General features: G+C 41.0%; 2 protein-coding genes across 2 annotated transcripts; one reads left to right on the top strand and one right to left on the bottom strand.

The window, feature by feature from the left end:
- Positions 1–23,313: 23,313 nt before the first annotated feature.
- Positions 23,314–48,764, bottom strand: PRMT7 (protein arginine methyltransferase 7). Its single transcript, XM_075188915.1, has 18 exons — positions 48,661–48,764; positions 47,120–47,257; positions 44,868–44,904; positions 44,151–44,300; positions 43,836–43,944; positions 42,315–42,427; positions 39,348–39,577; positions 38,172–38,352; positions 36,780–36,907; positions 35,393–35,528; positions 35,101–35,184; positions 34,798–34,845; positions 33,254–33,343; positions 32,624–32,785; positions 28,722–28,796; positions 26,364–26,524; positions 24,319–24,415; positions 23,314–23,659 (listed from the first exon to the last, which is right to left on the bottom strand). Exons 2-18 carry the CDS (start codon positions 47,212–47,214, stop codon positions 23,495–23,497), a joined length of 2,061 nt encoding a protein of 686 aa, XP_075045016.1. The 5' UTR covers positions 47,215–47,257; positions 48,661–48,764; the 3' UTR covers positions 23,314–23,494.
- Positions 48,765–48,772: 8 nt separating this feature from the next.
- SLC7A6OS (solute carrier family 7 member 6 opposite strand) lies at positions 48,773–59,568 on the top strand. Its single transcript, XM_075188916.1, has 5 exons — positions 48,773–48,987; positions 50,457–50,798; positions 54,076–54,276; positions 54,357–54,477; positions 57,962–59,568. Exons 1-5 carry the CDS (start codon positions 48,835–48,837, stop codon positions 58,075–58,077), a joined length of 933 nt encoding a protein of 310 aa, XP_075045017.1. The 5' UTR covers positions 48,773–48,834; the 3' UTR covers positions 58,078–59,568.
- Positions 59,569–72,089: the final 12,521 nt, after the last annotated feature.

Genomic DNA, 72,089 nt, shown 5'->3' with positions numbered 1-72,089 from the left:
TTGTTTTTGAGCGTCGGACAACATTTTTATTTTCTGTGCGCATGGACATTGGACTCCATTGTCCATGGCTATGGTCTCAAATGATTTTATTCACTTGCACACATTTCAATCATTTAAAGAAGTGCGTCTTATTCTCTTTCATTAAATTTTAGTTTGTTTGGGAACTGACCCACTCCTCTAGGTGCTGCATGCTTTAGAAAAAGGATATTCAAGGAAGGTTTTAAATGTAACACCCTTAATATGCATGTGTTTCATAGGCTAAGGGACTCACCTACAGGAGATGCCTTGACACGGCAAGTGAGCTTAAATTCCAATATAGCTATATTGTGAATAAAATGCTCCTTTATGTATATGGTGACACATAGTGATTTGTATATTGTTTGTTTTTGAGCACCGTACAACATTTTTCTTATCTTTAGGAGGTAAGACTTTTCTAAATGTCACTAAGCATGTGCAATATTCTAAGTACTAAAATGATACCTATTTGCAGTTTCAAACCTGGGACTCTACCATCTCTGGTGTTGGCCAGTTCATGTATTTTTCTCAATGTCACCAACCAGCCTGGTGCAACATTCATGGTAGTAATAGAGAACACATCTAGGGATTCAAGTAACAAGCTCCACCATCACAGCCAAATGAGTACCTGGCTTCTAGACATGTCCATCGTAGCCAGGTGAGTACTGGACTTCTGGACATATAGGGCACTCCAAATGGGTTTTATAGTGTGGGTATTTATACTGAAGCCTAAGAGTCAACTTGACCCTCCCATTAACATCAATAGATTGTATACTTTCATGAATCTTTGGTAAAAAGAAATCACTACATGTAAACTTCACAATGGCTAATTCAGGATTAGCAGAAAACCCTCGATAAAGATACATTTAGAATTTGACAATAGAAAATTACCTATATCCATCTAGTCTGCCCTTTTGTGTGTGTGTGTGCTTGTTTTTTTGCATTACAGCTTGATCAGATCTGTGAGCAATTTGGCTACACGCGCTCTCTACCACGTAGAGATTGGCCAATGACTTTACTCTATGGCCATCACCAGACAATTTACTTTTCTATTTTAGCGGATTAAATCAAGTCTATTACATTGCTGACTGTCATTTACAGCACACCGCAATGTTGCATTTACTCCCAAAATTACATATGGATGCTGCACCTCCACTAGAGCAGCTTGCTGTGCTTCTTACTTGTAGCATTTTAGAGCATAGAACATTATCATGCGCAGGATGTGCGTGATATGTGAACGTGCGCTGGATGTGTGCGATATGTGAACGTGTGCTGGATGTGTGAGATATGTGAACGAGCGCTGGATGTGTGTGATATGTGAACGTGCGCTGGATGTGTGTGATATGTGAACGTGCGCTGGATGTGTGTGATATGTGAACGTGCGCTGGATGTGTGAGATATGTGAACGTGCGCTGGATGTGTGAGATATGTGAACGTGCGCTGGATGTACGTGATATGTGAACGTGAGCTGGATGTGCGTGATATGTGAACGTGCGCTGGATATGCGTGATATGTGAACGTGCGCTGGATTGCGGGATATGTGAACGTGCGCTGGATGTGCGTGATATGTGATCGTGCGCTGGATGTGCGTGATATGTGAACGTGCGCTGGATGTGCGTGATATGTGAACGTGCGCTAGATGTGCGTGATATGTAAATGTGCGCTCGATTGCGTGATATGAGATCGTGCGCTGGATGTGCGTGATATGAGATCGTGCGCTGGATGTGCGTGATATGTGATTGTGCGCTGGATGTGCGTGATATGTCAATTATTTTCTGGGTACACAAAACTGTTCTAACAGTCACAAATAATAACCTAGTGCAGTTAAGTTAAAGAACTGTTCATGTAACCAACCATATATAGTGTACACCATACCCCTATCGGAGTTCTACAGGTACAAGGGGCATTACTGGATACAATTATGGGCACTGAGCAGCTATGATGTCCTATAAACCAACCTGCATTACAGAAATAAACGATTTCAGAATGGAATAATGATACATGGCTTCCCAGCTAAAAGACAAATATTAGGTGGTTAATGCTGGAATGAATCCAAGGCAGCTAATGTGAACACTCATTCTTGATTAAATCATTCCAGATGGAGACAGACTGGATTACCAAGTTAAACACATTCAGCCCCATGGGACTGAATGAAGATTACTGTTAAGGCTTTGACTGTTTATTATTTTGCTTGGTCTTTACATATTTAGATTCTCTTGTAGTGTTATATATTTTCTCTCTCACATTATATACTACTATTGATGCAATGTTTCATTGATCAGATATTGATGTGTCTGTTTGCGTCTGGTTTTTAACTGTTTATACATTTGAAAATGCATTTTGTGAATTCTGATTCTGCATTTTAGGGGGTCATGCGCCATAACGTTTTATCGTCTACAGTGTAATTCAGCTCAGGGCTCAGTTTTTGCTGTGTAAAGTACTGGGTGTCTTCATAAACAATTAGTAAGAAAACCTGGCTTAAAACAGTATTTTGGGCATTATGTAAACTTGGTGCTTGGAATCCACCCTTCAAGACTTAAAATCACTGTCATCTGTTAAAGAGTTTGTTGGCGCTTAATAATGATGATGTAGATGTCTTGTGTTCTTTTGCTCATACCTCTTGAGGGGTCCAGGATCCCTAAAAATGTAGATTTTTTTTTTCCACTATACATCGCTGTGTGCTCCTTATCATTGTTTTAAGGGCCTATTTTTGAATGGCCGCAAATGCCCTCCATTAAAAATCAATATTTTGCGGACATTTATTAAAAAATCATGCCGGGACAGCGCAACCGATAGGAGGCTGTCCCGGCAATGACTTTGTTAAACTAAACAACTCCGCATTCGCAAAGCCAATTTGCAGAATTTAACGCAGGGGAGAGCAGGAAGGCTGTGGTCAGGGATCCGAAGATCCCTCTCCAGCTAAGCTCTCCCCATAGGGTAGAATGGTTAATGCCATCTTAAGAAGGCGTTAGCCATCGCGGTCAATTCGTTCCACCTAATCTGCGCCCTGAAACTTCTTTGTTGGGCTCATGTTTCTTTCGGATATTACTGTGTTAGGAAAACTAAATACCTAATCCTGCGCAGTTATTGGTGGTCCTCTTTGCATTCAGACGTGGAGGAATTTGTTTCTTTATGCTCCGTCTGTGCACAAAACAAGGTTCCTCGACAGAATCCTTATGGACTCCTTCATCCTCTTCCTACACCTGACCGACCATGGAGTCACCTGTCAATGGATTTTATCACTGATTTACCTTGTTCCAAGGGATTTTCCGTAGTCTGGGTAGTCACTGATTGCTTTTCTCGTACAACACATTTTATTCCATTAAAGAAATTATCATCAGGCTCAGAGCTAGCTCAGATTATATTTATTAAGTGAATATCTCATTTCACGGTTGTCCAGGCATCATAGTATCCGACTGGGGGTCTCAGTTTGTGGCAAAATTCTGGCAAGCCTTCTGTCGCACCTGTGGTATCAAGTTAAATTTTTTTGTCGCCTACCCTCAGACCAATGACTTGACAGAGAGAGAACCAACCAGGAACTTGAAAAGTTCATTAGGTGCTACATCTCCGCTAAACAGGACAATTTGGTTGATCTTTTACCATGGGCTGAATTTGCGCATAACAATGATTGCCATGAAGCTAACTCTGTATCTCCATTTTTTGCACTGCACGTATTCCATCCTAAACTTCCGCCATTCTCTGAGCTACCATGGTCTGGAGTGCCAGTGGTCGATTCTCTCCTGCAGAATTGTTCCACTCGGTGGGCTCAAATCAAGCAAAAGCTGTTTCAAGCCTCTGCCCTAAATAAAAGATATTTTGCAATGAAGAGACGACCCATTCCTTTTCTATCCCCAGGAGATAAAGTGTGGCTGTCCACTCCGAATATATGCTCTTTGGTCCCCTTCAGGAAATTTCCCCCCCGTTTTATTGGTTCCTTTACAATCTTGGAGGCCATCAACCTTCTAACATTCAGACAAGAATTACCTCCCACACTGAAGATACTCAACATTTTCCATGTTTCTCTTCTTAAACCACTTGTAATTAGCAAACTTTCTTCTTATAAAAAAACCTCCTGTGACTGTTTCTATACAAGACCAAGAGTATGAGGTCAACAAAATCCTAAACTCTTATACTTCCAGAGGTGGTCTTCAAGTTTCAGGCGACTGGAAAGGTTATGGACCTGAAGAACGTTCTTGGACTCTGCTAAAGATTTGCATGCACCTAATCTCTTGAGAAGGTTTCATAAAAAAATTCCAGATAAGCGTTATAGAGTGTCCAGAGTTCACCCCTGGGAGGGGGGGGGGGGTAATGTAAGAACTTATCTTTTTATTTTACACTCCTGATCACAGCACTCACTTGTTTACTTCCTGCTTGGTGCTGCGATCATGTGACTCTGGACGGGGGGGGGGGGGGGTTGAAATTCCCTGCACTATTTAAGATCCACTCTGACAGACTGTCTGTGTCAGAGCAACAGGTTGCTAACATCTGCCTCTGGCTCCCACTATGCTTTCTGGTTCTCTGCTCCTAGTGAATTTCTCCTGGCTTGTCTGACCACGTTTTCTGGATTAACAATTGTGCTGCCTTCTACAGTGTGTATCCCACCTGGCTTGTTCACTGACCTCACTTTCTGGATTGTCCTCAACTCCATGTACCTCACAGCATATCCGACCAAGCTTGGTATATTGACCTCTACCTGTGTAACTGCCTTTGTTTATCCAGCTGCATCCGTCCATCTACCCTCTATCACATCAGGGAGCTACCCTGAGGGCCGCAACCTGCAGACTCCAGGCAGCAAAATCCATCCTGCCTTGCGACTGTTCTTGGTGATGACCGAGGGGGCGTTAGACTCCACCCCTCAGGAAGGGGTGCGCCATTCCTGATAGATAGTTGCCCTCAGTGACTGTAACAGTTGGTAGGTTAAGTGAAGTGTCTTGTAGGGTGGTGTACTCATAAGAGATGTTTTATAGATGTCTACTGATGTAGATTTTGTTGATGTGGTTTATATAACCATCGGTGAGGAAAACTCAGTTAATCATGAGTTGTATGCAGAAGAGCATTTCTGAATGTACAGCACATACAACGTTTAAGTGGATGTGCTACAGCAGCAGAAGACCACACAACACCTTTGTGACCACCACACAATACATAGCACCCTTGTGACCACCACACAATACATAGCACCCTTATGACCACTATACAACACATAGCACCCTTGTCACCGCCACACAATACAGAGGGAAACCTTGTGACCACCACACAATACAAAGGACAACCTTGTCTCTGTCACACATTACAGAGGGCAGCCATGAGACCTCCACCCAATACAGAGAACAAAATATGATTACTATTTATACAAACAGTTAATGTGTGAGGACATGATTATTAGCTATTGGTCATTTTCATACCTTCTAACACCTCAAATGGCCTACGGGGAATGTACAAGATGTGTTATATATAACTATTATTTCTTCAAGTGTTCATACATCTGAACAGAGTTCAAAATACAAATAGTCAAACACAGTTAGTATGGGCAGCTTATGGGCTGCGTAGCAGCAGACCGTTCATAATCTCCATTGAAAAAGTTTATAATTGTGTTGTAAGAAAAGGAATGGATCCCTATTCTAATATACACGGGCCATTCACACATGTATATTATAATTTCACAGTCCATAATGCCCTGTTGTTTTACAGCTATTTCAGGCCATGCCATTATATACTTAAAATAATTTTTGTTGCAATAGCTTTTGAAATGTTGTCTCATACTGTATCTGAATCCACTCTCCCCAAATCTTCCCCTTCTTCCTTCCTCCTCTTTTAAACAAAAAACAAAATAGAAAAACTATCTAACTTAGTGCTGAAAATGTTAATGCTGGTTATGATAACAAGGTGTAAGAACACACAGTGCATCGCAGCCTGCTGCTTATGGGCTGCGTAACAGCAGAACGTTCAGAGTGCCCATGCTGACCCTTTCCCACCACTGAAAGTGCCTACAATTGGCATGCTAGTGCCAGAACTGGACAAAGGAGCAATAGAAGAAGGTGGTCTGCTCTGATAAATCACGTTTCCTCTAACATTATGTGGACGGTTGGGTGTGTGTGCATCGTTTACCTGGGGAAGAGATGGCACCAGGATGTACAATGGGAAGAAGGCAAGCCGGCGGAGTCAGTGTGATTCTCTGGGCAATGTTCTGCTGGGAAACCTTGGGGCATGAAATTCATGTGGATGTTACTTTGACGCGTAACACCAACCTAAACATGGTTGCAGACCAAGCACACCCTTCATGTCAATGGTATTCCCTGATGGCAGTGGCCTCTTTCAGCAGGATAATCCGCCCTGCCACACTGCAAAAATTGTTTGTGAAGATACCGGGTTTAAGGTAACCCTCTGTGCTGCACAGCTGGCCTACCCGGGACCTATTCAAGGTTCAAAATTACCCAGGCAAATATCTGAAATAAAATAAATAAGTTTATTTAATAAAATGGTAGCACCAAACAGCAATGAACATATTTAAATAATAACTTGCAATAAAGAACACTACAGTCTGGCACAGACAACGTACAGGGTATAGACCACCTCACCAGTATCCTTGTCACTTTCATGGGCTGCTGTCTATCCATTCAAGCTTTTCCCCCTCTCTCCTTTGAGGCTCCCAGTAAGGTAGTGGTCCTGAGTCACTCTCACTCCACTTTTGGCGAACACACAGCTCCCCGAGACCTGGAGAGGTAGATCAGGGTCAAGTCAGTACTCCAGGGACCGATTGTCCCTCTCCTGTCAGGGGCAGAGATCTAGACCTCAACACCAGCCTGACTTCAGCTATCACTCAGTAGTGAATGCCAATGTTCTGTCCTCTGGTGCTCTCTTTGAAGCCCAAAAATGATCTCATCATGAATTTCAGGACCTGCCTGATTGGTCCTTTTCTGTGTTTACCTTTTCACAGGTAAACATACAGACAAAGAGATAGCTGATGAGCCACTCTTGATATAATTAAGAATAGGTATTGTTCTGTGGCTATACAGCAAAGTTTGTTTAAACAGGAGAGATCACAGTCCAGACACATTACATTTAATACACAATGCAGTCATCTGTAATTAAACATATAGCTCTGTCTCTGGACCTTTTCCCTATCTTAATACATGAGACCTCCTGGTGTGATGTACATTCATAAAGGACTGGTGGACAATAATCATTTTGTCTAGGCTGAATCAATGGACTAGTCTGCAAGATAAGAAAAACATGCTGGCAGACATTTTAACTACTTTCAAATAAAATATATACAAGTATAAATATGACTGACAAATAGGGGAACCAGAGGGCTAGAATAATTATATGCTTTTATAGTCCACAGTTTGTGAGAAACTAGGTGCAGACTGGTTGAGGTGATATTAATACCTTGTTTCACCACATTGTTCATTAATTGCTTGAGGAAAATGACAAAGAGTTCAAGGTGTTGAATTTGTCTCTCGCTGGCCTATCTGGTCCAGTATAATTGGGGCACCTTTGTTCTCCATATTCAACTCAGTGAACTGTGCCTGAGACAGCTGTATCTCTGCTTCAGATTGGAGAGCTACTAGCTGAGTAGCAGAAAGCAGTAAGATAACTCTGTCCAGGTTTGAATACACAGAACGTAGTAGAGGCTCTGGTTTGATTTTGCAGGTAAACTTCCTTTTATCATCTTGGATGTTGCACTAGTCTCTGATGACATTGAGAAACTAGGTTCATTGATGGCCTTGAGAAAAGTCTCTGCACTAACATAACAAACAAGCAGGTTTGGTGGACTAATAGCTTGGTGCTCTACTGACAGCAATGGAAGAGTTTTTGGTTTTAGACCTAAGGCAGGTTTCATTTTTAGGCATTTGAATGTCACAGGCTGGTTGATAACATTGAGAAAAATATCCAGAAACAGTGACGCAAAAGTTAGCTTAGTCCATTGCAGAATTAAGGACATTCCCCAGTTCAGTGACACCATAGGCGTCATAGGGAAACCTAGAGATGGATCTCTGCACTGCCAGATGGGCGTGTCTAGCACCATCCAGGGGGGAAGGTGTCTAGGAGTGCCTCCAGTTCATATTATAACACACAATAGTGCCCCCACTTCAGATTATGCCACACAGTAGTGCCCCCAGATCATATTATGCCACATAGTAGTGCCCCCAGTTCATATTGTGGCACACAGTAGTGTCCCCAGTTCATAATGTGCCACACAGTAGTGCCCCAGGTTCATAATGTGCCACACAGTAGTGCCCCCAATTCATATTCTGCCACAGAGTAGTGTCACCAGATCATATTGTGCCACACAGTAGTGCACCCAGTTCATAATGTGCCACACAGTAGTGCCCCAGGTTCATAATGTGCCACACAGTAGTGCCCCCAGTTCATATTATGCCACATAGTGGTGCACCCAGTTCATATTATGCCACACAGTAGTGCTCCCAGTCCATATTATGCCACACAGTAGTGCCCCCAGTTCATATTATGCCACACAGTAGTGCTCCCAGTCCATATTATGCCACACAGTAGTGTCCACAGATCATACTGTGCCCCACAGTAGAGTCCCCAGATCATATTATGCCTTACAGTAATGCCCCAGTTCATATTGTGCCACACAGTAGTGCCCCCAGGTCATATTATACCACACAGTAATGCCCCCAGTTCATATTATGCCACACAGTAGTGTCCCCCAATCATATTATGCCACACAGTAGTGCCCCTAGATCATATTATACCACACAGTAATGCCCCAGTTCATATTGTTCCACACAGAAACATCTAAAATATCTGATAGAACTTTTTATTGCTCAGAATGTTGGATGATATCCAGACCTTCTGTAAGTCCTGTGACATGTCTCAGCAGGCATCCCAGTACTCGTGCCCTCCTCACGTCCTTGCCAATAGTAGGGGAACCATTTCAGTGACTGACTGTGCACAGTTGATCCATATGTACCCTCTCCACCACCAGGTATCCTGAGGATGTGGTTCTGTCAACCATCACAGAAAACGGTAGCAGATGAGGATTTCTACATGGCCTCATCTGTCTGTGTGGCGTTTGTATGTTTTTACCATGTTTGAGCTAGTTTCTTCCAGGTGCTCTGATTCCCTCCCACACAGTCCAAAAATATACTGTTAATTGACCTCCTTCAGAAATAGACCCTAGTTTGTGTGTGTGTGGGGTAGGGAATTTAGAGTGAAAGCTCCAATGGGGCAGGTACTAATTCAATAGAGCAGCAGCTGAGCACACCCAAGATGGCTGCCTCACTGTCTGCAACAATGTGAAGTGCTTAGAGTCTTATTGGTAGAAAGGTGCTATATAAATAAAGGATTATTATTATTGACTCAGTTGGCAAGAAGATTAGCATTGGATGATTATAGATGTTCAGTCCCTATATAGTTCAATACAGAGATGTAACTAGGGTGGTGCGGGCGGTGCCGTCGCCCAGGGCGCAAGCCCAAGGGGGCGCAGCAGCCGCCCGCTACCTGCCTCTGTGCCCTGGCTCAATCACACACAGCTTCCCCCACCAGAAACAATTTGTTACTGGCATTGCAAGCTTGAACGGCGCTGTAGCTGCAGCCGAGCGACATCCTGCATTAGCATTTGGAAAGCATGTGCGTTCCACTGACAGGAAGTTCGGCATTTGGAATGCATTTGCGTTCCAAATGCTAATGCAGAATGCCGCTCGGCCGCAGCTACAGCGCTGTTCACCGCTGACCACCACTGTAAGTAAAAAGAAAAGTAATCTCCATAACAAACGTCTCATAAGAGCAGTTTTTTATGGAGATTACAGAATTCTATACAACTACCCTTCTTACTCAAACCTTCAACCTACCTCCTCCATACCCTATCCCCTATTCCAGCCCACTTATATACCTCAACTCTTCCCACCCTCCTCTACTCCCACTGATCTCACGGACACCTTATTTTACTCAATCTATCTCTATTTCTCAACTATTTAATTAAACTATTTTTAATTTGCTTTTCACATTATTTCATTAAGTCTCTTTTTTTTTATTTAAAATTTTAATATAAATTTTTATTGTATAATATATCTTGTTATTTTTATGTATGTATTTTTGTTTTTATTTATTTTCATCAATATATATATATATATATATATATATATATATATATATATATATAATTCATTATTTTTGTTTGTATTTAATTGTATTTATTTTATCGTAGAACATATGTGAGCTACAAAACATGACCTAACTAGTTCCACCGCTGGAACACGCGAAAAAAGAGGACCAGTAGGTCAAATTCTTTTTTATAACACACAATGACAGGGTTTAATGTGTCGTGTGTGTGTGTGTGTGTGTGTGTGTATATATATATATATATATATATGAACTCTTTCAGTAAAGTGCTAGCCACACCCATACATTAGGTTGGCCACACCCACTTGTCAAATGCCACTCCCACTTAGATGGGGGGTGCCGGTGCCCTGTCTCGCCCAGGGCACCAAAATGTCTAGTTATGGCACTGGTTCAACACTTAAGGTATTATAGACAAAGTTTTTAGACAGGGATCCTGAGCTTGCTAACTTTTATAGAACATTTATTTGTAATTGATGGAATTAATGTTAATATATTATTATTACTATTTTGTTTACATTTTTATATTAATTTTATTTCTAAGAATAGAAAACGGCCATGCGAATAGTTTTTGCACCCAGTAATGTCACTCTACGTATGAGCTAAACCCTATTTATAACACCACCCCATTTTTTTTAAGATTAAGATTTTTAAAAAGAATTTTGAAGAAAGCTTAATGGGTATATTTACCAAACTGCGGGTTTGAAAAAGTGGAGATGTTGCCTATAGCAACCAATCAGATTCTAGCTTTCCTTTAATTAGTGCATTCCACAAAATAACAGCTAGAATCCGATTGTTGCTATAGGCAACATCTCCATTTTTTCAAACCCGCATTTTAGTAAATATACACTTAAGTCCTGTACCCCCATTTCCAAAAATGACTTTAAACTCAAACTAACTTATAAAATTGATTCAAAAGAAGTTAAATTTCTGGATTTGTTATAAACTAAAACGCATTGTCAACAGGGGAGGAAAGTGACAACTAAAAACATTCTGTAGATGCAAACAGCAGTCTTTATTTTTCAAGTTTTTGCTACAGTAAATGGAAAAATAATATATCATAATCTCAATTCATCGGGGTCAAAAGAAATGGTATTGACAGCAATTTATAACACGACTAGAGATTTACAAACAAAGATTTCAAGAAATGGGATATCCACAAACCCTATTAGAGATGTCATGGAGAAAACAAGTACTAATACACGCTTTTAGAATACAAGACCTATTTCCAATCAAGAATGTTTATTAGTTACTGATTTGATTGTGATGACAATCAGATTGAAAAAAAAAAGTCTAAATAATCATTGGCGTATGTTACTTATGGACCAGGGATCCTGGGCTTACATTATATTGGATACCTTTTTTCCTAAGAAAGCTTGAATATTATACATGAACTACAATCCCTCAAAGACATGTTTGCATAAACTAGTGTGAAGTCGACTAATTTCCTTAAAATAAAAAAAACACAGTGGAGTTTTTAAATGCCTCCCCTGCAATATTTTCAAATATTCCAGTGCTTCAAACAAAACATTTTGGGGGGTATTCAACTAGTTTTCAGTCCACGGTAACGCACGTTATCGTGAAAAGTGCGCAGTGTTGACTGTAATACGGTACTGCAATAAAGCGGATTTTCCTTCGCAACCCTAAAGGGTGCGCATGAAAATCCACATTATTGCGGTACCGTGGACTGTCATCACGGCCCGTTTTGGCGCGTTACCGCTGACCGGAAACCTAATTGAATATCCCTATACCTGCCTACTCTCCCGGAATTGCCGGGAAGCTCCTGAATAAGTATCTCTTTCAACGACAAAGACGTCTCACTTGGATGTGTCTGCAGGCTTGGAATTTGAATACCCTAAAATATGACCTTGAGCTTTTTTGCTTCTACCATTGGAGGTTCTAGCAGGACAGCGCTGCTATTGCGATACCTTAGCCGTTCGGGTAATTCGGTGCTTCTCAAAAGGGGATGATCATCCTCTTCAGTGAATTGCGCAGCTTTGAGGGGAATGTGTATTGTGTAGTGTCGGGTGACACACGCTCTACCAATTGTATCAGCCAAACTATATTTAGCTATCAGTATGGTTTTTACAATTTCATATTTGATTAAGTTTGGTGATTTAACTCTGCATAGCCTCCTAATGCCTAGAGGGAAGGGCAGTCCTTCAAGTCATGGCTCCCCAGAGGTTTCCTCCACAGGGGTTTTACCTCTCCTGAGTCCTGAAGGACGACTCTTTGTGAGTCACGAGGCTTCCACTACTTGGCCCTCTTATAGGACAAGTTTATAAGAGAATCTTATTTCATGATTGTACTATTTTATAATGCAGAGGGTAAAAAATGTAATTGATAAAAACCATTAATAAATGTATTTAAAAATACATTTTGTTTCATTTTGTCTCTATTTTTTATTAATGAATGCCCCTAAATGAGACAGAAGTGAGGTCTAGCAAACGAGACCACAGATGGTAATGGAAAGTAATACAGTGGTGGGGATGATCAACTTAGATAAAGCATAGGAAAATGTATGAGATTTGCAGGCTGAAAAGCTAAAGATTAAGATGATGATAAAATAAGGGGCAACTATATAGAGTGTATGAGAATGGGTGGATGTCACAGGAATATGCGGCCATCAATTGGTAAAACTCCTGTCCAGTAGAACTGCCGATTACAGAATGAAGAATATGGTATTTACTCTGTACTTTTATCCACTTTTCTCCTCTTTTACAAGTTCTGGAAAGTATCAGAAGAGAATCCAGTCTCATTTTGCACTTGTTCACAAAGAAACCATATCTGAATAAATCATAAAAAAATATGTTGATTCAGTGACACTTAAGCTGGGTACACATCTATGCAATTATCTTGTAGATCACACGATTCACGTTTGCTCAGCTATTGAGTGTGTACACTCTCAGAGTCATTTTTTTTCGTACCAAACACATTGCAACTGTTTATTTTGTTTTCTAAACTCTCTAAAAATAATGATCAACAAAGGAACGATGTCGGGCAAATGTGGAAGTGTGTACGTACCCACAACCAGCAGTGTAGGCAGATCTCTAAGAGTGTTTCTTTTAGAATCACGATTGTTTCAGCAGATGGTTATGACAGATGAAGATCACAGATCTGACGGTAAATTGAGTAGGTGTGTACACATGAATCGGCATGCTCATCAGGACATTCAATCGTTGGTGAAATTGTTACAGAAATCACATCTGAGGTAAGATTGCATAGGTGCAGGGCCATCTTAACAACATTATGGGCCCCCGGGCAAAGCAGTGCACCGGGGCCCCTAGATATAGATATATAGATGTATACAGATATAGATATAGATATATAGAGATAGATAGATGTACTTGCTCAGTGACGCTTGTAGGTTTTTTTTGCAGGTTTTATCTTTTGCAGGATTATTTATTCTCATTAAGAGCCGTGTCTATGGGGCCCCCTTGCCCGTGGGGCCCCCGGGCAGCTGCCCATCGTGCCCAATGGAAAAGATGGCCCTGCATAGGTGTGTTCCCAGCTTTACAATATATTAAATGTATTACATTCTGAATTGCAGAAATATTGGAATGAATCCTACATGGATTATTGGCACCTCAGGAGCGATGTGGTAACTTTTGGCTGTGGTGAGATCACAGTGACATGGACTTTATTAGTGTGCAACTAGGGTCAATATTTTAAAGGAATTCCAACCCTGTATTTTTACCTTTTGTATTTGTCTGATAAAAATACTAAGGAAAGAATGTATACAAATGAACAACTTTAATTTCTAAGGTACTGCTAGTAGGGCTGCTTGCCGAGCTCGCCATTACCACCCATCCATTCTTCTGTTTTATTTCTCCCCCTAGAATCTGTTTAATGCTTGTCAATGTGATTGAGTTTTGATAATATTCTCACAATACAGTAACTTCATAGAGCGGCTTAATGGTAACATGTGAGATTGCCAAATTGCATTATTTAACGGCATGATCCGGGATGCTCAGCAGCTATGGGGTGTACCTGCAGAAGAGGTAGCAACATGAGTGAATTAAAAGCCACATGAATGGCTCACCAGATGCCTCCTTTACTCTAAATATCACAACTGAAGATGTTGTTGTTAGATCGCAAGCACCAACACTAATATAAATCTTCCTCTGAGACTTTAAGGAAAGAAGAACTCACTTTTTGTTCCAGATACCCGATCGTACAAACATATATGGCTTAAACAATGTAAATTCAACAAATCAATTTCTAAAACACTGCAGTAAATAAAGCTGATAAGGAACCTCCTAGATATATTCAAACAGTTGTGAATTTGAGGCCTTTTTTTCAGTAATGTTGTTTCATCCTTTGTTAACTCCTATGTGCCAAGGTTATAGATTTTAATCTCTGAGTCATTCTTCGCTATATAAGTTTCCATTTTGGTATTTTTATTCCCCTCCCTCACTTTTTCTGTTTAACCCTCTTATTTCTTTTTATCCTAAAAAAATTCCCGTTCTCCCAATTTTTCGGACCTTTTATGTCTACTAATGGAATCCGTGTGCATCTGGTTTCTTCTGTATCTCCTCTTCCATTCTTTTACCAGGAGTTTTTTTTGTGTTTAATGTTTCCCAGTTATATTTCTTTGTGAGATTATCCTTATTCCAATGTATGGGCTTTCTCTTATATCCTGAATTGTTTATTATATACAGAACTGTCTCTCCTACCTCTTATCTTAAAAGCCATAGGGGTTTCCATATTATAATTCCTCTCGTCTTTATTTATCTTTTAAATTTCCTCAATGAATTGTTGTTAATTCATCCCTAGCTTTTTCTTATCTTATACATTATGTCCCTGTGGAGAAATCCGACTTGTCTCTCTGATATTTTTTTTGTTTTCTATCGATGACCAATTTCTCGTTTGTTTAATCTACACTTCTTCCTCAATTCGATTGAAGACTTCTAGATCTGAGAAAGGAGAGATTAATGTCTTCAAAGTTTGAATTTCATGATTGAGTTGTACTAGATCTTTTTTCCTTTCATTTATGATTAATTCCATGAAAGCGATTAATTCCATCAACAGTGATTTAGAATTTGATGCTAATTATCTACAAACTCCTTAGAATCCATATTAAATGTGAGTATTTTTGTCACTCTTAATCCCCTTGGAATGATGTTATCAGCTGAATTCTTCCCAAAATATACTTCTTTCTTTCTTTAGCTTTTTTTCTAATTTAAAAAATCTTCATCCGTGTAGTCCCAATTGTCATATGCAGTATTGAAATCCTCTTCTATCTTCCCTAGTTCTAAACATTTTTGTGCAGCACAGAAATTAACAGGGATTAAACAAATAAAGGGTACTTGACACTAGTGCTACCAATGACTTGCAGTCCACCTCTCCTGGGATTTCATCTGCCTTAATCCCCAAATCACAAACCACAATTCGAGATAGTGTTAGTTGTAGCGATCTAACAACAACAACAACAACAATGTAAAACAGTTATATGTAATTAGTTCTTCTTCTGAGGCTTTAAAAAAAGAAGAACACACATTTTTTAGTTCAAGATACCCAATTGTCTAAACATATATGGTTTAACCAGTGTACATTCAATAAAAGTTTATACAAAATTGCAGTAAATAAAGTTGATAATGAACATTCTCAATATATTCAAACACTACAGTATCTCCAATTATAAGTGTGTCAGTACCCACATGAGGTCTTTATGGGGGACATATTCCTTTCCCTTTGTTCACTGGGAGAATATGGGATTTTGTATCCACAGGTAACTCACAGAAAGATGTATGGATAGGATACAAAAGAGAAGTTGTCCCATTGGAATACACAGAAATGTTTCACATTGTAGGCAAAATGCTGAGAGAACAGCTGAGTACACAAAGGGTGGGGGTTTGGTAACCTGCAATGGGGTACACAGGTTGTAGGCACTGCCTGGGCAGTGTGTAGCATGTACTGGTGTACATAGATGTGTTGGCACTGTTTGAATAGTGTGTATCGTGTAATGAGGTACACAGAGGTGTTGGCACTGTTTAAACAGTTAGTAGCATGCAATAACGTACAGAGAAATGGTGGTGCTGATTGAACAGTGCATAGCCTGTAAGTGTAGCAGAGTACACACACACACACATGACAATAGCTAACAGGCGGGATTAGCTCAACCAAATACACTGGCACAGAATCTAAGACCCCCATCGAACTCTGCCAGTGATCCCGCAAGAGTATATGAACTCAGCTCAGTGAGGACCTAGGTTTGCGGCTGAGTGTAGTTGGCCATCTCTGAGACAGCAGCAGAGTATTTAGCTGGTATGAGAACTCTGCCATAAACACTGCAGATGGAAATGAGAGTATGGGTGTGCTGCTGTCCGGGTGACTGGACACAGGAAGATAAAGAGACACGAATAGCTGCTGTACTTTCACCAGATACCTAGGGGAAAATTCAATTGGCCGCGATGCTCCTCAGAACATTTATGTTTATACGGTAAAAATATCAGTTCATTTTTGCTCGCACTTCTATGGGGCGCAAGCAAAAATGAGGAATATGTCTGTGAAAAAAAAATCTCTGCGAGGTGTCTCTCGGCTAGAGAATCCTCGTGCGGAGTGTTTTAAAACTGAATCTCTCCTCAGTATAAAGAAAAATATATAGTGTAATATGTAACAACAACTGAAAATACCACTGCTAAGCACACAGTTTTTAAAAAAAAGTAAAAGTTCAATAGTGTTTCAAGTTCAAGGGAACGATAATGTGTCTATATCTATAAACACCTCCAATCCAGCTCCATGTCAGAGTGGTTGTGCACTTACACGATTTAAGATCTCTATTAATATCTAAACGAGTTTCTTTAAACTCCTTTTATTCTAGCTAATTCAATCCTGCTGTTATAGGCCCATATAAATGGTACCAAACAAGGAAGAAGAAATGTTGATAGTGCATTACCTATTTTTTACTCGTTTAAAAATCATGTTCAAGACACTTACAAAGATACCAGAATTATGCACACGTTCTTTAATACACAGAACTTGGCATGTGAGGATGGCAGCCTACCGGCTACATGAACACATAAAGGAAAAACCCTTTCCGGTGGAAAGCCGCCAATAACTTTATAGGTTTTCTGGAATGGTGTACAATCGTCCATATGTATAATCCCTCCAACGCGTTTCATTACAAATCTTTGTCAAGGTTTAGGGATGTGACGTGGAGTTGCAATTTAAATTAATGTTAGCCAATCTTATGTCCATTAGAACCAGGGATTGTATATTCATAAAATGCATTTTAGCAATTCCATATTAACTTGATTCACTAAAACCCCCAAATAAGCTAAAATACATTTTTAACATAGCAAACTTATAAAACCATTTGGGAATCATGTAATTAAAATCAATCAAGTCATTCCCTTTCAATAGTATTAAAAAAATGTAAATACATAATTATACATAACAATCTAGTAAGATACAGTTAAAAAATGCCAAAAAATAAATTGTAAGAGTCTGTCATAGTTCTGTCTGGGAGTCTAGGGATTGTAATACATCAATGTAAACCTTCATCTTTAAGTGATGTTGCAAAACATCATCTATTACCTCAGTCTAAGAGACCTATAATTGTGCAGACAAGTAAAAAACTGGAAGAGCTCTGGGGGGCGTGGCTAATGGTGCAGCCTGAAAGAGCCAGCACTGGCGATAGGGGAATCACTTGGGGGCCTTTAAGGACTTGGGTGTCCCGCATCTAGGGAAAAGGAGCCATTTTAAATGCTGCAACCCAGGAGGTAGGAGAGTGGCCCTGTGACCCTGGCAAACTTAAGGGGTGGCATGGCTCATGCCATGACCCACTAATTAGTAGTTTAGTAGGTCCTGTAGGAGTAAAAGGTAGGCGAAGAGAACCCCATCAAATATATAGTCACCCATGGAGTGCAGAAAACGTGGTTGCGTGGTCCATGCTGCAAGTGGATTTAAAGGCCCCAGTTAATAAGCAAGAGCTCCTGATAGGGGCAGAGGCAGAAGATGGGAATTCCCACCATCAGGAGTACCAAGGTCCATAGGGAGCATAACTGTTGTTGGAAAGGACGAAATCCCTATGGAGAACTCTCTATAAAAGGGGTGAGTTTGTGGCGGCTGCCATGGCAGTATGTTGTGACAAAAAAGGGTGTGTAGAGACCTAATAATGAAGAGTGTCAGCACCCTGGGAGAGGGTTCATGGCCAGATGCCATGAGAGACTGAGATTTATTGTGTCCCTGAAAAAAGGGAGATATTGATGGACAGCATCACGGTTGGACCCTGCAGTCAGGGAAGTGCTGTGAGATATCAAGAGGCTGACATGAGAGAATCCCTGGTCACTAGGACGCAATCCATGGAAGCTGTCTGCAAGTCTCCCCTAAAAAGTAGCTGCCAGCATTGAGTGTTTTGATGGAAGGTCCCTGGATATTTGGGATTACTGTACAGCCGGCGGGAAGAGGGCTCCCTTAGAAAGTGACCCCTACCATGAGGGGGGAGTGGGTTGCTGCATGAAGGCAACCTAGCTAAAATTGTAGAGGAGGGTCCCTGATGTAGGGGATGGAGAGCACGTATGGAGAAGAGACCCTGGATTTTGGGATCATGGGAGAAGAGTGCAAGAACCTCTGGTCCATGCCTGTATTCACGATTACTCTGTTTGCTGTGTAACAACTACACCCACAGCACCAGGTATGTGAACTGCCAGTATTGTTTTATTGTTGCCAAGTGTGTGCTGGAGGAGTTGGCATTATGGAACGAAACTTTCAGCAACCGTTTTGCTTATGTGCTGCAAGCGGAGGCTCGTAGAATAAGGCTGGTGAATGATCTAACATGCTCTAAAGTCTTATCATATATGAGACATTACTTTCTGTAGGACAAAGGAAAGGACATAACAGTAGAATTAATCTTTATTCCTATTTATCTGATTTGCATCACATTTATTAAGCATAATCCACACAACTGGCAAATTTCCCAAACATTCTGTTCACCCCACACCAAAACTACACTCAAAAAAATTCACTCCTACTTCACCAGGATCACAGTGGGCACCTTATAGCAGTGCCCACACTGCAACATTTGCATGGTCACTGACTAATTTAATATAAAATATTGCATATCTTGGCATATAGACTTTCGTAGAGACTCCTCTATTGGCTCACAACACAATGTTTCCCTTACTACAGTATGTAGGTGTATTTAAATTTCTAATAATAACATACAGCCTATTTCCTGTATACTGTCATCTATGAAAAAGATCTTTTTCCTCTCCACTTTTTCAAAATAATCCTTCTTTGGTATCCTTTCAGGTCCTCACTCATTGTCCATGCAGGTGAAAGGTGAAACCTCTCGGAAAGTCTAGTTGGCAAATGGCCCACATTTTCTACGGTTGCTGTGCAGATAGTAAAGGGAAAGAATGTGGTGTTCAATTTCTATGTCCAATATGATGTGTAATGAAAAATATTATCCCAATCATTTACATTTCACAGGTAACGCATTGCTGTAAACAGTCTCTTTCCTTAATTGAGGTGATTGCTAATGTACTGTAACATAAAAATATTATAAGCAATGCAGTCACAGTGACAATTGGGTTGAGAAAAAGCCTCACATAGCCAAGGACCATCAGGGAAGCCCTGCCATAGAAATAATAATATTCTGATGTGGATGGAATAGTTTTAGAAAGGAAGGTAGAATAAAATTACTTTCCCACATTTCCTTACGTCAGTCATATAGGGAACCTCATAGCTTAAATAACTAACCTTGATTACCAGGGCCTTATAGGTATTGAGTTTGTATGTTCTCCCCGTGTTTGAGTGGGTTTCCGCCCACACTCCAAAAACATTCTAATAGGTTAATTGGTTGCTGACAAAATTAACCCTAGTCTGTGTGTATTCCGGCGGAAGTCTTGAAAGCCACTTTCACATATTGGTGAAATTTAAATACAGAGAAAGAATGCAAAACACCAGACCCCTACAAATTATTAATGTAATACTTGTATATAATAAGGAGCTATATCTGTATGAATAGAAAACAATATATATTGTCCTGAAAGCGGCCCCTGCCATCAGGGAATACAGCTGCCATGATGGGGTGTACTTAGTCTGCAACAAGGTAGGTGGGACGTGTCAAAGTAACATTCACATGATTGCCAGGACCCAAGGTTTCCCAGCAGAACAATGCCCACAGCATGACACTGCCTCCACCAGCTTACCTTCTTCCCATAATGCATCCGGGTGCCATCTCTTCCCCAGGCAAATAAGGCATAAGCACCCAGCTATCCACATGATGAAAAAGAAAATGTAATTAATCAGACCAAGCCACCTTCTTCTATTGCTCCATGGTCTAGTTCTGGCGCTCATGTTCATTGTAGGTGTTTCAGCAGTGAATAGGGATCAGCATAGGCCTTCTGTCCAGTCTGTGGCTACACAAACCTATATGCAGTAAGCTGCGATGCACTGAGTGTTCTGACACCTTTCTATCATAGCCAGCATTAACTTTTTCAGCAATTTGTGCTTCAGAAGCTCTTCTGTGGAATTGAACCAGACGGGCCGCCAGCCTTCACTCTGCTTGTGCATCAATGAGCCTTGGGTCCCCATGACCATTGTCGCTAGTTCACTGATTGTCCTGCCTTGGACCACTATCGGTAGGTACTAACCCCTGCATACTGGGAACACCCCACAAGACCTGCCATTTTGGAGATGCCCCGACTCAGTCGTCTAGCCGTCAAATATCCTTACGCTTGCTTAATGTTGTGTCTGATCGGTGTGTATATGTACATATATCTATAATATAAATGTCTAGTGGCGTGTGTTAGTCTGTGTGTGTGTGTGGAAAATATAAAACCAAGCTGCAGCGCCACTTGCTGGGCGGAGTTATACACTGACCTACTAAATTCTTTGTATGTGTGGGAAAAAAAATTCAGAAAGGGCTGAAATTTGGTATATTAAGATGTTTTTAATTTGTTAATTTAATTTGTTAATTGTTAAAAGTGTTTATAAAGATTTAAAAAATATATATATATATTTCTTGAAGGAGAAGTGACAGTTGGGAGTGGTTGGTGGTTGAGGCCTGGGCTATGGCCAAAATGCATGACAAGAACCTTTTTAACACTCTAAGTAGCTTGATTTGACTAGAATGCATGAGTATCATGCACGGGTTAACTTGTGTGTATATATATATATATATATATATATATAGAAGAAAAATGGAGGAAGAGGCGCACAATAGTGTAGTATGTTGGTAAAATGTTGGGATCACACAGAAAACCACAATAGGACCGGGAACACCAGTGGAGAAGAAACCAGCAAATGAATGCTGTAATCAAACACCCAATGTAGAGATACAAGTTACAACTTAATCTCAAATAAAGGTGGCTATATTCACAGTATTTCCATATAATATATGTGAAAACACCCAGGACACATTTATGTAGATATATGCGTACCAGATAGCGAAACTTTACAGCTTGTTGATGTAGATATCCTGCAGCTCATCAGAAACAGGTTACATGACTGGATACACAACTGTCAGCCTCAGAAATAGGGCACACAAAGGACCATGGATGTGATATCAAAATAGTACACCGCTGGAGAGCGTGAATCACGGCAAGGGTGACTCCCTCCCAGCTCCTGCATCAGTCCTTCTGGAGAGAGGATGGCAACGCTGCTTCAGAGAACCGCCTGGATCGTGCTTTATGTCTTGTCATACAATATAGTGAATATAGCCACCTTTATTTGAGAATAAGTTGTAACTTGTATCTCTACATTGGGTGTTTGATTACAGCATTCATTTGCTGGTTTCTTCTCCACTGGTGTTCCCGGTCCTATTGTGGGTTTCTGTGTGATCCCAACATTTTACCAACATACTACACTATTGTGCGCCTCTTCCTCCATTTTTCTTCTATAGGTTGTTTCCATGCTACACCGCTTGGTTAAGGAAGATTGGCGGCCACCCGCACATGGGGAGTGTTTATTGAGAAGAACATAGACTTTTTGTTTGCTGGACTTTTAGTGATTTGTTACAAAGCGCCATTTGTTGTATCTTGTTTTTTTACATATATATATATATATACACACATACACACACACATAAATTCAACCATGAGTTACTGACCCAATAAGTGTAGCAAATTGTGATGCTGTATGCAATTATTACCAAACAGAGAAGAGCGCCTTCCACGCTAGTGTAGCGCAGATTTTCCAGCAGACCCTTTAGTCAGGGAAGTCCCTTTTGCGCAGAGACCCAGCGTGAAGGAAGCCAACAGGATATTCACTCCTTAGAAGGTGACTCTGCACTACGACAGCTTCTCCGGCAGCATGTTTTATCAGCGCCAGTGTAAAATTAGAGCACAGATCTCTTCAATGGCTGCCAAATAGCCTGGGGTGAGGGAAGTCTATAGTCTACTCAGCCCGGCATAGAGACCCAGAGTGAAGGAAGCCGACAGTCTAGTCACTCTCTGGGGGAATATCCCTGTATGTGGTGCAGATCACTCTAAGTAAATAATAAAATAAAAGCACAATGGGCATAGATCGCAAAAGATAAATGCCCTACTCCGAAGGCACAACTAAAACTAAAGATGGCACCAGTTGAGTGGGTCATAGTAGGGGTTAGCTATCCTTCAACACTGTACAGATTTAATGTGGCCAAATCACCTACTATACTCCATTGTCACAGTGTCCCCCAATGGGAGGAAAGAGAAAGTCGCATTTTGGCATTTCACTGTCAATCATACCCACTGTGTGAGGACTTTAAAACACCCTTACTCTTCAGTCTATGAGGCCATATTTGTTTGCATTCTACTAAAGCCCCGTTGGATCTGTCCCTTCCTTCTCCTATGAATAGAGCTGTCACATTAGGCTGAATATACCAGCAGAAAAATAAGGAGATATAGATATATGGTGTTTGGAGAGTGCAGAGTGTGTGTGTGTGTGTGTGTGTAGATATATGTAGATATTAATCACAAGATATATTACAAATCCTATGACGGCACAAGAGGCTAATTTTATATATTTTTCATCAACGAAATTATTAATAGCATACTTTAAATATCTAGGCCCTATCATATATCAGGATTTAAATTATATTTAGCCCTAATTTACATTTACTTGTCAGCCAAATTTAATTTTTATGTTTAAAACACAGAATAAAAGAAAATGGGGACAAATGTGGACATAAAAAAAAAACAAGAACTGCCAATTTCCTAACATGAGCCCAGAAACAAATGCTAACAGCAGACGACCTTAACCAGTGAATGGAAACAGTGATGATATATCCAGAGGGTGTGTAATAAGATTATTGTTTAGACTTCAAAGGCTGCATATTTAGAAACTGTACAAGTGTGGTTCCCAGCATCACCATGCGGTGCCAGAAAGAGACATTCAGAAACGCAGTTTTATGCAGCCTGTGACATTGTGACTTCTCTAGTAACAGCGCTGTGATCACATGCTAAGAGTCAGGAGTGAAGCTCATACGTAGGTCTCCCAGTTGGGGGTGAAAAGTCAGCTGATAAGTGACTGAACTGTGGCTGTGGCTAGAACCAGGCCTCAGATCCAGGAGAGAACTGAGGAAGTAGATGCCTTGTTTGCTGTGTGGATACCACTGACAGTCCCCCTATGACATGAAGGAAAATGTGAGAGCATGATGAGAACGATATCTATTTATTGTATCTACAGTTCCTTTATATGTACATTTTTATATTAACATTAATTAGTTATTTAGCATATAAAACTGCATATTTTATACCTTAGAACAGGAGCTTGTATATTGCATGGGGTTGCAGATCCATGAACAGCCTTGGCTAGTTAAGCCCATAGCCCACCATTACCCCTTGGGTGGGTTTTGCAGGAAAGAGCTGGAATTACCCCGTCCTAGCTGTTGGCGCAGCGTTACATAAAGGGGTGAGGAGGGAACTACCAGGGACACTGCAGAGAAAGGCAGCGGGCATAGGATGAGTGATTGCTGTATTACAAAACACAACAGAGTCACAATTAATTGCTCTGTAATTATTAGTTACCTTTTATAGCAAGACTGGTTCCCCCAAGGTGTTGTTTTTTGTTTATGTGGCTCTAAGCTTTCCTGACACCCATAGACACACATAACACGATTCAGCACATGAACACAGTTGCAAAATACATCCGCCCTTGTGTACATATGTGGACAGCAATGCTTTTTAAAAAAAAATTAAAAAAAATCCGCCAGTGATTGATCTGCTGTTTTGTACTGAATATAACACTGAAACTGTAGACATATCATGGTTGGCAGTTACCCACCGTCTCGTCGTCCACTTGCAGCAGGCCCGTGCTGACAGAAATGTCTTCTGTGAGCTGGTATTCCATCCATAGTACCACTCCGTGACACATGCCCGGCCTGAGAGACAGATAAACATGATGTGATATATTAAGTGATAGACTGCACGGCCATGTTGAAGTGTACCAGTTGTGGATACAGCAATTTTGTGGGATGGACCATAATATTGGTTCTGTCCACAAGATGGCTGCCTCCACGGTTTAGATATGAGTGGAAAAGAGTTTCAAACACCAATAATCCCTCCATGAATGAACTAGGTTACTTGGTGGTACATCTTATACTTATACCAATATTGCATTTATTCACGGTGCATGTGTGTGGGATTACATCTTGTCTGTGGGCAAGCCTTAGTTTTACCTCTACCCAGACCTCTCAGTCTCTGTCCACAACTCATTAACAACAATAATAATAGCTAGAGAAACAACAAAGCCTGCACACATTTCCTAAGGTATTTTAGACAAGGTTTTGTAAATAATGTCAGCGAAATCTACATATAACAGTTACAGTGTTTTTACATATAGTCCTAGGACTTTTAAGCTACGGGACACACTGTGGGCGTGATGCAGAATTGGTGGCAAGTTGGGCGTAATGTGTGCTCAAACAAGCCGGATGAGAAAAAAAAAAAGAGTGTTTACACTTATGCTGAGCCAGATTAAGCCAGGCCCACGTCAGACACCTACATCTCACATGCGCCCATGTTTTTACCCATCTGTTGTCATGTGCAACAAATGCATTCAATAATAGGCATCAATAAAACTTAAAAAAACTCTAATACAGCAGAAACAACTCCCCATTTCATGCACAGAAAAAAACCAACACGTTTTGCTGAAGGACACACACAATAGCATAATATTTGTCCAAGCGACTGAGAAAGCACCAATCAGCATCAGTGGTCCAATCGCAAACAGCCAATCACAAGTGCTGGAGAGTGTCATTATCATCATCCGCTATTCACACCTGCCCCTGACAAAGAATACGATGTTCTCAGGCGTAAGATGCCCTCATCCATATTCTCCAGACACAGGTTGGCATATGTGCAGGAGTCACACAAATCTGCATGGGCGCATATACAGGTGCCTGTTTTCTGGGCATGCTCAGAGAGTTCGCATGACAGATACACTACTCATACTGGCATTGTACTCACCCTGCCTCAGGCCCTATGTGTTCGTCATGCAGCAAATTCAGGCTGCATCCAGTGGTTTATCAATGCAATGTGGCCTGATCTAATTATAGAGCTTGATCGCTATGCAAACGAGCAATCTGTACAGACACATATGCAACCCACACCTCTCCACATGCCACAGTATTTTAACCATTTACATACATACACACACGCATATGAAAATATGTATTGTATTATTATACTGTAAACAGTTGTCATTTTAATTTATGGTCAAATCAAAGTTTTGTGCGTTCTGATGTGAACTTTGTCTATAATACAGTCTGTTATATCTGTCTATGCACCGCAAGAATTTCCACTATCATTAAAATCTTAACATATCTCAAGAGATTGTTTGATTTGAATACAGGTGGATCTACGCACAAATCGAATGCTCTTTATAAACACAGAACTAACGTCCCAGTTGCATCCGGACATAAATCAGCCCTCTGAATTTAAAGTGGACACATAGATGATAATTAACATTTTCTAATACCGTATTACTTTATGACCTACCTATACAGCATGTTAGCCATTTGTTCCATTAATACGTGCCATTTTAGTTATTTAGCTTTTTAAATTTTGTCTAGTGCATCTTTGTTGTGAATGGCATTCTATGCAAATAAGAGAGACAAACGCATTAGGCACGATGGTAGATTAACATCAGCCACTGTAGCCTTAGAGGGAAGGATGAAACAGTGATTACAACACATCATTTTTGCTTTCTAGCCTCAATTATAAAGTTGTCACTGTGGATGTATGTGAGGGTGGCATGTACACTTTATACTCTTCATATGTCCAGAGAGCGTTCATCAGCTCACGTAACAATCCCTTAGTCCCCCCACTCACCTCACTAGGTTCACAGAACCCTCTGTCTTCACGTCATCTGTAGGCACGGTCTCTCGGAAGTCAAAGGTCATAACCTTTGTGGGGTCAGATAGGGCTCTGCAAGGATATTCCCAAAGAGGGTGAGGCTCTGCCTCCTGGGACTCGCGGAAATCTAGAGATTTCTGGAGAGAAAAAATGAGAAACTTAAGATCTGGAGAGAAGATTGTTATTAGCTAAACCCACATTGACACTTTTACCAATGGTCAACATATTGGGCATCCTAGTGTTGAGCCCGACTATAACACACAAGGATGGCCGCATCGGAGGACTTCCAACTGATCATGCACCGCCCAAGGAGCCGGATCACAATGGGTTACACTGGGTAACACCGTTAGTGAGGTCAGAGAATGACGGCACATACAGATAGTGGTTTTGATTATATCTAAAATTATAGCAAATAATGATCCGTGTCTGATTACAAGAGAGATCAATTTGGATCACATATGTTGCCAATTGTTCCATCAAAAGTGCTTCAATTTGAACCATAAATGTTATCCGTTGTTAAACCCTGACATTACAGGAAGAGCTGTATACAGTTCATTGTCTGTGTCCTCCCTGTGTCTACTCTGTAATTGTAATATGCATATAAAGCATTAGGACACTGCTAAGTCTTGCCAATGTGAACATGCTACACCAGTTACACTAGATCCAGGTAACACCTGATGTGCTGCCACATATACAGCACATTATAAAACGGTTATACTGCGGTGTGGCACATGTATAAAGGTTGTGAAGAAGACATAGCATACATTTTAACCACGTCATGGCTGGATGGCTCTTCCCCCTCTAGGACCAGGCCCAGTTTTCACATTCTGGTGATGTGTCCATTTCACAGAGAACAATTGTTTTCATTCTTAGAACACACAAGTACATTTTATTTACATTTTTCCCCCGTATTTGGTAATATAGCCGAACAAATATATTTTTTGTTTTGGAAACATTGTATATTTTAAAAAGGTGAAAAATAGGGAACCTGATCCTTCCCTTAGTAACTTGCTTGCAATTGGTGCCCAAATACTTCTCAAAATCAGCTAGTTTGCAATTTAAACATTTTCTTTATCAAACATATGTAAGCATACTCAATGTTGTAACTCAATTAGCATATATAGAAGATTCTAATGTACAAAACCAGAGCAAAAATTCCCATGACACATAGTTGGGACCAACGTCTTTTAGGTTAGATACCTGTTTATGAATCTATGCGGCTCACTCTGACCTTGTATTCTGACTTTAACCAGAGCAGAGGGCTCTGACCGCCACCTGTACATAACCACCTTAGTGTTTAGTCAGTAGCTGCTTAGTGAGAGTCCATCACTCTCTTGTGGAGGTCCCTGCTGAAAACTATTAGACTCTGTGCCCCAAGTTAGTCAGCGTAAACCGAGAGCTGTCTAACGGATCCACATCGGTGATGTTTAATTAAAATAATCACAATTGTAAAATTAATTTCAAAAACAGTAACACGAAGTCATAATAAATCTTTTTAGTACAGAAACATTAGTGAAAAACAAAAAACAAATTATATACCTATGAAAATGAAAGTATGACTCCCAACAAGTGCTGCTGCCTTTAAATGCCCCGGCTAAATGGCTAGATTTACTAAGCTGCGGGTTTGAAAAAGTGGGTATGTTGCCTATAGCAACCAATCAGATTCTAGCTGTCATTTTGTAGAAGGTACTAAATAAATGAAAGCTAGAATCTGATTGGTTGCTATAGGCAACATCCCCACTTTTTCAAACCCGCAGCTTAGTAAATCTAGCCCTAGGTGTTACTAAGTAGTGTTCCAAGAAAAAACCAAACCCAGGAGAGGGCCCGATTTATAAAATCCCAAGATCATAAACAACAGACATCAGGGCCATCTCCTCTCGGCCGACCCACCCCATTATGTCAACTCCCCTGAACAGTATGAAGCTCTGCAGGAAATGATGTGAGAGGTGGGCACTGGAAAGACTTGTTAGACTGACAGCTGGGTCTCTTTAGCCCAAACTCTCTTTCCCTAAGTCAACCCTCCCAGTGGTTCCTACTGATCTGCCAAAGTAAGCTGCAAAGTATAATAATAAATGTAACATGGAAAAGCGAAATACATTTCTAATTAAGACCATGGAGTTATAAAGGAGAATTTTTATTTTCCTTTACAAGTTAGCAGATGGACTATTTGCTGCTGTTATGCGTGCCGCGCTGTTTATCTTGACCTGTAATTGTTAGTCTACCATCTATTGTTAGGTACACTTGACAGATGGAATTATATAGAATACTTTGAATTGTACAGTTTCATGACTTATTACAGAAAAAAATAAGAAAAAACAAAACAAAACCTCAAACCTTAATCATTTCATCCATAATGCTGACATCAAACCCCTCACAGCTTCTACATGGGCTTCGGATCCTCCAAAGGTCCTGAAAAGTGAGGAGCACAACCAATGTGTCAAGGAAAAAACAAACATTTAAAAAAAATCTGCTGGATAGGTGATTTAGCAAATGCTTTGAAGAGATTTAAACAAACAAGATTTTTAATAAGAGATTGCACACCAAAATTCTGGAAGGGCTAAGACAGCTAATTAGTGTCTGGACAGCAGTAAATCAACAGTGTAAAGTGCCCCTAAAAATAAAGTGGTGTAAAAATGTTGTAGACATTGTTCATTCACTGTCTATTCATGTGCATTCATGTTTATGTTGGCTTTGGCTAGACGTGAGGGTAACTCCACCCAAACATGATTTTGCCTAAAGAAAATCATTACACTGGCTTCTATCACTTACTTGAAAGAGAACTTCTGCCTGAAATTGCCTGTTTAAGTTTTAGAGGGTCAGACATTCACAGCGTTTTTGTCACATTGTCAGCAAGAGTCTGAGTTTTCAATGGGGAATTTCTGGCATATCTAACCTCAAGTATCGGGGGTTATTCCAGCATAGGGATTTTCATTAGGCAAACTCATTTTTTAATGGAGTTACTAGAGGGTCCTACATTGTAACCAAGCTTTTATTGCAAAGAAAAAAAATGACTTTACAGTCTTTTCATATAATATAAACATACTCTGCAAAAGTGTAGCAGTATCGGTGGTAAAAGTATATGCTTTATTATGACCTTCATTTGGATACAATTCAATTAATGAGTCTTATGGAGTATATGAGTCTACCAATTAGCAACAAGAAAAGCAAAATAATGTATATTTATACAAACATATATACACACACACATACTGTATATAGTGTGCATCCTGCCACTGTCATTTTACTCTAATCTACAAAAATTTCAAATCAACAAAATGAAAATGTGATATAAATGTGCTACTAAATAACGCTGACCAATATATAATTTATATAAACGTTTCTAATGCTTATCAGTATTAAAAGTATTTATAAATGTTACAAGATGTCTTTGTTTAATAATGGGTCAGCTTGTACTTTAGATCTAAGATCCAATGAAGTTTAGAAGGAAAAGAGACTTCTATGCGCCATCCTTTTTTTTTTCTATTTAACTAAATTCCTAATTTACAAAAGCATTTTCCATTTATAAAACATAGTGACTTTCTGGCACCTCACAATAACATAAAACGGTGTTTATCAGTGTGTTGGAAACACAGAGAGCAATCAGAGAGTACAGCCCACCAGGCCGGGAGATCAGGTTAATGGGCTAGGAACGGCAATATTGAAGACACATGAAGCGTGACTCCGGGAGCACAGAGTTGAACGAGGAACAGATAAACGGCATATTTAAATAGCAACAGAGACAGCTGCAGGACGATTATTTCCGTTTCTTTGAAATAAGCAGAAAAATTGACTTGATGAATTGTACACTTTCACTGACTTATGTAATGTTACTTGGTGTGAAGTGGTGGTGAGAGTAGGACCATCTTACATCGTTGGGGTCAGGGATAAAGGGACACTCATTTGGCTATACTAAAAAACTACAGTCTCAAAAGTCAGTGTCATTCCATTTCAAAGTCAGTCTGTCTATATGCTTTTCAGTGTGCCAAATTTTTTTTTTTTTACTAAATTATTATTAAATGAGTGTATTGGTGTATTATAAGGAAACCCAAACTCTCTACAGCACCATTGGCCAACCAGTGACTCCTGAGCCACGTACGGCTCTATGGGCTTTAAAATGTGGCTCCTGGCCGGGAGCATGGCCTCAGCAAGGTGTTTTGGGCGCTGGTAGGGGAACCCAGTCAGCTGATTCCAATCTCTTAAGACTGATTGGGAGCAGCCACATCATGTGACCTCCTCTGCACAATGCAGGTAAGTCACCTATCACAAATAATGCAATCAGGGAAGCAGGAGGTCAGAGTATAGTGTGCTCTCCCTCCTTCCTCTGCACGGGATCTAGTGGACAAGTGTGGGAGATGTGAGAGTTAAATAATGGGCATGTTAGATGATATGTAAGGAAATTTTATGGCATTTGGGAAGATCTGGATCTGTGAAGGTCTGTAGGCATTTTGTGGAGCTTGATGTGCATAAGGAAAGGTTTGATGGTATGTGGGGTGGTCTGATGGCAAGCAAGGGGCATGTGGGGAGGTCTTATGGAAAGTAAGGGCCATGTAAGTAGATCTGATGTCATGTGGTATGAGTGATGGGCATATGGGGAGGTCTGATGGCAGATGGAGACGCTGATGGGCATGTAAGGGGCAAGTGGAGAGGTTTGATGGGCATGTGGGGAGGTCTGATGGCAGATGACGACGCTGATCGGCATGTAAGGGGCAAGTGGATAGATTTGATGGACATGTGGGGAGGTCTGATGACAGGTGGAGACGCTGATGGGCATGTAAGGGGCAAGTGGGGATTTCTGATGACAGATGGAGATAACCTGCCCTGAAGCTGGTGCAAGTGATACGGTTAAAAACCACGTACCTAAGAGATGCCCAGAACTTGAATCAGATAAATGTGCGTGCGCTCGGCAGGTCCTTGCTGTACACTGCTTACGTGCGTCCGCCCCTCCCCAACCCCGTTCAGCCCATCTAAGTCGTAGGCGATCGGAAATGTCATTTGCAATTGGACATGAAATGCATGTAATTACGTAAAGCACGTTTCGGAGCTTCTGCCCGAAGATAAATCAGACCCCGGTTGTCTACACCTACAGCATAGTAAATAGAAATTTCACAAAAGGAGCGATCTATAGTATCCTCACATCCTCCCATTCCCGGGTACAGGACTTTTTTTCGGGCTGCACCCACTTTGTGGAATTCCCTCCCTCACACAATAAAACTATCCTCTAGTCTTCAAACCTTCAAGCTTTCTCTGAAAACTCACCTTTCTCTTTCCTACCATTTGGGGACACTGCGAGACATTGGGGTATAGTAGTGGGTCTAGGAGTTTTGGCACTTGTCAACTTGTTTGATCTTCACTCTCCTCCCCTACTATGCCCCTCCACTCCTGTAGCTTCCTCAGTTTTTTCTAAGTGCCTAGGAGAATAGGTCACTTCGGCATAGGATCCTGCCTATACTTAGTTTAGTTTTAGGAAATTCATCTTTTTATTTTCATCATTTGTTTAGATGCAGCGCGGGACACGAACTGAAGACCCAGGTGAGTGAATAGAACATCTGCTCTGTTCACTCGGGGTCTTGCCGCAGATAAGAAGCAGCTGAGCGTCACTTGCCTAGCACCTCTGCCGGCATTCCCCTAGAGACGAGCTAATAGGGGGCCAAACTTATCAAGGAGGTCTGCCAGGAACAGACTTTATTCAATAGGGCGGTTAGTAAAAATCTGCTTCTTCAGACAAGCTTATGATATTCCTCAACCACCATCTTAATCTCCTTAGGTTACCCTATTACCACCCTCTACACAGCTAACGCAAGACAACAACCCTCTGATCAACATTACTGTGTGACTGATCACACAGCCCACTCAATACAATATTTTTATCTTTGCATTCTAGCTAGACCAATGTGCAATATGATGTAGCACGTGCCCTTGTGTATCGAACTCCCATTGTCCCATTGACTGTAGGGCCCTCTTACCTCTCTGTTTGTATGTATTACCCAGTATTGTCTTACTAATGTTTGTTCCCAATTGTAAAGCACTACAGAATTTGCTGGCGCTGTATAAATAAATGTTGTTGACGATGATGATAGTAGGTTAGCAGCATTTTGTCAGTTAAACTCTGATGCATATATTGGTCACGTCGGCCTCCTATTGGCTGTTACTTGAGAATCATCTGCCAAATACCATTTGTCAGCCACATCTGTTACATAGAAAAGATATGCTTATTAAATGATCAGTTTTTTTCTCACCCTAAATTCCACAGCTAGCACGTAGAGGGAAGCAGACAGAGGGAGCACAGTGCAGTCCTTGGTCATATTGCCAGAGAGTGCTGAACGAGAGTACCAGAAGTACAAGTTGTGCCACGGCAGGAGGCTGGTGGTGAAGAAAGGCTCCCCAATCAGAGCAGAGACCTAAACGCACAGTATGAAAAATAGCAATAAAAAGTTATATTCACAGTAATACACTTGCCTGCAATAGGTTCCACAAATATAGAGTAGTTTGAGTAAGACTTTAAGGTAAATCTTAAGAAGAGACGTTAAATAAGCACACAAAGAGGTCTATTGGTTGGTTAAGGATTTACTTTACATTGGCTAAGCAAGTGGTTTAACAGCGCCCTGTCAAATTAATGCAACAAACTAAATAAATAGCATAGGGATCAATGTTCCCTGTGGTTGCTGAATTTTACAATCTGTTCACAGTCCATGTGTGATGCTCAGCGAAATGCACCAAAGGAAATCTATTAAAAAACTGATCCCTAAATGTCACTAGTTTCAGTGACATTGCTCCCCAAATTCACACCGGAGAGATTTATCACCTAGTATCCGCAATATTGACTGGATATCACAATAATCATAGTAATTGCTGGGTAAGAACATCACCTTACTGTCTCCCAGGTCGGCTGCGGTGACCTTGTCTGGAGATTTTTGTACAATCTGAATGGCCTCTTTAAGGTGGTTGGTTTGGAAAAGCTGCATGAGAAACATAAATACCTAGGATAAGACAAGTGTGTGGGTAAGAGGTATCGTTCAACATTTCAGCAACATAAAGGAGCATATTCAATTGACGGCGGGATCGCCGAAAATCCTGCGCTCAAAAAATATTACCATTATTACGGTCATATCTCGCTGAGCTGCGAGCTGAAATCCAGCAAGTAAATTACCGTATTAACGGTTTTCCCGCGCAGGATTACCGTAATAACGGTAATATTTTTTGAGCGTGGAATTTTCGGCGATCCCGTCGTCAATTGAATATGCCCCTCAGTGTGATGTGACTAACCTGTATGATGTATGAAACGCATTAAAAATAAGACCGTTTTATTACAAAAAACATAATTCAATGTTTTACAATTGCTCCCTCATGTGTTAGTCAAGGAGCGAACCAGATACATTCTATCCAAAATAAGACCGTCAGTGCTAGAGAGGAAATTAGCTGGTATTTTGAATGCAGCTAGTATACAACCTAAGAGATTTTTACCCACCCTCCTCTAACGTCCAAGAGACTCCCAGGAGAGTAGGCCATCCTACCCTATTACACCTCTATTTCTAGTCACAGTGACGCGTTTCGCACCATCAAGGCTCCACCTCAACATGACACAATTGGGACATTGTCAACCGTGATGATGTGAATCACAAGGTCACCCCCACACTTGCCCTTTCAACAGCCCCTCCAGGATCTCCAAAAATTAGTCAAGTATCTTTTACAACCTTGTACGCATGGGCATTATTGTAAATAGTTTATCGTACAGCAAAGCCTATGACACATGCTTTAAGGCTGATAAAATAAATATATAAGAATACACACGCCTGACAATGGTTCCCTTGGTAAAGGTGCAATGGAGTTCTCTGGGAGTGCTCATTAGGCAGATAGTAATCTCTGCTGAAGAGAAGTTTAGAGACGTGTAAATGAAGCGCTTTGATCACTGTTAAAAGCATTGACAAGGCTTTGTCAATGCTTCAACTATCGTTGTTTTCAGTGCCTGTGTGTATGCCCCAAAGAGTACATGATGTCGTGTGTGTGTGTGTGTGTGTGTGTGTGTGTGTGTGTGTATATATACACATTAAATAAACAGATAACTGAACTGACAATACATAACTACACATGTTTACATTTAGTGTTACAGCTGTATAGTTTCTTCTATATTCTACTTGTACAAGAATATTCATGACTACTAGCAGGAACATTCTCACTGTGGTACCAAGCTGCCAGCTTGTAGCAGATTGGCTCTTAATGATCACATGAGCTCAGTGTCATGGGAATGTCTGCACACACCAACAGCCAATTTAAATAATGTCTAAGACATTGATGACACATAGGGGGACCTCACTGTTAATAGTAGAGGTGCAGGTGTCAATCAAAGAAGATGACTGCTTTGTCTATTGTCGTGACTACGATTTACACTAATGCTGCACTTTCTAGCACTAACCTTCTCCATGAGATGCTGGGACATGGATGAAGACTCCATTGTATATACCTGGAAACAAAATGTATAGATAACAATACACATATAGTATAAATGTGTCACATGTACACCAGAGACATGCTATAACTTCATTGCAGATCTAGAAATTGCTCATACTGAAACTATGACTGTTAACAGACTTGAGTATAGCAAGAACAAGCCTAGTGTGGGCTTCTAGCGTGCAACTAGGTGGTGGATATAAATTAAAACTCATCTGGAAATTAAGGTATAAATCACCTCCGACTACTAATGGATAAAGAAAATTACCCGAGCTGCTCCAATAGAATGAGCCAGCAGGGGGAGTAAACTCCCATCACTCACACACAGGCACACCGAACTTGGCGTCAGGATCTATAGAAGAAGTAAAATAAACCAAGAATTATTTAAAAAAGTAATGACACTTTTGTAACAGCTGCGTTGTTCTCAATAATGGCATTTTTTTTACAGCATACACAGTAAAATCCAACATACAGCGCATTCAATTTTCTACAACTTTATGGCAGCTGTTGCTCTCCACTGGTTGATGAACTACAACTCCCAACATACCAGCATTTCTCACCTTCTTCAGAGCTTTCTTGTACTTTTCCATTCTGCTCTGGTCATTCAGCTCCCCAAAGCGTGCACGGTTCCAGTTAATGTGAGCTCCACAGCGACAAGCAGGATGCTCTGAGAAGGCTGGACTGTCCTCCTCTGTACTACAATATGGATATATAGAAACCAAGTCAGGACATGTTTACATCCGAGCTTCTTCACTTTCCATAAGCAGCTGGGGTAAAAGACATCCAAAATCATTTTACATATGCAGGAACATTGATGAAAACTGGTGCAAAGGAAATAAAGATGGTGTTACCCGTATCAACCATTAACTTTCTCTTTCTATACTACAGTATAAAAATGACAGCGAACTTCCGAGTGGTTATGTTATTTCACATAGTGTCATGGACGAATCCTTAGGGGTAAATGTATCAAAGCTTCTGAAAAGGAAAAGTGGAGTTGTTGGTCATATCAACCAATCAGACTGCAGCTATCATTCTCTAGAGTGCATTCTATAACGGATAGCTAGAACCTGATATTTTGCTATGGCAACACCTCCACTTTTCCTTTTCCATAAGGGTTTGATACATTTACCCTGTAGACTCTGATTGGCCATAGCGAGCCACACCGCCCATTTCTTGTGCATAAGTTAGAAATTTTGTCCCTTTCAGAGGATCATCTGAACCTTATATTAAACATCAATTATAACAAACTTAGATTAGAGGGTATATTTACTAAACTGCGGGTTTGGAAAAAGTGGAGAAGTTGCCTATAGCAACCAATCAGATTCTAGGTATCATTTATTTAGTACAATCTACAAAATGACAGTTAGAATCTTATTGGTTGCTATAGGCACCATCTCCACTTTTTCAAACCCGCACATTAGTAAATCTAGCCCCTGATCTTCAGCTAAAGAATTATTCCCCTATAATAGTAACTTAGGACTAGATTTACTAAGCTGCGGGTTTGAAAAAGTGGGGATGTTGCCTATAGCAACCAATCAGATTCTAGCTGTCAATTTGTAGAAGGTACTAAATAAATGAAAGCTAGAATCTGATTGGTCGCTATAGGCAACATCCCCACTTTTTCAAACCCGCAGCTTAGTAAATCTAGACCTTAGTCTTTATTATTTCTCCAAAGCTCACAATAAAGAGCTGACTGAGAGCTGAATATTTGATACACCCCCATGATTAAGCAGGAAGTGTGCGTCCTTTTGCACACAAATATCCAGTCTGTTGTTTATTGATGGACACTACAAAGAGCTTACCCTCAGCTCGGTCATGTGAGAGCTTTTACATCTACACAAGTGAAGGTCACAAGATTGAATCTTATATTTTTGGTCAGGCTTCTGTCTGCCAGGAAACATATCCAGCAGACTTACACCTTAGCGGACATAATGAAACAGAAGTTACCTGGGCTTTGTAAGGCTGTACCATATGCAGTAATCATCCTGATGAGCGGTGAGACAAAGCTCCTCCCCCTGCGCCACCTTCTTTTCCTCCGGTAGGAAATACACGCACTGCATCCAGTGATCCCTCCACTAACGCAAGTAAACAAAAGGACAGCAAGAGTTACACACATTGGGAGATAGTATACAATTATTTTCAAATAGCCATAGAGAATCAAATCAGTCAAATATGATCTAAGCAGCCAAAACAGTCTGGCGAAAACATATAAACAGTAGAGTTGGCGTTCTCCACAAATTTAAATACTTATTTACTACCATATTGTTACTTAAAATGCCATATTAGATAAGAAGCCATTTAGACTTTGTCTTTATAAAGGAGCATTTGACCTTGGTCAGAGAACCTTTATGGTAATAAACCTTCAATTCTGAAATGGACGTGGATAGAACAACCAATCAGATCATCAGACTGTTTCAGAGGATGTACTGATCTTTTAGGAGGCAGTGACCCGTCTACTCCTGTGTCTGAAAGCAGTCAAGATATGGGGAGAGTGATGGTGGGAATCAAGAAGCCACAGACCAGGCCTGGACAACCTGTGGCTCCCCGGGTATTGTGAAACTACAAGCCCCAGCATGCTTTGTCAGTAGATAGCCAGCCGATAGCTGGCAAAGCATGCTGGGACTTATAGTTTCACAACACATGGAGAGCCACAGGTTGGCCAGGCCTGCCATAGACTGAGACTTAAGACAATGGAAAGAGCAGGGTCCTCTATAGTACAGAGGAGTTACGCGAGGCTCCTATAACATTGATGCAGAAACATTGTGCACTTATATGTGAAACTAAATGCATGCAATCTACATTCTTGTTAAATTATCACATGGATAACTTTTTTATTCCTGATGCTTTGGTTACAAAATATTACCATATATATTTTACAATTTTGTCTTAATTAGCATAGAAAATCATTAGCAGCATTTGGCTTCCATGTATAAATGGATCACACAATGTTTGCCGGCATGAAGAATTCTCCTATCACTGCACACATTAAGGACCCGAGTCATTAAGGAGAGCGAGGCAAAAAAAAGGAGCAAGTTTGCTGCTGGACAAACCATGTTACAATGCAAGGGGTGCAAATTAGATTATAATTTTGCACATAAGTTAAATATTGGCTGTTTTTTCATGTAGCACACAAATACTTGATGGCTTTATTTTTACACTGAAATTTAAAGTTGATCTAGGACATGTCCTACCCCAACTAAAAATCTGCCATCATATTTTAAATTTACATCCCCCTCCAATGCAAATTGGTTTTGCCAAGGTGCAAAGTTACTCCTTTTTTTTTGCTTTCCTTTCCTTAATGACTCAGGCCCTAAGAGTTCTATTCCTTATAATCCTTACAGGGACAGGATGAAGGCGAGGATACAGCCAGCTTGGCTTCATGCTGCAGTTGATTGTCCCTTCAGGGTCCATGTCTATATCCCACCATGAGAGAACCACCTGGGCTGCTCCGTTGGTGGCAGATGTAAAGTTGACCGGATGAGAGGCTGCAGAACTGCTGATGTGCTGGCTGAAATCCACTCTGAGGTCGTAAAAGAGAAAAGGATGAGCAAGTGACATGATCCAGTCCATTAGCAGCTATCTATTTTATGTTACCGATGTAAGAAAGTATTCTTTATTGGGCTGATGCAAAGTGGTATGTACGCCAGTTTGCCTAGCGTATCTGGTGTGACATCGCTCTGCGCATGCCCAGGTGTGTGCACGCATGTACGCCTATGCAGACTAGCGCAGATCTGGCACTTATGACTAATTGCGTCGGGAGAGGGGAGCGAATTGGCGTGCAAATGCAGGCTGAACAGTCCTGTTTGCACATGCTGCAATAGGCGGACGCATCTATCCTCGTTTCCCATGCTCATTATTTTTAAAGATTAATTTACTTCCAACACTGTATCAGCCCCACAGTCTTTAAAATGTGATCTGTATCTTATTGTGCTGCTTTGGTATATAAGAAAACTGCATCCAATTATTAAGTTTCTTAGTCATATAATAAGCAGAATAATGAACTAAACATTGGAACTGAAAGTACTAAGATTTCCTACACAACTCGATATAAACAGTATCCATACAGAACGCACTTGTCTGTAGAGCTGTACTTATAAATGGCTGGTAGTCACAGACAACCATTAAATCACATTTATTCATGTCATTTTATATGCCATCCCACACTATATTAGTAATCTGTATTTTCTGCCATATACATGCCACCAAGGAATCCCACAAACAATGTAATATGACTATGATTTGCACACATATATCTCCTGCGCAGTGTTAGGAAACAGATACAATAGTCGTAGGAATTTGTCACTTTGAATTCTCTTAATGTAGATGTGTCAGGAGTTTGAATTCTAGGACAATAAGGGTTAAAAAAAACCCCACTAAAATGAATAAAATATTGTGCATTGTAAATTGCAAAAAAAAACTACAACAAAAGCACCTTAAAGTCATGTGACCACTGTATATACATAATCTCCTTATTAATTCACCAGGAAGGGCAATGAATGAAATCGGGGTCCTCACCTGAAGATGACCATGATGTCACTGAGTGGTGTGAAGTCACCTGGGTTTAGCTGGCTCAGTTGAACATCACAAACCGAGGGGGCTCCTGGGCAGCTCTGCATTTCAGGAGGGGGCTGTATGGTCCTGCAGTCCAACTGTATGGGAAACAGCTTATTCCAGCTCCAGAGCCTGTGAGATTCCACCAGCTGGGCATAAACCGTGGCCCTGTGAGGGACAGCCTCCCACCGCTCCTGTAGGGCCAGGGGGAGAGACAGAGATGATCATTGCTTAGAATAGAAAATAGAAGAGAATTGATGCTGACAGTGATAAGGGAACAGTTACATAAATAAAGTGATACAGTGATACAAAGTATAAGAAAGAGACCTAAATGTCCAATATTAAAGGGGAAATGAGTAAAATGTCACAATGTCATGATTATATATATATATATATATATATATATATATATATATATATATATATATATATATATATATATATATATATATATAGGTATCTACATCCTGAAAGTCTGATTCTACCCAAATCTTAGCTTTCGGTGAAATTAGGTGACAAAGAATTAAACTCACTATGATACTAATGTGCTCCTATGATCTAGTGAGCCCTGTGATGTGTCGAATGACCCTGAAGAAGAGATGCTCCTCTGCTCACCTGGGCCTTGTGTAGAGCTGTCAGTGCACCTCTTCTATCAATTCTCATCTGCATAATTAGGACAATCATGGGGGAGGAAACGTAACACTGCTAGTATGATCATTGTCTGTCTGGGGAACAAAGAGCATCTCCAGCTCAGGGTTGCTACAAATATCAGGGATCCTGCAAATTACCAGATGGATGGAATGTAGATAAGGTGCATATATCATGTTATTACATCTCACCACATTCCATAACCTTATTATGGGGTGAAATCAGCTTTTAATAGCACTGGTGGTTAACTGACGAGTCCACAAAAAGAGGATTTCTTTAATCACCATAAAATCAGTTTTCCTAGGCCATGGGGGGACACTGTGATGTATTGGGTAGATGGTAGGTGGAATTGGAGCTAGGGCACTTTAAATCTTAAACTGAAGGACCCCCTACTATGCCCCTCCCATGGGAGCCATCTTCAGTTTTATAACAAAGCCCAAAATCATGTTGGAAATAGCCCCTGTAAATAGGTGACAAAATGCAATAACTTGATAACTGTAGGTTATAATTTGGCCGACCTCCAAATTACAACTTCTCTAAGGGGAACAGCGTGAATTGCCACAGAGGCGAAAGGCAAATATCTTGAATTAAAATGTCTGTGGTTTACTGAATCAGACGCACAAGATAGCATCTCATGCTATTTTATAAAATGAATTTTACTAGTGAAAAACTGTAGCCAAACTCTAGCAGGTAAACATGGTTTAGCCAAGGTGCAAAATTGTATCTTCTAGGTCAGAGATAGGAAACCTGATCAGGGGCCAAATAGACGTCCCTTAACCATCAAAAGGGCAGAATATCACCCTTAATCTCAGTAATAAGTTATAAAATTACATGGTATTAATTTAGGAGAATCTATAATGGAAAAGGATTTGGGAGTGCTCAAAGACAGTAGACTTAGCAATAGTGCTCAATGTCAAGCAGCAGCTGCAAGGGCAAACAAAGTAGGCATGCATAAAAAGGGGCATAGATGCAAGGGAAGACAGTGTAATTTTGCCACTGTATAAATCGTTGATAAGACCTCATCTTGAATCTGCAGTACAGTTCTGGGCACCACTCTATAGAAAAGATATTCTGGAACTAGAAAGGGTTCAGAGAAGAGCGACAAAATTGATAAAGGGTATGGAGTCATTAAGTTATGAGGAAAGGTTAGCCAGTTTAGGCATGTTTACTTTAGAAAAGAGGCGTCTAAGAGGAGATATGATTACTATGTACAAATACATTAAGGGTCAATACAAAGAACTTTTATGGGAACTTTTTACCCCTAGGACTATACACAGGACACACGGTCACCCCCTAAGGTTAGAGAGGAAATTTCACAACCAGCAAAGGAAGGGGTTCTTTACAGTAAAAGCAGTCAAGATATGGAATTCATTGCCAGGGAAGGTTGTGATGGCAGATTCAATAGATATGTTTAAGAAAGGGTTAGACAAATTTTTAGCGGAAAAGTGTACCCAGGGATACGACCGTTAATTAAAATGAAGGATAGTAGTGGATATAGGGTAAAAATAGGACTGCAATATTGAATCTGGGGGGATTTTCACAATTGAAACAGATGGGCGGTTGCCTACTCTGGATCAATTTCAAATATAAGTGCAGGATCGCAGGAGATCCAAAATAGGTTGAACTTGATGGACTGGTGTCTTTTTTCAACCTCATCAACTATGTTACTATGTTACATTTAATCAAAGACAGAGACACCTATCTGTAATAACACATCAGCAGCCATTGTACAACAGAGTTACCATCTATAACAAATAACTCGGACAATAAAGCAGAAGAGTCTGGGGGCCGCAGGTGAAGGACCAGAGGGCCGCCTGTTGCCTATCACTGTGCTAGCTGGATCTACTCCTAACTCTAAAGAGGAGGGTTATAAAAAATTAGGACCCCTACCATTCTGAGAATTAGGTGGGGTAATGCTCAATAATTAAAATATACAGTATATTAGGGTGGTCACTTCATTTAAGAATATCCATGTATAACTGGTTGAATATAAAGTTATGATAAGTCACCCAGGAATTCTCTTATGGACTTACGAGTCTTTTAGTGCTGCCTAGTACTATAAACACCTAGGATTTGATCCCCTGTTCTTACCGTTCACTAGATTTTAACCTTGAGATCAAGAAAGCAGGTGTCCCACTGACCATGTGGACACAACTGTAGGAATTTAATGTTTGATGTAGAAATATATTGGTAGTTTTAATCAAAGGAAGAGCTACAATGATACAGTGCGATAGGGTTGCAGAATGCACAGCGTGAGATCTGGCCTGTAGGAATTAGACATACCTGCATGAGATTACGCTGAGCGTGTTCATAACTAGGAAGAGCTCCCTCTCCAATGAGCTCGGTATCAAACAGCTCTGTGATTAGGATGTTGGCTCGTCGCACCATGTCTCCTCCTGCAAGAGAAGAAGCCGTCGCAGCATGACCTGCCAGTCCAACTGATGTAATATCTAGAGCAGGCCTGGACAACCTGTGGCTCTCCAGGTGCGGTGAAACTACAAGCCCCAGCATGCTTTGCCAGCAGATAGCCAGCAAGGCAAGCTGGGACTTGTAGTTTCACCACACCTGGAGAGCCACAGGTTGGCCAGGCCTGATCTAGCGTTTAGAAGAAACTCCTGGGAGTTGTAGTTTAGTAACATGTACAATAGAAATTTGTATGAATTTAAATTCATACAAATTTCCCAATATGTCTTTAATTAATCCATTTGATACAGAACTGAACCCACAGAGGAGGCAGCCATTTTGTGTGATGAACCATTATTCATGAGAATGCAACTTATCATTATAGGAAAAGCCAGTGACATCAGTGGCATTAATGAGGCACAAAAGCATTCTCATGAATATTGGTACAGACCACAACATGGCTGCCTCCTGTGTACATGATGTCTTTATCTCTAGTGCACTGGTTAACAACACAACATATTGGTACAATACCTGTGTGTATGTTGCAAGAATTTGTGTGTATGAGGGAAAAATGCTTAAAAAGGTTGACAAGATGTGATGAGAGTTATATGTGAACTGTATATTAACTGTACAATGTGACAAGTTAGCTGGAGTCACTTTGTGCATCCAATAAACTCAAAGGCATGTGGGATTCTAGTTTCATTTCAACAATATTTTAACATTGGTCGGTCATGAGAAAAGGAGTCATGAGTGTGTTAAATGAGAAAGGTTGGAAACCACTATCCTGGTGAATTAACAGGCAGCAAATGTTGGTTCAGTCCATAAAATGTCTGCCTCCACTGTGTGTAGCTGATAAATGCATTTTAATAAGCAGGAAAAGGGAAATAATGAAAAGGGTCATCACCGCATCTGCAACTTTGAATTCACTTAGGTTTTAGGGATTAGTACTATTTACCGATTTTAACTCTGAGCATAGTACAAAAATCAACAGTAGTATAAAAGTAAACAACACGTAAAGTCCATATTTGACAATTATACATGTCAAAACGGTGTATGAATGATCTGAATAACATACATGAAATAACTGGAGTGTTTATAGTTAACTAAATTAGTGCACCATGCTCTCTTTCATTCCTCAGCAGGTTGCCAGATTAGGAGAGAAGTGCCTCTAACACAGCAGACACAGAGTGACTGACAGCTTTGTAGTCTTGCTTTGCAGAAATGCACTGAGTGTACTGGTTGACTCACACAAAGGACAGGGCAACTGATGTATCAGTAACTGAAATATCAGCATTCTCAACTTGCTGACACAGTCCTATAGATATGGTATCTGAAAATGACAATATTTGGGGTTTAATGGAATTTTAAGTGATAGAAATGAAACAATCCTCCTGGTCTCACCTGGTCCCACTGTCACCTCTGTTGAATGCTTGTTAATAACTTTGATCTTGTCACTGAAGCCATTGGTCTGCACTATTTTTACCGCCGCATCTGCCATGGGCTTGAAGACCTGGCAAAATAACAACACATGAGTAAGTCCTTCGCCAGGACTGTGGATGAACTTGAATTCACAATTCGTTTCATCCTGCAGTGACCTATGACCCTGTGACAGAAGCTGGCAGATCGGAGATCCAGGTAGAGAAAAAATATCCACCTAAAAAAAAAACCCATATTCCAGTAACAGGAAGCGATATATAAATGATGAAGGATGCTCACCTCAATGGCATAGCAATAGTCTGCTCCAGCTGTGACAGCCATCATGGACAGGAGCCCAGTCCCTGTTCCAATGTCTAAAACTACAGCTTCTTCCCCTCTTTCCTTCACTCTCCTCACAGCTGCACGGATGCCGTGGTAATACTTCTCATTCTGCAGAGAGCAAGACACAATTATCAAATAACACAGTACAGGCTATTAACACACATATAAAGTTTCTATACGGAAGATCAGGCACCTTTCATAAATCATTAAGTAAGCTGATTTCTATTGGAATTGTATATTTTTCACACCTTGGTGGAGGCAGTGTTGCTTTTACTGTCAAGTAGTTTTTTTGTTTCGTACAATTTAGTCAGTACATTAGGAGAATAAAACACCAATTTTAGGAATCAGAATGAAAGTAGATGAATGTAATATGTATGCTAACTAAAATGAAAAGAAAGGCACAGAATTCTGAAATTTGCTGTTAATATTGTCATTAAAAGTGCTTTGCTTCTCATGTTTTTCCGAATCAATTCATTTTATTAATTCATGAATGCATTTTATTTCAGGCTTGTCATCTTCCATGATAACAATATGAGAACATAAGTCCTTTGCATAAAATAAATTGCTATGTGCTTATCGAACACTTATGAACAAACGGGTCAAAGGACATTTCATGTGAATGCCTGGCCTTATTATATACAAAGAAAAGTAACAAACAACCATTTCTATACTTACGCGGTCCTTGTCATGTAACATGTCAGCATATGATGACCTGGAAGAAGTTTTGTTGTAGAAACAAAAAGCATCAGGTTAACAATTAGAGAATGAATCTGAAAAGCTACTACTGCATGCAAGTTAAATGTAGAAAATAAAGTGTGGTCACCAGCTAGGACAGGGGTAGGCAACCTGCGGCAATCCAGCTGTTGTGAAACTACAAATTCCAGCATGTCTTGCCAGCTATCTGCTGGTTATCTACTGGCAAAGCATGCTTGGACTTGTAGTTTGTAGTTTCACAAACATCTGGAGAGCCACCTACCCCTGAGCTAGGACATGATGTACAAGAGCTAGAGGTGACCTTCAATTAGCCCCACCCACTTATGTCCCATTGCACAAACGTGCAAAGCTTTTTTGAATATTAAATACAGAGAGCTGGAACACGCAAACAAAAGAGAGCTCACTGTCAGGAGTACATATTACATCTAAAAAATGTACTAAAGATGTAGATCACATCTAGGAGTAAATGTATTAACATGCGGGTTCTTCAACACCCGCAAGTGCAGCGTCTTCGTCGATTAAATTTAAAGCGGCGCTGCATTGTAAAGGGAAGTCTCCCTTTACAATGCAGCGCCGCTTTAAATTTAATCGCCGAAGACGCTGAACTCGCCGGTGTTGAAAAACCTGCATGTTATTACATTTACCCCCTACTGTTAATGTAAATAACTTAAGTTAAAAAAGTGCACTAAATCTATACATGTTTCAATGGGCCAAATTAAAATTGGAAAATAGGGAAAAAAAATCTAAAAACGTACAATATCAAGAAAAATACAAGCAAACATCACACCAGGCAATTTACAATTGCACATGATGGTAGTAAACAGTTTGTTTCAGCGAATGTTACATTAACGATATAGACATATATTATGTCTACACAGATATATGTAACATGTGAACTGCTATACCGAAAACTTGCAGTAATATACCACACAAATTACTATACAGTACTATGACAATAAAAAAACTACACCATGCTGTAAGTTGCAGCTCATTAGTGCTATTGGAACCATGTTATTATAAAGATCTTACTATCACTCTGGTGTTCAAATAACTACCGACTTGCCGGTAACAGGGCGGTTCCCTCTAATCCTTTACAGTTAGGGTGAAGCAATCCATCAGTATATCATAGTTACGCACATTGGCAACTTGTGTCCCGGGTGGTCCAGGAGGCAGGTGGGTGTGTGGGGGCGGGGCTCAAAAAAATCGTGCCGTTAGCCCGCCCCCAAAGCAGTCATCACTTTTTTGGCCAATATAGGGGGCGGGCTACAATAATGCGTACACGGCACTACTAAGCCTCGCCCCTTCCATTTAATTTGCAGAGCCGGCCGGGAATCGGGAGAATTGCCCACTCTCCCAGGAGTCCGAGAGATCGACCCGCATTTCGGGAGTCTCCTGGGCATTCCGGGAGAGTTGGCAAGTATGCAGTATATATTATCAAAGATGCGGGGCCTGATTCATTAAGGATCTTAAATTAAGAGGATCCTTATTTCAGTCTCCTGGACAAAACCATGTTACAATGGAAGGGGTGCAAATGTGTGTTCTGTTTTGCACATAAGTTAAATACTGACTGTTTTTTCATGTAACACACACATATCAACTTTGAATTTCAGTGTACAAATAAGCTGTCAAGTTTTTGTGTGCTACATGAAAAAACAGTTAGTGTTTAACCCTAACACACATTTGCACCCCTTCCATTGTAACATGGTTTTGTCCAGGAGACTGAAATAAGGATCCTCTTCATTTAAGATCCTTAATGAATCAGGCCCGCAGTCATTACAACAATCTGTTTGGGATTTGGGTGGATACGAAGGGTTTTTAGATTCTGGTTTGGCCAACTCCTTCTATCCAAATCCTGATTTCATGGCAATTTTAGTGTGCTGAACACTGACTACTTCCAGGAGATAACATTTTATAATTCAGGCACCTCTGTCCTAATTTTAAAAGGATGTTTCAGGGTTTATTGCATCAGCTGAATAATAGGCATTTTCATTTGTTTTTAAATTAAGGCAAAACATCTGAACACAACTAACGCCAAAGAATTTGGCCAACTGAATCCAAATCCTGATTTTTTTATGATTTCAGCATGCAGGTAAATGGAGTGATCGATTCCGCAGCGCTGTACAGAGAATATTTGTCAATATTCTGTAAGATATGCTGTATATAAAAAAAACAAAAAACAATTTAAAGATGTTTTCTTTTTCTCAAGCACTAACCTGGCAATCTCTTGGTGATAATCGTAATTCTCATCCTCCTCCACCCAGTCTACCGCCCCTGTTGTAGGGTTAACGCGACCACAAAAAACCTTCATTGTTATGAATTGTGTAAAGGCCGGAAGTCACCAAAGGAGAAACCTGTAAAACAATATTTGTATATCAGAAAAACTGCAGCTCATGGTACATTATAATGTTAATAACATTAATATCATCATCATTTATTTATATAGCGCCACTAATTCCGCAGCGCTGTACATTAATATTAACACATATAGCAGGCAATGTCTCTGTCTTTTTCCCAGATGTTTCTCTCTTGTAGAGTTTTTCTTTACAAAATGCTTCCCAAAACTTTAAAGGGCCAGTAATAATGTGTATAAATAGATGTGCCTTTTTAATGCATTTAGCCCAACACAGCAGATTTTTATGGCGTTGCTACGTGCAACACCATCTTTTCTACACGCTTGACACTTGTCATAAATGTCCCCCAATATATCTATGTACAGCCACAAGCACCACAAATGACTAAAATTCATTATTGCACACAAGTTGGATGTAAATATTACTTTTTAAATGTCAAAGGGTACTTGTGTGCACTTCGTTGGCTCACAAGTACACACAAGGGCAGGCTTTCGGAAACACACCTCTCGTACTCGATCTATAACGTTTGCCACACAATCACCAGTTTCCGCAAACTGGCCTTATATTTCACATTTGGCACCGATAAGATCGGCATACCACAAAATGACCTAATCTAATCAGCTTTGGGCATGCACGATAATCTGATCCACAGATGTCAGCCTGACTGCGCTGACATCTGCCACTGATTATCACATCTCATGTAATCTCAGGGTTCAGCCAAAACATTGAAGGGACAGATCTGCCCCATTCAGCAGCCCACAAGTGTACCATGTGTCACTCTGCATCAGCAAATACTATTCTCTGATACTGCAAAGTTGCAACACTGCTCAGAGCTTGTTTACTAACATCTGCCTATGATTTTTTAATTGATTGTCAATATTGTATATTATTATTAATCTTTATTTATAGGGCACCACAATATTTTCGCAGTGTTGTACAGAAAACAGGCAGTGGACCAAACAGGGTAAAACAGTAAACAAAATACAGAAAAATTACCAGCAACTAAAGCAGTTTATTCAGTAGCTTGTGTGTTTTACTTCATAGAACAGCATAACTATTAAGTAATCTGCCATATAAGCTCGCCCATGACTTTATGCCCAATATGGAAACACCACAGTAGATACATACATCTCTTACTAATACAGCACAACACAGACACATGTAGGGGCCTATGTATTCATTAATCCTTATAGATCTATACACCACACAGCTGGAGGAGGAGAGGCACAGTTAGGAAGTATTCTGTGGCGCTTGCAGACATACATATTACTATAATACAATGTATTTAAATAAGAGCTGTACCACTGAATGGTCTGCGTGCTCCATTTGTTAAAAAAAAAAAAAAAAAGACAGTGAAAGTGGATATGTTAGATTACCACCCTACACAAATCACTGACACTTACTTTGCATCACTCTCACACTGCTATTTTGCTGGAAGCTGCCATCTTCCCACAATGCAAAATATCGGAAGCACGTGTGTCAGGCTATCCTTGCCACACACAAGATGGCTGCGCCCATGGCCCAAGCTGGCCGACAGTGCATATGACGTTATCAGCCCTGCGCCGCCAGAGCAGGACATGGAAGCTGCGGTGCTGCGTGTGAAGCGCAAGCGCGGAGCGGACCCGGCAGAGGCGCTGGTTATAAGCTGCAAGAGACGGCGATCCGAGGAGGAGCCTCCCGGCCCCGTCACCGAGCAGGTCTTCAGGCTAGCGACCACCGTCACCTCCCAGGCAAGCTGTAGACTTTATGTATAGGGCGCAGTGCCATGGGGGGGGGGATAGCGCACAATGCAGAACGGGACCAGCTGGGACAACCAGGGGTGGGCTGGTAAATCTTAGGCTGCTGAGCCGAGTCTTGTCCCCTGGGCTATTGGGAACATTTTAAAGTAAAAATAAAATGCAGGTGGCCCAGTGACCCAGCCACAGGTAGCCTACTATGGGACCAGCCTAGGGGGCAGATGCTCCTAAGCACAGCCTGTCCTTGGTGACAAGCCTGTAGGCAGGAACATAAGTCTAATGTATATAGAGCATAAGCCACGCCACTAAGCAGAAGGTCAGGGACAGGTTAAGAGTAGAGTGCTATTGGGGAACTACAATTCTCAGCATCCCTTGCTATCCATAGGACTTGTAGCTGGAAAGAGCCACAGGTACCTCTTATAAGCGGTTAGTTTCTACACTCACAAAATAATTTATGGTGTAGGCATCCTGAAGCTGTGTACACACTACAGAAATTTCAACCAACTTTTTATGCCGAGCGATTTTACATGCGATCGATGTTCCGATCGCTCGGCCCATGGACTGCATACACACTAGCCTTGTTTAGGACGATATAGGGAAGAGCGGACGTCCCTTTAGCGACTTTTTACAGCCCTGTTGTTGTGAGCAATGACTGTAATTTCGTACTCACTGTTGTGGATCGGTTGAAAGTTTAGACACACTACACAGCGGAAACGAGATTGCAACGAAAATATTAAACGGTATGACCAACCAAATGAGACGACAATCATCCATTTGGGCAGACTTTCGACCATCGTGTCCCTGCACACACTGACCCGACTTTTGAACGAGCGGTCGTATGTCGGCTGATTGAGCCGATTATTGGATGAAAACTGTGTAGTGTGTACCCAGCTTTAGCCTAAAATTCAGTTTCTGTTTAGAGCCCCTTTATTTAATCAATGCAAATAGTAATATGAATAAAGAAAATAATAGTTTCATACAGAGCAATAGTGCTCAGGCTTTACCTTTTTCCTGGCATACTAAATATCAGTTTTCTGCAGCTATTGGATCTGGAGTGTCAATGTGCCATTGTTTTGGCATTGTAGAAGAGATGGTTTGCAATAGAAAGAGCATCCTATGTTTAGTTATAATTTGTTTCTTGCTCCACACTCCTAATATGGGGTTATGTCGCCAACCCAGTTTGGAGGGCTGTTGGATGTTTGCTGGAACTGTTTGGCTAAACGTTGGACCAGTTTTTAGCTTATTTAGAGGTTGGATAGTTAATTTTTTCTTTGTGTCTATAAACACCACAAACATTTTCAAGCTCTTTCTTTGGTCTTTTAAATTTCTATACTATAGTGTTTTATAAATAATAGTCGCGTAATACTGATTGAGAAAGATTGCATATTAGCATTCAAGTTCTATGTAAAATCAGAAATGGTTAGACTTAACATTGTATTTGTCTGCCTTGTGTCCACCCTTAGGATGAGCCCATTCAGAAGTACATACATGATGCCATTTCCCGTGACCGGGTTTCTCATGTACTTCAGCCCACTCACGGGAGTTTGCAGCGTATCCAGAAAGACCTACGAGTCCGGAAAGACGTTGAGCGCCAAGAAAGCCGTTACCGTTTAATATCAAGTCTCCGTCCGAAATGTGATGACAAGCTGGAGAGTGGATCTGGTGATAGCCAAGAGGCCAGCCTTGTAAAGGACCAGCTGCCCACACAGGAGAAAGCGGAGGCCTCTGCACCAGAAGCGTATGGCGACTTTCAAGTCTTTGACGTGGTGCATGAGGAAGCGGAAAAGGAAGGAGCCAATTTAAAGGTCTGTGTATCTGTCCAGCTACAGTGTCACTGAATGCTAAATTTCATGATGAACCCCTTAATGACAGGAAGTATTTCATACCTTTGTGTCCAGACCACACTTCAATTTTGCTACCTATTGGCTAAACGGAGAATATCTTTACTGCATTATCTGTCCTTGTAAATTTTAAATAGTTTTTTTTTTCTCAGGACAGATTAGGCTTCCCTTTATTAGGATAGCGAAAAAATAATATTTTTATGGTGCAGGCAAATTGGCAAAAAATACACTTATCCGTGATTCTCCCCATAGTTACCGTTACACAATTGGCGCAAATCTATGTGTAAGTAATGTAAGGTACATAGTGGTATAGGGCCTAGTAATAAAGGTAGATTTTTATTAGATTCTTTATTTTTTTTATGTGATTTATTTCTTCAATTATAAAGTGAAGAAAAATAAACATTGTGTGTAGAACATCTACAATAAAATGTAGAACATACAAATTATTATATAGTCAAGTAATTATATATGTATTTAAGACACTGAAATATTTGTGGGATAAGGGGGCCCCCATTACCCTGTGAGGCCCCCCCATTAGCGGCCTGCCCCCCCTGTTAGCCAACCCCCCCCCCCCCCCCAAGCGCTTACCTTCTCCTGTCACTGCAGTCCTCCTTCGGCGGCGCGCTGTAAGCTCCTTACTGAGGAGATCTTGTCCCGATCAATAATGCTGCTGAGCTGTGTCAAGGGCCCCCAGGATGCCCGAGGCCCCTGGGCTGTAGCCCAGTTAGACCTCAGGTTAATCCGGCCCTGGATATACATTTGGTGCATTTCTTAAGGATTTCAGTGTCAAACGAAGGGGGAACATACATCACTATGAGTACAAGTTTAGTGTTATCAATAATAAACTTGTATCTATCTCTGTCATTAAGTTTTCAATGAAAAAAAATCACTGATTTGGGAACTAGTATTTCAACACCAGGAGATATTGTGGAAAACAAAGAGTGGTATTGTATATTGGTCCAACTGTCCTGGGCCATTGCCAGCTTCTCCGTGGCTTATTGACATATTTCAACATACACACCCTACAGAAAAGGACAATTATCAAGTTAGAACATGAATCGCAGTCGTATTAGAATAACAAAGTGTTCTTCTCCATGTGGAGTAAGTGATTACAGCGCAATGGTGATTTTCTCTCACTAGGCAACTTGTCGCTTCAAATGTCTATTGACATCATTCCATGTGGAGACAACTGTAGCAGTTTTAAAGAAATGAGTTCCATTATTAGTAGTAACTGTTTCGCAGCTAACAGCATGGTCTATTAGATATCCGCGAAACGCCGCATTTCTTAACATCGCAGTGCGTTGCTTCTGAACCTCAGGTGAGGAGACCCATTATGAAGGAGACTGTTCTTCCTGCATATTGCAGTAGTATGTCTGTCCCTATATTTGGGCATCCTTGCTAATATTGGTCTACAGTGGTCTTAGAGCCGCCATAGGAGGTGTAATGTTCGTTTTGTCGCTACCAATAAACATTGTCCGATGCGATTATTGTGGTTCCAACACACAAAGAGATTTAATAACAAAAGATAGCGGGATTTACAGCAAGCCATGCTGAAGCATAAAAGATATAACCATAAACAGGAAAGTATAAAACGAATACATTACGCATGAGCTTCCCGTGGGCCCAGGTTCAGATAAAGTCATGTTGTCTGTTATCAGGAAGAGAGAGAGCGAAAACTGGCCCAGGGAACTTGTATGCAGTTTCAGTTCACATAAAACAGTGATGTCAGAATGCACACAAAGTTAAACTAAGGTCCAGGGGTCAGGTTATTCCAGTACAATGCAAATCATAGGTCAGTTTAAAGGATTCCTCCAATAAAGTGGGGGCCAGTTCACTCCAACAGCTGAGTACATGTTGTGCCTAAGGGAACTGACCTAATCCAGTTAAAACCAACCTATTTGGATTCCAAACACAATATCATTTTGAGCATTAATCCTTTATCTTCCACAACTAGCGATCGCAGGAATTGATCGCTTCACCTGAAGGTAATGTGCAGATCAAAGTGACACGAAACATGATACATTTCCTATATCCTGAGCCTTAGATACCTTTTTAATGTAGTTTTTTCTATGTATAAATAATCTCTAATACATTTTACTAATAAATGTGGATTGGAACCTTAATAAATGTGTACTATTTACCAGTGTAAGTGCGAATGCAAATGTGTGTATTATTAACCCTTGCAATTGCGTCATTTCACGTGGTGTACCAATCACACGGTAAAACAATATTAATCAATTTAGTTTACTTCATCCAATTATTTGACTTTCACAGAGGGAACATTGTTGGGGGAAGTGACGGGTGAGCCAGAATAGCTGGAAAAAAAACACGTCCGTCTTTCTAGCTAACTGAATTTAGTCACAGACAGGCCACTTTTTCTATTTTAAATAACTAACTTTCATTGGAACAAGAGGGTTACATTGACCTGCAGATTCCTGGTATGTAGCCGCCAACATATTAACTATGGTGTTCAGGAATTGAATGCCCTCCAATAGGTGAGGTAACCAAGTACTCTGATCGTTGGCACTATTTCTCCATGGGTAACCCCTAGCTGCCATCACGATTGTAATTACCATGGCATCTTTATTTGTCATATTTTTTTCATTTGTAATAACCACAAATCATGTTGTAAACATCGGAGATAATATGAGCACCAGGTTGCTGGTTTCCTCTCTGTTGGCTGTTAGTAAAATGTTCGCTGTATGAAGGCTTTTGGTAAACCTAATAATGAAGTGACCCACTATGTCGCATAACGTATGGAGTTGGAAAAAGAGGAAGGAATTAACATGACGCGTTATGGCTTGTGATGTGCTGCTGTATGCAAAAAAAATCAATTTGGCTTTGCTAGTCCATTTCAGTGGCGGATCCAGGGTGGGGCAATCGGGGCGATCGCCCCCCCTAGCAGGGGCTTGCTGCCGACAGCTGCACACTGTGCAGGTCCGTTCAGCAGTGACAGTATGCTGCCCGGCTGCTCTGATTGTGTTTTAAACACAATCAGAGCAGCGGGACAGCACACTTTCACTGCTGAACGGACCAGCACATACTGTGAAGCCGCAGAACACAGAAAGGGGGCGTGGCCTAAATCCCCCCCCCCCCTAAAATCGCCCCGGGTAGGACAAATGTCTGGGTCCGCCCCTGGTCCATTTTAATGCATGAGAATTATATTTATCGTACTATTAGACTGGCATCTTTCCATGACACAAGTACTTTGTATGAATGAATCTTGTTTGTTTATTTGAAGGACTGTGACCCAGAAACCATCATGTGTAACTCTGTGAAGATGATCCGGGAGCGGCTGGTCGTGTCTGAAGCAGAACAAGGGTCAGAACACAGAGAGAGCGCCGATGAGTTCGTGTACGACATCTATTACGCGGAATCCTCTCCACATAACTGGATTCAAGACATCCTCTCTGTTCAGCCATGCATGTATGAGCAGGACCTGGTATGTATAGAAAGTTTAAGATTAGTGTTAAAGAAATTACATTCATGATCTCTTATGTTGCCCCCTGTCTTCCTATGCAGGTGGCCGATGATCTTGAGCCAAATGACGTCTATGAAGATGAGGATGATGAGAATGAAGAGAGCAACTGGAGAAATGATTATCCTGATGAAGAGGACAGCGATAAGGAGGAGAGATATATGGGTAATTTACACATGATCTCTTCACCCCCTTATTGAATTATATCTGCTAAACATGCCATATAGACAAATTGCAAACAAGGGATCTGATTTTTGGTTCCACGTGGGGTATGGTTTAGCATTGGTGGCTTGTTCACACATTTTGTGCTGGGGAAAAGCATACAAATGTATGGTCCTATAGTGGGCTACCTTGGGCTGGGCTAGTGGACCTCCTGCATATTTTTTCCATTAAAATAGGCAGCTGAGTCAAGACCTGCCCCCCAGGCTACAGGCTATAGCCAAAACTGTCCCCTCATTTTCCTCAAACGTTCAATAATGAAGTCTCCTAAAACAATATGTAGAGAGAACCTAAGCAAAAAGCCTTTTTTTTTTTTTTTTTCCCAGTACTGGTATATTCTGTAAATCTGTTTTGTAGTTTAGATATGGTACATATTGACAAGTTACTACTTATGTATTTAGTCTTGGTGTTTAGTCTACACTTCACCTATTTCATTGTTTTTGAAGACTTTCACTCAATGTCCATTATTCAGTTAGCAAAGATTATTTCTGCAATTTCTGCAAATCACACTATATATTCCGGTACGTCGATTAGAATGTGATTACTAGTTGCTGTTGGGATAGCCTTTTTCCTAGATCTGAAAATCCCTTGCCCATTGTCATGACTTATCATTTTAATGAAATTCAAATGACCCATTGAAATTGAAAACCCTTTGATCTTGGCATACAGCATGCTAAACTTTATTGATAACGTAATCTTCTCTATTTGAATATAGTAACTAGCGTATGCTATAATAACACTCGTCCTCTAGGTGGAAACCTAACTACTTTAAACATGGAGGATATTTTGTTAACTCCATCATTTACAGGGTAAATCCATTGTCGTATTAATGGAGACCAACGTCTTTTACTTCTTTCCTTGAGAATAAGGGAAATTTATTAATGGAAGTGTTTGTTTTTGTTTTTTTAATTCTAAAATACAGGCGTCCCACTAATCTCGCTGACATTTATGCATTCATTAAGTTTTAAAAGGTGAAATTAAAGAGCTCTGAATAATTGAAAGCTTGGTGGGTATGTGAATAAGTTGGCCTCTCGTAGTAAGCGATACAACTGCTGTACCAATGATCAATGCATTATGCGCATGCCCCGAATGAACAGGTGTTATTCCTGGCTTTGCCACCCTACAGATGCAGCAATAGGTGCACATTAAATCTACCACCCTTAGTTTGTTTTTGTCTTTCCATGGATGGCTTTTTATCACCAATCTTGCGTAAGTCAACTTATTTTTTCTGTATGGCTCCAGGATGATCTCTGTGAATACGGTTAATATTAATGTAAAAAGACTTGTAACATAATTAGTGAAAGTCTTAGCCACTCGGATAACCCATTATATCCACTTCCGAGAGCCCTCTGACTTACAAGGACTTGAGAAAAGCTGCCAGTGAACCATGGGTGTTGCAGCTGGTTCCCCTGGAACAAGTTCGTCAAATCAAACTAGTCTAAAACTGACCACACTCATTGTGATTTTCATTGGCCTTTTCTAATCGTTTTGTGTGCGCAATCATCAGGCAATGTCACTTTTGTGGCCTGTTGGATGTCCCGCTTGTAGCCATATTGAACACCGCTTCAGTTGGGCGACTTTACGGCTGAATGTCCAGACTTCTAGTTTAGTTAATGTGCCATATGGTGGTCAGGATATACAGCTTGCATCTCTCTTCACTTAATGTTTGTAGTGCCAGCTACTGTGCATCTCCAACCTGGCTGCATGTGTCATTAGATTCTATAGGAGCCTTTCAATGACAACCTACACCTAGAACCGTCATGTGGATAATTAGGAATTAAGTGGCGGTGTTTTCTAAATATGGTTGAATTGAGTACCGAAAATGATGTAATCAGGCCAGGGTGAAGTTCTACTAGTGATGACCCTGCTGTCCCTCTTACATAGCCTTGGTGTGATGAGTACAAAGTAAAACACCTGAACCAAATTTGGGCTATTTTTGTTTTTTATTTTGAAGACCTATAAGACTGCTGCTAATAACTTCGTTTTACTTTACATTTAACACAGTATACGTTAACCTACCTGTTCCTTCCAACAATAGAGCCTTGGGGGCATATTTACTATGAATTGCAGATTTTCGGTGCTTTGAAGTCATTTTTTAAAATGGCACTTTTAATAAAAGACAAAGCCCATCAGCTTTTGTCTTTAATAAAATTGCCGTTTGAAGAAAATGACTTCAAAGCTCCGGGAATCGAATTAATATATAATGGGAAATCCTGCACAACATTATCTGCACCTATGGTTGTGGAGCAGCTCCAGCTTAGAGTTCTGTTCCTAGTACAATAAATGTTTGAACAAAGAACTTCAGTGCTTTGTCTCCCTTCCCTCTTCAATACAGGAGAAGATACTCAGGATGGTACACCCAACCCCCCCCCCCTCCCCTGCACACTCCCTTCATCTAACCAGTGCTGGAGAAGTAGGCACAGTTAGCCACATTGGGCGCTATTGTTCCTTTATGCAACAATTGTGGAACATCTTCTTTGATCTCATTGAACAGATCACTGAGGACAGAATGCCTAGCCACCCACTTACACTTCTTCTCAACAAACCTCTAAGATCTCTGAGCAAACCCCCTGCCAAACTAATCATGCAGATCTGTAATGCACGTGCTTAAGGGCAGAGAAGGTTGTCCTTCTCTGTAGCTATTAAGAACAGCTGCGCGGAATCGCATTGGACACATTTCCTGTACGGAACACATCACTGGTCTGCTAAACAACACAATAGCTCAATACCACAAAACTTGGGACCCTTGGTATCTGTTTCACAACTCTCCCATCTCTGGCATGTCCTAATCGTACTATAACTAGTCACACGTCTACCCACACCCGTTTAACAAAACAAAAACTAAAAATACACTTGCAGCGCACCGTCTCCTGTCCTCTCAGCCGAACCTGAAACAATCACAGGGCCTGTTTCAGTTCATTGCTTGTTTATTTTGCAAAGTTGTATAACAAGCACATTCAGAATAACTGCATAAGTTCGTTCTTGTAAATGTTGTGTCCTAAAATAAAATGTTTAAAAAAAAGAACAGGAGGGATCAGGAGGAACAACACCTTGGAACTATGGAGAATCATTGACAGACAGGTGTGTTGGCATTCCCAGCATACTTAAACAATCTTACTATGGTAATCATTGCAAATATAACACCCTCTATGTTATGATCCATAGCAGTGCTCATGTTTACCCGTGTATAATAAACACACACCAGTGGAGGTTATTCAAGGTGACAGGGAGCTCCAAGCAGTAATATCCTGGAGGCTCTGGGTTGGGTGACCTTGGTCTGTGAGGAGTAACGATAAAAAGGACCACAGGACCTTAAATGAAGTTTGGTTTATTTAAGAGGTACAGCACTAGTGTGAACAAAATAAAATCAAACATGTTGTAAAGTCTCCAGCAACTATGTAACACGGCCATCTGTTCTGTATATTCATAGGGTATTACGAGGACCACGATGAGGAAGAGGGAGGCAGACTACATGCCTGGGATGTTTACCATCAGAATAGAGTCCAATCGTTAGAAGAGGGTGAAGATGCCGAGTGTCGGTGGTAACCATGGTTTATAGAGAGTATCTCTCTGTATTAGTGTAAGATAAATGTTCTGTTTTTAAGGACTAAACTCTTTGAAGCATTTTGCTTTCGTCTTTTACTTCCTCATCAAAAATATGGACTCACAAAATCTACACCCCTGTCAATGAGGAACGTGTTATTCCGTCGCATTACTTGATCCGACTCATGGTTTTAACGGTCTTATTTAATTTTGTTTTCAATTTGAGCAGATGTTAAGGGAAAGTTTAATGTCCAAAAAGAGCAATGACACCTTGGGGCCAATTAAATTCTGAGAATAACGCGGTGTTAGCAGTTGTACCGTTAATACGGTAAAACTGTGCATAATTACCCTTAATACGGTAATTTCAACTGTGGATTTTTACTGGCGGCTCCCTGAGCTGCGAGATGAAATCCAGGCTAAATACTGTTAATGCGCTATTCGTGGCAGAATTGAATCGGCCCCCTTGAGTACTATGATTCCCAATATAATGCCTTGGTGCAAAGCTGGATCTCTTGAAATAATGGCAAAGTTGAGCACTTATGTTCCTAAAATAACCCCAGCTCCTCACACAGGAGTAACAAACATATACTCTGCACCAGGTAAAAGTAAACTGTAATTGTTGGGTTGTGTGGTGTAACATTTTTCTTGCAAAACATCTTTACCGTATCATTGTACAAAATTAATGGTAATAAAGTTTCTTTATTACCATTAGATGAACTGTCCGATACGTAGCATTAACTTATCTACAGCATAAAGAATGGAACAAAGTTTGAAATAGTTGTTACAAATACACTACCAAGTTTCTCGTCATACCAGATGTGTGCAAATGCAAAAAAAAATAGAACAGCTGTATGTATGATGTGTATATAAATAGTTATATAATTACAAATCAAATGGCAGGATATCAAATAGCATATAATTGGCTTGTTCTCAAAACAGCCTATTAAAAAAATAAAAATAAAGTTATTGTTTAGAAATAAAAGTGAAAAAATATCAAGAGTAACACGAAATGAGCTTACTTTAAGAATAAGCAAACTATCCATCTTGGAATTTTTGTATGCATAAAATAGGCTGCATAATTGCTAGGATTATTGGCTTAAAACTGCAGGATGTGCAAGTCAATGTCTTCTCCGTTAATGAATAAGGACATACTATTAGGAGCTCACAATGTCCCAAAGTGTTTACAAGAAGTCTCTTCCTCCAGATGGAGGGATGGGAGGGGGTAGCTCTTTAGCACAGTAACACAATTAGTAATGGAAATGCACAGTACTGTAATAAAAAATAAAATAAACAGTTGGTAATGCACTTTGTACTAGATGTTCTAAATAGGATGGCCACTATCGTCACTTGCCAAGTTACGTAATGTGTAGTAGTGTTAATCTGCAAGTGTTAATCTGCAGAACTGCACCAACCTGTATATGATCAGCTGTGGAATCATCAATGCAGATTTTCTGCTAATATTGTGACAATAAAGCTCTGCTTGTTATTTAATAAGGCTCCTTAATGCAATCATTTTACAGGATACCAGCTGTATATTCTCTGTTAGCTCCTTAATAGTGTACCTGCAGATAATCGGCTATGAATTCTCAATCATTGACTCCCTTCTCGTGTTATACCAATAGACCTAACAAATGGCTTGTTAGTGCTCTGTAGGTAACAAGCTGAGTTCTTGTCAGTCCAGACTTCCAACCGGTACTGCAATAATGATGCCAAGTTTGTTACTTGTATTCAGGATAATAAGACCCACTCTCAACACTGTGGTAAGAGAATGGCACTGTTGTGTGTACAAGACGTGGTGGATGTGTGCAAATGTTGGCCAAGGCACTCTTTATATATGTTCTTACAGGTATAGCAGAAATACAGCGGCATAAGACAATATGCTCCTCGGAAAATAAAACGGATCATTGCAAGGACCAAGTGTCCTATTATATGGCTGAGGAATGTGTGGGTAAGAGGCCTTGTAGAAGGAGCATAGTGGGGACCCAAGCTTTAGATATGAAAGATTTGTTAAATTAAAGGTCTGCACTATTTTAAAAAAACAAAGCTTTCCACAGTTCTTTGCAATTTGTACTTGGTTTCACAGCATGATTCATTTCCTCAGTTGTGCCTTCAGTATATATGGATGATAGGGGTTTTTACCCTAGCACTAAGAGCTATTCTTGGATATTCTATCTATAAAACTCTTAAAAAGGGCCCTAATAAAATGTATTAACAAGAACGAGTAGATATCTTAAGTATAGGGACCGACCTTCCCTCTGAGAAGGTTGACTTTATTGGGGAAACCCTTCTTTATATTACAGCACAATTTTTTTGGGTTCAACAGTGGGTTGCACAAACAGGTTTGCGGGACTGCTATGGGCACTACCTTTGCTCCAAGATACGCAAGCCTGTTTGTGGCCCACTGGGAGGAATCCCATATATGGCATAATAATCCCTTTTTGGGAAAGATTTTGGGCTGTTATAGGTATATCGACAACGTCTTCTGTTTGTGGACCGGGACCATGGTAGAACTTAACTCCTTTATTCAACTCCAATGATATCGATTTACAATTTACTTCTACAAGCAGTAAAGAGAGGGTAGAATATTTGGACTTGGAAATTTGTATTGCCAACAACCCCATAGAGACCAGAACCTTCCTGAAGCCTGTGGACTGTAATTCATACATCCCGGCAGATAGTTATCACCATACGCACTGGCTCTCAAATATCCCTAAGGGACAATTTTACAAGAATCTGGAGAAACTACACTAATCTAGAGCATTTCGAGTCCGTTTGAGACCCTAAAAGGCAGGTTTTTTGTTTTTTTTTAGAAAGACCATATGATAGAGCCCTAGTTGAGCAAGCATATGTAGAGGTCAAAGACACTCCAAGGGATCGTCTTTTAGCCCTCAAACAACATGAGGTGGCTGAATTCAGTATGGGGGGATTTGCTTTTATGACTAAATGTAGCTCTAACTCAAAAACCAAAGAGAGCTTTCAAGAAACACTAAAACATCCTTTTGATGGATAAAAAATTGAAACAAATCCTACCATCCAGACCAAATTTTATATAAAGGAAGGCGACAAACCTTAGGTATACGATAGTAAAAAGCTGCATACCTGTAGAAATGGATAAACCAAGCACAACCTAATCAATGGAAGACAAAAAGGGCTTCTATTGATGCAATAGATGCTATGTCTGCAAGACCACGAATCGGTGCACCACTAAACCTATAGAGAAATTTACATCCAACAAGACAGAAAACACTTACACCATCAAGGATAAAATTACATGTGATACATGGGGGTCATATACCTACTCGAGTGCCCCTGTGGCATGCAATACGTGGGACGAACCATCCGAAAGCTCATGAAATTGGCAGAACATATTAGAAACATTAAGAAGGGATTTGATGCCCACAGTGTATCTGAACACTATTCCTTACATCATGAGTGTGACCCCCACATCCCTGAAATTTATGGGAATAAGCAGGGTAAAAAATTCCTGGAGACGGGGGACTATGTGAAACTTATTTCTAAGAAGGAGACCAGATGGATTTGCACTTTAAAAACCCTCTCGCCTAATGGTCTCAATGTAGACTTCGATCTCTGGTCTTTCCTTTAAATTCAAACGCCCCTCCTTTTTTCTGAAACTAAATTGGAGGAGTAGAGATATAGACTTATGTTCGTTTTAGGTCTCTTCTTTCCCCACGCATATATTGAAAGAATAGAGATACATATTTGCACCTTTTAGGTAACATCGTTTTATAGCCACTTCACTGTAGGAACATTACATCTTTATTATATTCCATCAAAACCACCTCCTCGTTACACATCTGAGAGCTCAAACTTGAGTACTACTCTATTTCCCTGAGGAAGCCCGGTTATACACCAGGTGAAACGCATTGGTTATCATTTTCTTATGCTTACACATTCGAGTGAACACATACAAATTACTGACGCCGATTCTGCTTTCATCCTAAATCTGCATCCGACGATAGCCGCGTTGTAGATTCAGGAACAACTCGCATGCGAATGTGCAACCTTATTACAACATCTGAATGAGTCTGTGCACCTCACGAATATCTGCCAGAAGCGCCCCTGCCATCATGGGGAGGTAAAGGACCGCATGTTGGAGAGCATCGAAAGCAACACCCATACCAGCGGTGCATGTAAGTCACAGATCTGTTTGTCTCCATGCATTTAGTGTGCTACAATCATGGGAGTAAGATTCTGACTCTGCTTCTTATTGTTTATACTCACTGGGCCGAGACTGCCTATCAACTTTTTTCTACTGACAAGGGGGCAGATTGCTTAGTACTTATAGACCTGTTTGAACACCACCGCTACCAGTGTTGTCTACGCTTTGTGTTATGTTCACTGTGGTTGCCCATTGCATATATAGCCATATGGGTTTTATTCATTCTATTTTGATGTGGATTTTTTTCCGTTCTGGCCAGAACATTTTAGCATGCATTTTTTCATTTTGAATAAATGTTGGTTTGTTATATATATTTCTTCTTTTAGATACTTTCATATAAATTCCACTTACTGCGCCTAGGGAGATACTCTTGTTCACACAGTAGTCAGACTCTCGCATAGTATGTCTGTCTTGCAGGCTGCTGTCTCTTTGTACTGACAGGATCAGATTGATCATTAGATAGCTACAGGCCTCCTAGCATGACGCACATATAGGTTTAATAGAGCTGCTCTTTCTTTAATCCCAGGCTTGCACATAATGTACTATTTAGTTATTCTGTCTTACATGTACTCATACACGAACACTGCCTAAGGATAACAAAACTGAGGTGTAGGATGAGGGTTGAAATAGACAGGCCTTGCCTAGAACCAGAGAACTGCTGACATCAGGCTGCCAAAGAGTGTACAGAGATAAGTCATTTAAATTAACATTCTATCTAAGCGCTTGTGATGTTCACTTTGTATTTGCCTAGGTATGAATCTGATCAATGGTGGCATAATGTTATATATGTATTAAAGCACAGACTTTGCAGCCCTTGTACCCACTAGCTACAAACAATGAACCAATTTACTGCAACAGGAATGCATATTCCTTTTGTTGTAGCCAGTCATTAGCTTAAGTTTATGCAACAAAAACATGACACATTTACTTAGGAACAATGGTAGCATGAGCGGACCCAATTTATACCCATAGAACCTTCAAGATTTTTTTTATTAGATAGTTTGTGAAAGTTGAGTATGTTCTGTTTGGGTTTTTGCTTTGATACCACCGGTAAAAGCTTAAAAGAACTGCAGGGTGTTGCCAACTAAATAGTTGTTAAAAGGTATGGACAGAAGGGGGGTGTATTCATTTAATCACCACCATTTATTTATATAGCGCCACTGATTCCGCAGCGCTGTACAGAGAACTCCCTCACATCAGTCCCTGCCCCATTGGGGCTTACAGTCTAAATTCCCTAACAGACCGACACACACAGACTAGGGTCAATTTGTTAGTAGCCAATTAACCTACCAGTATGTTTTTGGAGTGTGGGGGGAAACCGGAGCACCCAGAGGAAACACGGGGAGAACATACAAACGTCACACAGATAAGGCCATGGTCGGGAATTGAATTCATGACCCCAGCGCTGTAAGACAGAAGTGCTAACCACTTAGCCACCATGCTGCCCATTGTCCAATCATAATTTCAACAACTTGGTTAGAAAAGTTAATTTTAGATACCTTGGAGTATATTTACTAAACTGGGTTTGAAAAAGTGGAGATGTTGCCTATAGCAATTAGTCAGATTCTAGTTATCATTTATTTAGTACATTCTACAAAATGACAGCTAGAACCTAGAGGGGCTGAATGGCAGGCTTTAGCCTGGGGGGTAAGCACAGAACACTGGCCCATAAGTAGGTCCATCCTTGAAGGGTGTTTGTCAATACAATATATATTTATCAATATAAAAAGAGGCTATTTTGTGTTGCTTAATCCAGCAATACTTTATTAATATAAATGATAAATCTTAAATAATAAAAATAAATAATGCAACAAAAAACAAACCTCACTTTATATTGCATATTTTATCCCTACAGCACTTGTTTTTTAACCACATACCCGACAAACTGGAAGTGAGGAATCTGTGCTTCCCTATGTATTGTAAAAATGGGTAAGGTGCTGCTGCCTTAGTGGGAAACCAAGAGATTTTGTTAGAGGTGGGTCCCAATCCTCTAGGAAAGTAAATACAACAACTAGGTAATATTTCCCAAACAATGGACATATATCAGTGTATGGGTATGTATGTTAAACAGTAATTTATTCTTTTATTAAGAACAATTGCACATAAACTCTTTTTTGAACAAAGAATCTGCTCCAGACAAGTAGGAAATTAACCTTACTCAACAGTCCTGTGAACAAGTAAGAAAACCTAGTACAGCAGCACTAGATTACAATTCACTCTGTTGATTATCTCAAAATATCTTGGTTTACAACTAAAGTCTGGTAAATAATTTTCACTTAGACTCTCCAAATAAATGGGCCTGACCATTCAGAAGGTTAGGCAACATATTATTCTTAATGTTCCCTAATAGATATGTGGTAGAGGCAATGCAAATCACAGATAAAGTGGGTGACAAAAGTTCTCAGTAGTCTTTTATAGTAAAAAAAAAAAACTACAAAACCAGTGTATTGGGTATTTAAACATTCTTTTTAGAATTTACAAATTTTATACAATACACAGTCAATACCGTGTGCACTACTGTTCGGTGCATGCAGCTCTGCCTTCAAGAATAGTACAGTGTGAATCAGGGCATACCTTCCAACTGTCCTTGCTGTCGGAACGAATCCTGACTAAGCGAGACATTCAGTCAAATTCGGGACTGTGCCAGCAGATTCATGACAGTTGGCAGACTGTCCTGCTCTCTCCCAACTGTTCTTGTCACTTTTACCACCTGTGGCTGCTGGTGTCTTTAGCTCAGTTGCTGCTTGTCTGCATCCTGGAATGTTGGAGGCCCTATTTGGAAATAAAATGGGTACATGAGATTTAGAAAACTCCAATCAGCCCTGGTGTTACATCAGTAGCACCCACATTTTATAATTTGGCCTCCCTCCATCCGCCACATTAAAAAGAGGATTTTTGTACTTCCGTTAAATCCGTTTCTCTGATTCCGTTTGGGGGACACTGCTTACCATGGGTTGTGGAGGGGAGCTCGGGAGTTGGCACCTAGCTAGTTAACTTTAGCACTGCTGACAGACCTCTCCCCTCTACAATCCCCCTGTAGTTAATTAAAAAGCCCCAGGGAGAAAAGGCCAATCAACCAAGAGCACACAGAAGAAAAGCAGAAGGGAGGGATCGCAGTGTCCCCCAGACGGAATCAGAGAAACGGATTTAACGTAAGTACAAAAATCCTCTTTTCTCTTTCATCCAGTCTGGGGGACACTGCTTACCATGGGGACGTTCTAAAGCAGCCCCCTAAGGGTGGGACCACTCTGAAAGCCCGGCCCGTAGAGCAGTACGGGCAAAATTTGCTTCCGAAGACGCAAATACATTAAACTGATAGAACTTTGTAAAAGTATGGACAGAAGACCAGGTGGCTGGTCTGCACAGTTGGTCGGCAGAAGCCCCATTTCTCGCCGCCCAAGACGCACCGATCGGGTGGAATGGGCCGTAAGTCTCTCTAGCACAGGACGGTTAGCCCTGATATAGCCTGTGTAATTGTTACCCTAATCCATCTCACAATTCACTGTTTAGAGGCTGGCCAGCCTCTATGAGAATCCTTAAAGGACAAACAGAAAATCGGTACTCTGAATTTTGGAAAGCTCTCTTAACATAAATGCGGAGAGCCCTAACAAACATCTAATTTCTCCATATACACCTGATCAGACAGAGAAGCTGTCCGAAAGACCGGAACCACAATTTCCTGGTTCAAATGAAAATCTGAATACCCTTCGGAACAAAGGGAGAGTTCTCAATACCACTCTGTCCTCGTGGAACACCAATTATGGTTGTCGACAGGACAGAGCTCCCAACTCTGAAACTCTACGAGCAAATGCAATAGTCAAGAAAAAAACACGACCTTCCAGGTCAGAGACCTAAAATATGCCGAAAGTAATGGTTCAAAAGAAGACCTTGTAAGCGTATCAAGCACCCGGTTAAGATCCCAAAGTGCTGTAGCAGGAGTGTAAGGAGGCTGGATCTGTAAGACCCCCTGAAGAAACGTCCTGATGTCTGGCATATCCGCTAACTTCAGGTGGAAGGAAACAGACAGGGCAGCTACCTATACCTTTAAGGAACCTAAGCGGAGACCTGCCTCAAGATCATCCTGAAGAAAGGCCAGAAGTCTGTAAAAAACAAAAAAAAGGACGTATGACAAGACCTATTTTCACTCCATCTGATATAGGCTCGCCAAATGCGATGATAGATGCGAGCCGAAACAGGCTTACGAGTTTGTAGCAGAGGGTTCACTACACTGGGGAAGAAGCCCCTAGCCCACCAGAGCCTGGCTTCAACAGCCATGCCGTTAAATTCAGGCGAGGTAAATCCTGGTGACGAAAAGGACCTTGAAGGAGAAGATCGTCTCGCAACGGGAGACGATGCTTTCGCTTTTACCGCCATAGAGATTATGTCCGCGTACCACACTTGCCGCGGCCCTGCAGGTGCTATCAGATTGGGGGGGAACAGATATCTCAACCTGAAGTCCCCCGACATGGTCATTACGTCTGCTGCTACTGCCAAAGGTTCCCTGCCCCTGTGCCAAACCTGGGAAACCTTTTGTTGTGTCTGGAGGCCATGAGGTCTATATCCGGTAGACCCCACCTCTGAACAGCTTCCGGATGTAGGGACCCTTCCCCTGGCATCATCGCATTGCGACTGAGATAATTGGCCTCCCAGTTCTTTATTCCTGGAATGAACACTGCCAAGATTGCTGGAACATATTGTTCCGGCCAAGCGAATATCTGATACCCGCGTTGCAGCTGTGCTTCTCGTTCCTCATAACCTGTTGACGTATGCCTCAGCCGTGGCATTGTCGGACTGAACTCTGACTGGATGATCCAGAAGAAGGGTTTGGGCCCCCCCCCAAAGAGCCAAAAGGAATTGCCTTCAACTCTAACGTGTTGATGGATAGGGAGGACTCCTGGGCTGACCAAAGACACTGGAGCCTGAGGTGTAGGGCTACCGCCCCCCAACCTTTTTGGCTGGCATCTGTGGTGACTATGATCCCTGACCATGGAGCAAAAGACCTGCCCACCGACTTGTGATCCGGAATCAGCCACCCCAGAGCAACTTTCTCACATCCGGAGACAGAGAGATCTTCTGGCGGTCCAAATGTAGGTGGGATCCCGTCCATTCTGTCAAGAGGTCCCCCTGAAATACCGGGAATGAGCGCAACCGAAGTGGATCATTCAGAAGGAGGCCACCATCTTCCCTAGAAGACACATGCACAAGTGAATTGATGGAGTGGGAGAGGACAAGACATGAGATGTTATCCTCTGAACGACCTGATTTTCTCTTCTGGCAGAAACACCCTTTGTTGTTTGGTGTCCATGATGAGTCCCAGGAAGATCATGCGTTGACTCAGAACCACCTGGGATTTCTTTAAGTTTATTAACCACCCATGGCTCTCGAGAAAAGCTATGGTGAGGGACAAATGCTGTTGCAAGCAAACCTCCGAGGCGGATTTTATGAGAAGATCGTCTAAGTAGGCCACAACCTGAACTCCCACTGAGTGAAGACAAGTTTCCATAACCGACATGATCTTTGTGAAAACCCCTGTAGCGGCCGAAGGGAAGGTCCTCACCCTGAATCTCAGGAGAGACTGATGACCGCTCCAGATAAGAACGTGAAAGTATGCGTCTAATGACTATGGAAGCTATAAACTAATTTTGCAATCCAAATATTACTGACCTCAGGGACTCAATCCGAATTTTGTCCACTGTTAAGTGCACATTTAGTTTATTTATATTTAGGATGGGTTAAAAGGAACCGTCCAGCTTCCTGACAAGAATATATTTGAATAAAACCTTTCCCTTTCTGGGACTCTGCAAATAATTTCTTGCTGAAAGAAGAGAGGCGACACAACTCTATATTGCCTGTCTTCTCTGAGGATCTCGGGTAGCGGGGTTACAAGAACTTTGTGGAACAGGACCCAAAAGATCTATCATTTACCCCCTTGTTATAATGCCCCAAATCCCAGGGTCCTGAGAGGACGCTGTCCATTGTTAGGACCTAACTCTGTCTGAGAAGCCTCTAGAATTTGTTTGTCTGTCTGTCCCTGGATGACTGACTCCTAGGAAGGAGGTCCCCCGAAAGGACTGCCTCAAGGAGCTGAAACACATGGGGCGGCTCTGCCTACTTTCACTGGCAAAAAGCTGTCTTTGCCACCCTTTGCCTGAGAATGATACTGTTTAATTCCGGCCCGAACAAACCTGATGGTGAAAAAGGAATGGTTTCTAGGGATTTTCCAGATTCCGAAACAGCCTCCCAGGATTTTAGCCATAAAGTTTTTCCTTGCTGAAATTGCCGAAGCTTGAATAGAGGAAGACACAGACGCTGTGTTCTGAGCTGCCTCATAAGGACAACCAGATGTCTCTTTTAAATGTAAAGCTAGGGAAAGCAAGTCTGAATACTGCAAGGCCTCAGCCAGCTGCTTTGCCCGTGTTTCCATGGCTCTAGCGAACGAAGGCAAAACAAATGTGGGTCTGAATGAAGAACCCGCTGCTACCAAATTAGACTTTAGCTGAGATTCAATTTTGCGGTCAGTGGTGTCCTGCATAGTTGCAGTGCCCGGGACCAGCAGGATAGTGTGGCGGGCTAACGGGCTATAGGAGTATCCACCCTAGGGATTCCTTTCCAGCGAGCCAGATCCTCTTCTTGTAATGGATCTACATAGGAGAATCTTTTTGGTATAGAAAACTTTTAATCAGGTTGTTTCTATATTCCCTCAGCAATAACTCTCCATTCCACTAAAGGAGGAAAACGAATAACCTTTCTTCTGGCTTTTTTAAAGAGACTTCTGTTTATAGGACTAGGATTCTCCTGCCTCTGGGAGGTCCAAGGCCTGCCTCACCGCTAATACCAAATCATCAATGGCCTGATATCTGGCGGTTTCTTCCTGATTAGATGCGTGAACCTGGTCAGGATCAAAATTTGCTTCCCCTTCTTCATAAAAGGATTAGTGGATTTAAACCGCTTTCTTTTAGTAGGGCCCAAATATGGGTATTCAAGTAACTGGTTTAGCCTGTCTAAACCCTTTATTAATGATGAGAACCATGCTGGTTCTGCCGAGACAGGGGTCTGATCCTTTATCAAAGAAGAAGGGCCTGCTATAGCCGTCCCAGTAGAAGCAGCCGCCGCAGCAGGACCCCCCCCCCCCCACAGTCGTGACAACATTGTGCAATACAGAAGAAAGCGCTGCCGAGCTTGTCAATAACTAAGTAGATTTAGTGAGAAGCTGGGGTAAAGAGGGAACTGACTGAAAAGCCGCCCAGGCCGGTTCCTCCGGCAGAGAGGCTAAAATCTGCTGTGTTTGCGCAGATGGGGGGCCCCCTGCGCAATCAGAAGACAGCACCAACGGGTCCCTCTGCCCATATGGTAATGTTGATGATGATGATGGTAATTTAACCTTACCTCTATAACAACAGGTAAAATATTTTTCAATAAGACCTTTTCCTTTAACATTTTACAAAGGAAAGAATCACCAAGCACACCAGACTTGAGGGAGACAGAGAGAAAAACAAGTACCGTATATACTCGTGTATAAGCCGAGTTTTTCAGCATACTTTTGTATGCTGAAAAAGGGCACTCGGCTTATACACGGGTGAACTTACCTGGTGTCCGGTCCCTGGCTGTCAACTTCTGCATATGCGTTCCAACAACAGGAAGTTCGCCATTTGGAACGCAAACTTGCGTTCCAAATGCCGAACTTCCTGTTGTTGGAACGCATATGCGTTCCACTGCCGGGTAGGTAACAAAAAAAATCTCACCCTACGTCCGCTTCCACCTGTAGTCAGGAATAACGGCATAGCGGCATCTTTTGGACACTGCCTTCTCCATTCATCTGTCTTGATCTCAGCAGCGGCAGCTCACTATACTGATGTTCCCTCCCGGCGTCAGTGTCAGTCTCTGTCTCTCTCTCTCTCTCTCTCTCTCCCTCTCTCTCTCTCTCTCTCTCTCTCTCCCCCCTTCTCTCTCCCCCCTTCTCTCTCCCCCCTTCTCTCTCTCCTTCTCTCTCTCCTTCTCTCTCTCCTTCTCTCTCTCTCCTTCTCTCTCTCTCCTTCTCTCTCTCTCCTTCTCTCTCTCTCTCTCTCTCCTTCTCTCTCCTTGTCATCTACCTAGAAATGATTTCATAGATTGAACCTATCATTTTCATTTAGGTTTTTAATTTAGCGCTCTTTTCCACCCTAGGCTTATACTCGAGTCAATAAGTTTTCCCAGTTTTATGTAGTAAAATTAGGTGCCTCGGCTTATATTCGGGTCGACTTATACTCCAGTATATACGGTAATCAACTAATCTACAGTAAAAGTTGCACTTTAAATAAACAATGTGATTTTAGGCAAGTAAAGAGTACAATAATATTACCCCTACTAGCCCCATTTTGTCAGTAAACATTATACAGTTTTTATAAATGCTTAATAAAAAATAGAATACTTAGCCAAAAGGCCAAACACAGGAGAGAAGTCCATCAGCGATGTCCTGATGCCTGCTCCCACAATGCTGTCTCTGTTCCCGGGCTTCTTCTTTAGTTCCAGAAGACCGGAATACTGCCAATAAATTGAAGAGCAGGGAAACTCTATATAATTTTAGCTCCCCCTCTTTCGATATTCTGTCTCCATTTTCTTTTTTAATTGAAAAATAAATAATTAGCAGAGTAATGGAGACCTCAAAAAGATTGAGGCGTCCTGCAGCAGTTGGACCCCGATGCCCCCTCCTATTTCTGAGGGGGAATCTTGGTCTGCCCCCTTCATACTTTCCCAGGCTTCTGTCTTGTACCTGCCTGGGTCTTTTCCAAATGGCCGCCGGCTGATGCTCTGATAACCGGCGCTCTATGCCTGCAGTGGCAGCGCCGGTTATCGGGGAGGCTGAGAGTGATTGGGCCAATTGGGCCAAATAATCAAAGTCTAAGATTGTGTTGGCTGCAAGAAAAAGAGTTATATGCAGTTTTATAAGTTTATAAAGAAAATTTAAAACGTTTAATGTTTTCTTCCCGATGCTTGACACTGCCCTCCATGCTGCCCTTCACCTGTTTCACATTAAAGGGGAGAATTCAATTGGCTGCGTTACTCTTAAAAGTAACACGGCCTGCGCACTATTACCGCAGTACCAGTGCACAGGCAGTTACATTATTAGTACGGTAATTTTTAACGCCGATTTTTGCTCTGGGAGCAGCGAGCAGAAATCCAGGTTAAAATCACGCTATGAACGGCAAGTGTGCAGACTGCGTTACTTTAGGCAGGAATTCAATTGGCCACGTTACTCTCTAAATATATTTAGTTCGCATACAAGAGCCTATGTCAAAACAGGTGGAATCACACCCATTTTTTCACCTATTTACAGCTTTGTTGTTTGTTTCTGGTTTCATATTTAAAACAAAAAGTATCCCATTTATTCATGGAGGGACTTTTTTTTTAGGATGGTGGCTGGAAAATGCAGCCATTATAGAAAAACTAAAGTCCAAGTTGGTTTATACAAAAGAGTCTACTAATATTTATGTGAATGTCCATTTTCAAGAGCTGAAGACATTCGTTAACACTGTGATTGTGAGGGGAGATATTTTCCTCCAAATAGCTGACATTCTGTCAAAAATCCCATTGAAAGCCACTGAGGTTTCAGCCCAAAATAATAATTATTGCTTATTTATAAAAAGTGCTGCTATACTGTGCGATGATTTCTAGAGTATACTGAATAATTTACATCAGACCCTGCCCCAGTGCAGCTTATAGTGTAAATTCCCTACACCACAGGTCCATTTGGCCTATTAAAGCTAAACTAACTAACATACCAGTCTATTTTTGGACGGTGGGAGGAAACCCCCCCACACACATATACTGATACCATATTCAGATAATGTCCTGATTG

The sequence above is a fragment of the Mixophyes fleayi genome, chromosome 10 (assembly GCF_038048845.1).
Source record: "Mixophyes fleayi isolate aMixFle1 chromosome 10, aMixFle1.hap1, whole genome shotgun sequence".
In the NCBI taxonomy this organism is placed as follows: Eukaryota; Metazoa; Chordata; class Amphibia; order Anura; family Limnodynastidae; genus Mixophyes; species Mixophyes fleayi.
The sequence above is the reverse complement of the archived record's forward strand: the minus strand, read 5'-3'. Positions and strand labels throughout refer to the sequence as shown.

What these genes read in the sequence shown, in the direction of transcription:
- SLC7A6OS (XM_075188916.1), top strand. Translation starts at nt 48,835, where the DNA reads ATGGAAGCTGCGGTGCTGCGTGTGAAGCGCAAGCGCGGAGCGGACCCG. An exon ending in CGACCACCGTCACCTCCCAG is followed by an intron (nt 48,988 to 50,456) that starts GCAAGCTGTAGA and finishes GTCCACCCTTAG; the next exon opens with GATGAGCCCATTCAGAAGTA. An exon ending in GCATGTATGAGCAGGACCTG is followed by an intron (nt 54,277 to 54,356) that starts GTATGTATAGAA and finishes CTTCCTATGCAG; the next exon opens with GTGGCCGATGATCTTGAGCC.
- PRMT7 (XM_075188915.1), bottom strand. Translation starts at nt 47,214, where the DNA reads ATGAAGGTTTTTTGTGGTCGCGTTAACCCTACAACAGGGGCGGTAGAC. An exon ending in GACATCATGGTCATCTTCAG is followed by an intron (nt 38,353 to 39,347) that starts GTGAGGACCCCG and finishes TTACGACCTCAG; the next exon opens with AGTGGATTTCAGCCAGCACA. An exon ending in TGCAAGTGGACGACGAGACG is followed by an intron (nt 23,660 to 24,318) that starts GTGGGTAACTGC and finishes TTCATGTCATAG; the next exon opens with GGGGACTGTCAGTGGTATCC.